We start from the raw sequence: 72,089 nt of genomic DNA, 5'->3' as shown, positions 1-72,089 counted from the left end.
ACGAAGCCCCGTCACTAACTAGGACGAGTTCAGTATCCTCAATTGCAGACGACAGTGGCCTACCCGATTGACAGAAGAACGAAGATCCCCAAACCGGACTGTGAGAGTTAAAATCACCCACGAAAATATATTTACTAAGTCCATTATTGTTATCAAATTGAGTAAAAAATCTTACCCACTCATTTTCAGAAATTTGACCACTCTGGGGGGGTCTATAGCAAGATACAATAATAAGATTAAAGTCGGAAAAAACACCTCAATTGCACATGCTTCCACTTTACCTGCGCAATCCTCCAGCACGGAAATCTCTCTGTATTTAAGGGCATGACTAACCAAAATAGCTACCCCTCCACCTCTACCTATAATCCTATCCCTTCTTATCGTATCGAAGCCTCTCAACATGAAATTAAGTTGTGGTTTAAGCCATGTTTCCGAAATTGCTGCGCAATCGAATAATGTACTCTGCCTTTCCAATTCTTGGAAACGCTGTAACAAGGAATGTGCATTCCAATGTATCAACCTAAATTTATCCATTCCAAAATATGGAATGAGAAAAAACCAGGAAGAAAAAATTATAAAAAAGTAAAAAAAGTAAGAGAAGAAGATTAAAAATATAAAAATGAAGAAGTTATTAAAGTTAAGAAAAAGGAAAAAAAAGTGCAAAGCTCTAACGCAGAGCAAACTATACTAAACTGGTTAAGCTACTAGGCTATTAAAGATTAATAGTAACAGAGATCGTTAACGCGTAAAGATGTACAAAGAAAAAAGGAAAAAAAACCTTTGACAAGATTCTATTCTTTAATGTTCTCCTCGTGGAGCTTCATGGTTCTCTCTAATCTAGTCACCAGTTGGTCCAGTTGTTTCATAGTAGACGCCTTTTCCATTATTTTCAAGAGTTTGGATGAGATCTCCGGAGCCACCTTCTCAAGGCTAGCAGCAAATGTTCTTCCTCTCGAACTGGATTGTAGACTTGTCGCAAAGTTAGACGCAGACGTGCCACCCCTCGACGGAAGAAGAGGGAAGTTTCTTGAAGAAAACGCTGGCGGACGCCGATCCTCATATACCGGGCAATTTTTATTCTCCCTTTTCTGAACTAAGGCCCTTGCCTCCATAAAGGGAAGATTATCAACGGCTATCACTTTTGCAATCTCGAGGTTCTTTATATATTTAAGGCATTTTCTATCACTAGTAGCGTGTTCTTCCTCACAGTTAATACATTTCTTCGGTTCGGAGCAAGGTTTCTCCTTAGAACTAACATGGTTCTCACTGCCACATTGTAGACATCTGGGATTCCTTTCGCAAAATTTAGATAGATGACCAAATAGGCCGCAATTGAAACAGAGTCGTACCGACCTTTGGAACGGTGATGTGTGAGCAATTGTTTTATAAATCTTTACATGGTCCGGTAATTCTTCACCCAATTTCTGGACACAGACCGCCTCCGAGTCCGACCAAATACCAGTGGTGCGATCCCTCCTCTTCAGCCTGAAGAGATCCGAGATTAGGATATCCTGATTCTCTTCCTCGATTACAGTCTTCAGCTCAGTCAAGGATATGTCGAGAGGAATACTTCTTATAACGAACTGACGAGTTAATTTGTATTTCGGAATGTATGTTATAAATCCTTCATCTTTAACGAACTTGTTCCTCAGAGCCATATTAGCTGCGGCCTTTGACGGAAATGTAACCCTCCACGTGTTGAATGAAGAAGGCGCAACGCTATCATATTTTACGTTCGCCGACCTGAGTTTTTTAGCCATTGTAATCATTGAGAAACGTTTCCTGGGTTGATCCTTTGTCGAAGGGATGCGGAACAAAACTATAAAGGGAGCTTTTGTGTAAGCTCCATATAAAGTAGTCGACTCAGTTGACCCGGACTTGCTATCCTGATTCTTAATTGGTGGAATAACCTCTTTTTTCGTATTTGACTTACTCGTAGTCGTCGGAGTTTGTTTACCTGATTTCTTCGCAGCGGAAGGCATAATACTCAAAGCGATTTGTCTCTTCTTACTGCTCTTATTATTCACCATGGATCCTGCAGCCTCCTCCTCCTCAGTAGAAGAAGGAAGGGGACGCTTTCTTGACTCATCTTCAAACTCCATATTATCCGTCATTTCACCCTGATAATTCTTTGGTTGCGATAAAAAAGCTTGAAAATCTTCTCTAGCATCTTCAAAAGTAGGCGAAGCAGGGGACGGGGGGTTGCCCCCAGCCGACATGTCGGCCGAAAGAGTTTAACGCCCCTCTCGTCAAGAAATATTCCTCACACGCAATGGACCGAACAATAGCCCCACACAAAAAGACTTCCGGCAGACAGCGGCCGCGCCTGTGCTCACACAGGTCGCTCAAAAATGTCTCAGCTATCCGCAAATTATAATCACTCACAATTTTAAGCGGGAGATAACTCGCCACCGTGCGCACGCCACGATGGCGAAACCGGAAGTGAATTACGGATTACGGATATGTAGAAGAGCTACATAAGCATAGCCATAGCCATAGCCGCCATAGCCGGTCCGAAAGTCGGCGTATGCGTTCATATATGCGTTAGCGCGTCGGCTGACTTGGCTCGTCTGTTATGTCTCGCGTATCCCTTCTGATGTTGATTTATGAATAAAATATATATTATGACATTGCATATGACAATAAAATATCCCTTCCCACACTAGGCGTGAAACACTATCGTGTGTCTCTTATTTAAAAGTAATGAAACTAAAAACAAAAAATGTTAGTAAAATTGATCAAAATTACGTAAATAATATTTAATAAAACTATATTATCTTTATTTTGAAAATAAACTGTATAAAAGAAATGAAAAACAGAAAAAGCGTAAATAATAGAAATCCACTCTTGGCCAATATATATATGTATGCTTTTTTTAAAAAAAAATCATGTTATTTATGTAGAAAATAAATTATTGTTAACACAAAAAAGTGAAATAAAACATTAAATTATATATTGTTTGTTTTAGAAATATTGTTTTGATAGTATAATTACTTCGCTAATGGCAAATACATGTAATATAAAATTTAAAAAAAGAATAAATTATTTGTGCAACATTATGATAAATTTATTGTAATATTTGTTCTCAAATAAATGCATGAACAACGTACATATTGTTGTTCAACGGAAACCGCGAGAAGGTGGTAGTCTCTTCCGTCAAGAAGAAATGTAAAAATTGTTTTCTTTAATATTAAAGAAAACAATTCTTTACATTTCCTACGAATACAGATAGAACAAAGAAAGAGAGAGATAGAGAGAGACATAGAATTGGTATAAAGAATAGACATAAAAAAATATAAAAGGATAGACAAAAATATACAGGACAGAACATAGAAAAAGAAAAGATATTAAAAGAGTATTAGTTTTAATTTACACGATTTATAATTCACGACAGTTTGTGACAAAAGTGCATATATAAAAAAACATTCAAAAAATTAGAGGTACATGTAAAAAAATATATACAGATACAGACATATGTATACATACATACATTAATTATACATCTTCAAATGTTCTCTAGATTACAAAATACAAAACATAACAAATAGAATTATATAATTCTTCTGACGTGAATTATATTAGATTGTCTAAAGTAACCTTTACACTAGAAATACCAAATAATTTTCTACCGTTTCAATTTTTAAAAGTAATGTTACATTAATTATGTTAAACATCAAATAATTTTTTTATTATAATCTACATTTTCTACTTTTACAATAAAAAACAGGATATTATAAAAAATAGAAGCGGTTGAAAATAGCTTTTGGTATTTCTAGTGTTTAATCGGAAAAAATGCACATGTTTTATTTATTATAATACTGAAAATAATAACATATTTATAGCAAAAATATTTCAGAAATCATCCAAACTATTACGACAACTACAGCCAATTTTTGAAATTAACAAAAGAAATATGTTATAATAAAATCAAAATCGATATAAATAATGTTATTACAAAAAAAAACAGATATAAAACTTAATTTATAACCACGGATTACATACACATATATACATATATGTATTTAATGAAATAATATTATATATATTTCTTTCACATTTTTTACACAATTTAAAATAGAAAAAGTTGTTTGATTTTGCCAAGGGAAACATTCTATAGGAATGTCGTACTTAAAAGTACAATTTTGTGCAAAATTATGTACAGCTGTTTAAAAAAACAACGTTTTAAAGGACTGTCATTCAAAACCCGTTTTTATCTTGAAAAACTAACATGAAATACGTACATTACGTCCGTACATTCAACGTACGTTGAATACCTCGTCAAATAATACTTTATTTTCCTCTTTACCAATGACTATTTTAAACATTTTGTACAATATATTGTAATACAGGCCGTAGAGCTGTGTTCCGAAATTGACTGCCAGTGCTGAAAATCTGTAATACATGTGACGTGACCTATAGATTTTTAGTACTGGCAGTTTCGGAACACGACCAAGAGTGACATAATTTATATTATATTATTTATTATATTTCTTTATTTGTGACACAAATACATAAAATATATAAATGTAATATACAATATATATAAAAGCAATATAAAGACTGAAATGACTAATAAAATAAAAAAATGTTTTGGAATTTATTTAATAAAAAAATATGATGTAAAACATCATTCACAATTTGTATGGAAATAGGCAAGCAACAAAAAAAAAAATTATTAGAGGTGCAAGAGATGCAGTAGCTCAATTTATTTATGCTTTCAAATTATTAGTACTTACAAAATAAACAAATGTATAGTAAGTATTTATAATAAGTAATTTTTTTTCACGTGGGGGAAACCTTCAAAAGGTACCTCCGTTGTCCGGGGTAGTGTGAGATTCTTACTCACTAAAACCCCCACTGTGCACACAAAGTGTTCCGCCTTTTAAATATGGTGGCTCCACCTACAACAATAAGCAACTCTATGTTGCGTGCATAGACTAATTATAATAACAATAAAATATATTATTAATTTATAAATCTGGAAAAAAACAATAAAATTATGTGAATAAACAACACGAATTAATAATTCGAGTGGATCGCAATTTAAACTAACAATAAGTTAAATGATTGCGTCGCAAAGTGACCTCAACCATATTATGAGAAGTATACTTTATAAAATATTTTTTGTTATTTTACATGCAACTTTGGTTTTGTATTTAGTAATTTGTTTCATGTTCCCGTTACTATGTATTTTTAAAAATAGTACATTGCAAAACAAAAAGAACCTATCTCATATTAACACTTTGCGACACAATCACCTCAGTTCAAATTGCGATCTGATTTGCAATGCACTATTTTCAAAACAAAAGTATAACATAAAATAATTGTCATAATAAATATTACATATATGAAATATAGAATGGGCCCCTCCAACGCCCATTCCCGTGAGAACGCATCCAATATTCTTTTATCGTCTCTCCAAAATTTTTATTTGCATGCAAGATACAGTAACAATTACATGTTACTATATGTTCTATACAATGACAATTATTTAGTAATATTTAACAAATGTTAATTTAACAATTATTGAGCAATATTTAGCAATAAAAGCTTACAAAGATGTGTTAAATAATGAAAAATATTAATTCAAGAAAGGCAATAATTTTTTGTTTTCTAGAATTTTAAATAAATGACGTCTCATGCATTTTACGTCAGTAGAATATTTTTCATTATAAGGATTTCCTTTCAAGGCTACAGTTGTAGCAAAAGCCACAGCATAAATTCCGCAAGAAATGGAATCCCGTTGTTTTATTTGTACTTTTTCACAAATTATATCCTATTTCGTTATCGTGGGATAACGAAGGCGAATATATTCTTTCTCTTTAGCAGCCAATTTATCATACGTTAGTACCAGATAGGCTGTCGTACACATGAAGTTTGGTGCCATCAAAATAAATACATCGCCAATGATCTGTGCAAGTTCCGCCAATAATTTGTAAGCTTTTATTGCTACGACTAGCTTCAATTAAGTGCGGGTATTGTAAGTATAACACACTTTGTGTTTCAAAGCAAGAAGTCTCTCTTACAATGCGTAAAAATAGATCTAACGATTCATCATTTAATTTATTAGTTATAGACAAAATATTATCCTTCACTAAGCGGAGAGACCCGCGAAAAACGATTGTATTAAAACCGTATTAAAAGCTTATATGAATTTATTAAGAATCTTATTAGAATCAAATATGCAAATCAATTATAATTTAAATATGTCATATTTAAATCAAATTAAAGTACCCCATCTTATTTAATCTATATATGGATTAAACTGGACCTTGCTTTGTTAAAATATGCAAAATCAGCCGCACAGACCAAAAAAAATGCAGAGTTAATATGGTTTTAATTTGCCAAATGTGGATTAAATATGGTAATAAATTCAAAATTAATTTGTTAAATATAATCATATATAATCATATATATTAAATATAAGTCAAATATAATCATATAAGTCATATAAGTCAAATTTGTCATATATAAATGTTATTTGATCTTATTAGAATTTTATATAATTTTGTTTTAAATTTAAAGTTATACCAATTTAAACTTAAACAAGATTATATAAAATTTTATTTTTTAAGCGTGCTACTTTATTATATAAGAGTAGACTTCACGATATAACTGATACAAAAATTGTGTCGTTCCGAGACAGTGTCGTGTCTTCTTGATACCGTAATCTTATAACACTCTTTGTCAAATTTTAATTACGAGAAACAGATCACATCGAATGCCATCTATCGGATACTTTGAGATGCAATATTCTGATCTGATCATATATAATCTTATATGACTATATTATTATTTTTTTAATTTGAATCAAATATTTTACATGTTAAGTTCGACAAATAAAGAAACAAATTTTACCGCAAATATTATTTAAACATTATTTAAACAAAATTACGTTTTAATAAGAATCAAATTAAAACCAAAGGGCCTAGCGGAATAAGCATGTGAAATTGGCCCTTGATCATACAGAGCTGACATTAATGTCACAAGTTAGTACCAATATGATAAAACTTTCCACCAAACATTATTTTAAAAAATCCACTTTTTTATAAGTTATGCAGGGAGAAAGTAAAATAAAGAAATGTATTTTTCTCGAAAACCACTTGACCGATCTTGATGAAAAAAATATATGTTATGTAGACTAATAAAACTAATTAACAAAAAAATGTCCAAAATGTTTGTCAAAAAAAAGATCAAAAAAAATATTTGAACTTTTTAATATTTTTTTAGGGTGATATTTTTGAGGTACTTCTTTGAAATTTTTACGGAAATTTCTCTTAAAGTGTCCACTATAACATATATTTTTTTTCAATTTTTTTTAAATGGTGGAACATAGTTAAAAATACGAAAATTGTAAGCGTCGCGTCACTCTGGCGCACCAGTGCAGTGCCATTCCGCGTTGCGGGTGTTCGATGTAACTTATTTACTAGCACATATGTACGTCTGCAATTAGCTTATAATATGTATACTTTTTAATTTTTATAGTTTCCAGAGTTTACTACGTGGAGGTTGCAGTACGGTTTTAAACTCCTTATTGGGGGCTTTTTTAACGTGAGTCCCTTTGCCTCTCACTATATATTTCCGCAAAATCGGGGTGCTTTTTTAACGTGAGTCCTCTCGCCTTTCACTACGTTTCCGTAAAATCAGGGTGCTTTTTTAACGTGAGTCCCTTCGCCTCTCACTACGTTTCCGTAAAATCGGGGTGCTTTTTGAATGTAAGACCTCTCGCTTCTCATTACGCTTTACACCTACGATTTTATTTAATCTTCTTCACTATCACTGTCTATTACTGGAATGTTATTTGTTTTTTTAAACAGATCGCTCAGTATTTCTGCTGGTTTCAAAATTTTCGCTAAATATCTTGCATGAAATAGATAATATATAATTGCAGCAATATGACAGCAGCATCCAATTGTTCGTAGCCCATTAGCGATCTGTTTAAGAAAACAAATAACATTCCAGTAATAGACAGTGTGTGATAGTGAAGAAGATTAAATAAATCGTAGGTGTAGGGTGTAATGAGAGACGAGGGGTCTTACATTCAAAAAGCACCCCGATTTTACGGAAACGTAGTGAGAGGCAAAGAGACTCACGTTAAAAAAGCACCCTGATTTTACGGAAACGTAGTGAAAAGCGAGGGGACTCACGTTAAAAAAACACCCCGATTTTACGGAAACGTAGTGAGAGGCGAAAGGACTCACGTTAAAAAAGCACCCTGATTTTACGGAAACGTAGTGAAAGGCGAGGGGACTCCGTTAAAAAAGCACCCCAATAAGGAGTTTAAACCGTGTGCAACCTCCACGTGGTAAACTCTAAAAACTATAAAAATTAAAAAGTATACATATTATAGGCTAATTGCAGACGTACATATGTGCTAGTAAAGTTACATCGAACACCCGCAACGCGGAATGGCACTGCACTGTGCGCCGGAGTGACGCGACGCTTACGATTTTCGTATTTTTAACTATGTTCCACCATTTAAAAAAAATTGAAAAAAATATATGTTATAGTGGACATTTTAAGAAAAATTTTCGTAAAAATAATTTCAAAGGGGTACCTCGAAAATTTCACCCTAAAAAAAAAAAATTAAAAATTCAAATATTTTTTTTTGGTCTTTTTTTTGGCAAACATTTTAGACATTTTTTTTGTTAATTAGTTTTATTAGTCTACATAACATATATTTTTTTCATCAAGATCGGTCAAGTGGTTTTCGAGAAAAATATATTTCTTTATTTTACTTTCTCCTTGCATAACTTCTAAAAAAATGAATTTTTTTAAATAATATTTGGTGGAAAGTTTTATCATATTGGTACTAACTTGTGACATTAATGTCAGCTTTGTATAATCAAGGGCCGATTTCACATGCTTACTCCGCTAGGCCCTTCGGGTTAAAGTCGCAATTGAATCGAGTAAAAGTCGCATACAGAACACATTAACTTTTTATTAAAGTCTTATATATAAATATTCTGCATCATGTATGGTTCTGAATCATATATAATCTACATAAGTTATCTTATTAAATACAAATTAAAACCATATTTGATTCGAAGTGTTATATGATCCACATAAGTGATCTAATTAAATTTTAATTAAAGCCCTATTTTATTGTGGATCATATTTAATCTACATAACTGATTTTAATAAGTGCAAATTAAAACTGTATTTAAACAAATATAATTTTAATATAAAATCTGGAATTAATTTGAATTTTACCCAAATTTAATATGATTTAATATGATTTTAGTTATATTCATATTAGATCGTTTTTCGCGGGGAAGTTATTACATTATCTAACATTTGTTTTTTACTTTTTATCATCCTCATTGCAGTTAGATCTCGTATATAATAATCAGTTATAATGCAATCGTCATCTTGCTCTGGAACAGCAACAGTGGTAGTAGTGTTCGACAATAATTGTTTGCTAGCTTCAATACTACTTTCTACTTTTATATCTTTTTTTCTAGCTACTTCTTGGTGCTTCGATGATATACTGCGGTTCCCGAATAGGCATTTTTCGTGCTGCTCTACTATCTATTATTTCAGGAACCAAGCAGTCCTCGTAGAATCGTTTAAGCAGCAATAACATTTTTGTTTCCCAAAATCTGTCATCACGTTCGACAATCGTGTACTTCAATCCAAAGGGTGTCCACAAAGCAAAAATGCAATACTTTCTTTGCGTTATGTGGAGTTGTCCTTGCACTTGGAAGTAGTACGCGTGTCTTTGATTCATTTGAGTATTATCTATTTTATCAAATATTGTACGAGTGGAAGCAATCTTATTCAGCATTGCATCGGTGGGAGACACTTGCCGCGCCGCGTAAGGACATTTTATCTCAACGATAGTATCGTCTCCGACAATGCCGTCAGGCGTTGCGGCAAGATATGGGATATTATCATCAATAAATATTCCACAATCATTAATTTTTATTCCCAACTCCACCTGCAATTGCTCTTGTGCCACTATTTCTTTTTCTTTACCCCACTTAACAGCCACATTCGTCAATTGAGGAGGGTACAGAATTGCTTTAACAAGATTTTGACACGAAGTTGTTTCTCTTCTACTACAATTTTTTGAATTCTATTATATTCCTTAGTTTTTCTACCCCTGTTTCATATATATATAATACTTTAAGATTTGGTTGATAAGTTTTTAAGAATAACGTCCAAACATACGTACACACCACCCGTAAGAATGTTATATATTAGTACATTATTTCCGAAAAGTTATACAAATTTTGGCACCAGTTTCCAGTAAATCGGTTCATTAATAAATGAGTAGTTCGCAGTAAGTCAGACAGACAGACAGACATTATGAATATTTTAGAACCGATATCCCAAAAAATCGGTAATGATGCGGTTCTCAAAATACGTCTACGGTCTAAGTTAGAGTATCATAAAATAGTATACCAAATTAGGTTGATTTAATTTCAAAACTGTAGATTTGCATAGCGGACAAACACATACATTCATTTATATAGAGATAGAGATAAAAATATGATTTTATTACAATTATATGTATTTCTTGTGCTAATAATATAATAATTTTTAACCAGTATAATCGCTTATCCATTCTTATTAGTAAGCTCAATTTTGTTTAAATGTCTGGATGCAAATTTAGTAGCTTCGGTCACTGCTTTTTCTATATACGTCCCAAAATCTTGTGACACATGTGTAGATTTCATACTGGTAATTAACATGGATTTGAATCCTTTAATAGGTCCTTGATTTGCATTAAAAATTTGTAGAACGACATTCATCCAGATTTGTACATTGAATGCATTATAAACCATCTCCTATATAGTTCCTAATAATTTTTTTCGTTTTTTTGTTGCTTGCTTATTTATTTTCATACAAATAAAATGAATTATGTTTTACATCACTTATTTATATTACAAGGAAAAAAATTATTAGAAGTGCAAGAAATGCGCGCAGTAACTCTTTACATACATTATAATTAGTTATGCAAGAAATGAATGAAAACATAGATAAATTTTGTGTTTTGCTAATATATTTAGAAAATCCACAATAAACTTGAATGATTTATTATCAAAATGATTTTATATACAATTTTATATACAATTTTATATACAATTTTATATACAATTATACATACAGTCGAAGTAATTATAAATTTTCAACACCAAACTTCTTGGCATTATTATCAATGGTAAGATTAAAGTAAATAATGCTATAAATTTATCTGTCATATTCTCTGTGATTAAAATATGATGTAACTTGAAAATAATATCTATTTTATATATTATAGGTAAATGAGTTATAAATAAAAATTCCAAAACTACAAAATTTAATAATAGAAAAGCAGTAAACATCAATAAGATATTAAATAGTACCAATGAAGTCGGTATTATATTGGATAAGACTGTGTGCTCTATGCATTAGAAGGTGGCCAGAGAGGTGCAGTATCTCAACATACATGCAAGACATAAATGAAAACCTAGATGAATTTTGTGTTTTGCTGATGTATTTAGAAAATCCACAATAAACTAGAATGATTTATCAAAATGATTTTATATCAGCGGTGCACATGTACTTTTGTTGTTAAAATTTTGCAGCAAATACTGAGAGCTTGATGTATTTAAAAATTAGATGGATAATAATGTTGATTAAACACTCCGTTTTTTGTTCTTTTTTTTAATGTTATAAAACTTTATTTCATATTATACGAAAATATTTCACAATAAGTTTTATTTCTGTAATATATTATATGTAAGTGTGTTATATCACATATATGTAATAATATATATATATATATATATATATATATATATATATATACTTATTGCAAAGTGTTTTCGTAATAATATGTTTAATTCTCATTTATTTAACATTTCTGATATTGTCGTATTTGAGAGAGTGACTATAGAAACTATAGCAAGTAAAAAAGTCGTTATTTTATTTTTCTTCTAATTTTTTTCAATACAGAACTGCCTAATTGCGTAGTTTTGTAATAAAATTATTTTAAAAATTATAACGAAAAATTGTCACATTACTTGCATGATTGGATCTGTTCCTGCAATCTATGACGAAATCAAGTTCTTTCTTATGCTTCTCTAATTCATTTTTTTATGACTCAATGTAATTTTCATTGAAATAAGTATGTAGTTTAAAATTTTGATCTTATACATTGGGTGCGTTCAGCCGATACTCCGCTAGCCTAGCAATCGTGAGCAGTCGCTCGTTTTCGCTCGTTTCCTCTCCTTTGACCCAATGGATTAAAAGGAGAGGAAACGAGCGACTGCTCACGATTGCTAGAGTATCGGCTGAACGCACCCATTGTCTAATATAGATTAGAGATAGTGCTTGCAATCTCGCAAAATGGGATCCCGCATTTTTGCTATTTTTTAATCCCGCAAATATAAAATTATACTTGCGGGATTCCGCGGGATTTGCGGGACTGCGACATTAGAGAAGCATAAGAAAGGACTTAATTTCATAAGGACATAAATTGCAGGAACAGATTCAATCATGCAAATATTTGCGACAATTTTTCGTCAAATAATTTTTAAAATAATTTTATTACAAAACTACGCAATTTTAGGCAGTTCTGTATTGGAAAAAATTATAAGAAAAATAAAATAACGACTTTTTTACTTGCTATGGTTTCTATAGTCATTCTATAAAATACGACAATATCAAAAATGTTAAATAAATGAGAATTATAAACATATTATTATGAAAACACTTTGCAATAAGTATGTATGTATGTATATATATATATATATATATATATATATATATATATATATATATGGGGCATTCTCCGTGAAATCAGACACCCCCTCTGTCCAAAAATTGGAGTCACCTAAAAAATTCTTTCGGGGCTCATTTTATAGCTACACATATGTAGTTTTAGTAGAGCTGCGGCCTTTTGAAAAATCAACATGGCGGACCCCAATATGGTGGCCGAAGTCTGCGGGTAACGAGGTACGACAGATGAAATCGTTACTTGGAAGTTATAGACTGTCATAGAAAAATGTGTTAATGTGTTTATTTAGTAGTTAGCATTGAATCCATGGAAAAAATAAATTTTTAGTTTGTCCAAAACCAATATGGCGGCCAAATTATCCGTGAAATGCTAAAAAATAACTATTTCGTTCTTTAAAACGTACAAACTGCGTTCAATTTTCATGAAAATTTATATCATAATACATTTTAAGATATTGATCATAAATTAACAATTGGGACGTCGTATTTGAATATAACGAAACCCAATATGGCGGCTGTATATTCCAAAAATGTTAAAAACGAATGACGTCGATATTCAAATCATACAAACTCTTTCCAATTACACATTTTGTTGCTTGCAATTTGTTAAGTGTTCCTAGGTAATTGTGAGGTGCAGAATCCAAGTATACCGTCAGATTTGTGGTCTATCAGATCTAGTTTACGAGATACGGCATATATGCCTTAGTATCTGAATAAGTCCATAAACCGATAAAAAATCATCTCATTTGTTAACTTAAGTACATTTCTGGTTACACTGGTCGACAAAATATGAACTTTTTCTCTATTTTGACATTGAATAAGTAAGTGAAGGCAAGACAGGTAGTTTTTCGAGCCAGTGAAGTCAAGAGAGAGAGACTGTCCAGCCAGTGAAGGCAGGAGAGACAGATTGTCCGGCCAGTGAAGGCAGGAGAGACAGACTGTCCGGCCAGTGAAGGCAGGAGAGACAGATATCTAGCGGCCATATTTGATCAACCACGTTCAAATTTTGTTACCGCAATAACGAAATCATAGTCAAAAATAAAAAAATAATAAAAATTCTTAAAAATTTGAAAAAGTAAGAAAAAAGCAATTAAAAAATACCGTAACACTTAAATTAATAATAATTAGAACGAGTCTGTATGATTTGAATATCGACGTCATTATTTTTTAACATTTTTCGAATATACAGCCGCCATATTGGGTTTCGTTATATTCAAATACGACGTCCCAATTGTTAATTTATGATCAACATCTTAAAATGTATCATGATATAAATTTTCATGAAAATTGAACGCAGTTTGTACGTTTTAAAGAACGAAATAATTATTTTTTAGCATTTCACGGATAATTTGGCCGCCATATTGGTTTTGGACAAACTAAAAATTTATTTTTTCCATGGATTCAATGCTAACTACTAAATAAACACATTAACACATTTTTCTATGACAGTCTATAACTTCCAAGTAACGATTTCATCTGTCGTACCTCGTTACCCGCAGACTTCGGCCACCATATTGGGGTCCGCCATGTTGATTTTTCAAAAGGCCGCAGCTCTACTAAAACTACATATGTGTAGCTATAAAATGAGCCCCGAAAGAATTTTTTAGGTGATTCCAATTTTTGGACAGAGGGGGTGTCTGTTTTCACGGAGAATGCCCCATATATATATACATACATACATACTTATTATATATGTATATATATATATATATATATATATATATATATATATATGTATGTATATATATATATAATTATGACATATGTGATATTATATATATATATATAACTTACATATAATATTACAGAAATAAAACTTATTGTGAAATAATTTCGTATAATGTTATAAAATAAAGTTTTATAACATTAAAAAAAAACAAAAAACGGAGTGTTTATCAACATTATTATCCATCTAATTTTTTAATACATCAGAATCTCAATATTTGCTGCAAAATTTTAACAACAAAAGTACGTGTGCACCGCTGATATAAAATCATTTTGATAAATCATTCTAGTTTATTGTAAATTTTCTAAATACATCAGCAAAACACAAAATTTATCTAAAGCGGGTGCTTGTTGGCCTTGGTACGTTACTGCCTTCTGCTACGGACGGCCAGAAAGCATTTTTCAGGCCGTATTGCCACAGTATATACAGTAGCGCAACTCTCTGTCGGCACCTTTGATGTTAGTGTTGGCCAAAATGGAGTGCGCATGCGCGAAATAAAGCAGTATTCTGTCTCACTTCTCTCTTCGTCATCTCTCTCTTTCCTACTCGTTTAGTCCATTGAGGTTAATTTAACGCAGTTGGCGCGAGATACAACCGTGTCTGTTAGTTTCAATCAAAATTATGCAGAATTATTGTTAACAATGTACAATGTCATGCAATGCGCGCGTAAAAAAAATGAAAGAAATTAAAAAAAATATTAAAAAATATTACATATATAATAGATGAATCCGTTAATGATGCAAAATAATGATATATATAAAATACTAATATATGAAATATTATACTAATATAATATAACAGTATGTTATATAAATAAATAAATATATATATATATATAATATATGATAAATCAGGAATAAATGTAAAATATAAAAAAGTGTATATAACATATATAATATATAGAATAATTTTCTCGCATAAAAGTATACACACACAAAAATTATGTAAACATTTTAACGTAATATAACACTTTTTAGATTAAATGTATACATTTATATATTTTTATAAAATATGTCACATTTTACAATATATTATTTATTAAATATATTATACATTTTGTGTGTGTGTGTGTGTGTGTGTGTGTGTGTGTGTGTAGTAATAAACTTAATTTTTTAATGATACAATAATATGTGGTCAATATATATTGATAAAATTTTTACATTTTATTTTATAACATATATGTAGATAAATTTTTACAAATAATGAATATATATTATTGGAAACTTTACTGATAATGCTAAGCTATTGCACAAAAGAAATTGCATTAATTGCAATAATATTAAAAACTTATTAATATTAAAAACTAAATATATGTATAATTTGCGCATTGTAATACTAATAATACATAAACTTCTTTAGCTTCTTGAGTTATGTGTTAATTTAAATTTAATTTTTCTAATATTTTTATAATAAATGCAAAAATAGCTTACATATTATTGTTTTCATATTCCATTGATACTACATCTGTTGATACTGTAGAAACTGTAGTACTGCAGTAAAATAATATGTTTTTAATTATTTTATATTACTATCAAAAATATTTTCAAGTATCAAAACTAGATTTTTCCAAATAAAGAGTAATTAAAACTAATATAAATGAAAACTTACTTATTACTGGTAAACTCTAAACATCTTGTTGGTACAGCATCTGGATGAAGGCGAGCTCGACTTTTGACGATTTTATACTGATTTCCTTCAAAATGTACATGGCACAATCGACAATTGCGGTGAGCATACTCGGGGCCTTTTGGTATTAAATTCAATCTTCTGCATGCTTGAACCCATGCCAACCACCTGTGTATGTCAGAATAATTAATTAAATTACGCAAATAATGAAATAATGATGTAAACAATTATTAAAATAGTATTGTACCTATTATGTTTTTTTGGAAAAAGGAAGTGTCGTTGTTTATAAATAAAATTTATACAGGTTAACTTTCCTTTCTATACTTCCAATACACAAATCACTTCACAATCACTTCACAAATCTCTTCACAATCACACACTTTACAATAACACAATTTACACAATTTTTTTCCGACTTTTATCAAGTCACTCTATAGCTGTCTATAGCACTTTAACGCCTTAGGCATTTAAATGTGCCTCTAAATCCGTTAGAAAAGGAAAGACAGTAAGAAGAAAAGAGATAGAAATAGTGCTTTATTTCGCGCATGCGCAATCCGTTTTGGCCAACACGAAATCAGAGGAGTTGCGCTACTGTATATACTGTGGTATTGCTAAAGCGGGGAGCACGCGGCAACGCCGCACAGACGCGGCAACGCCGCATTTTTAGCATATGTCTCTCACCTCTATGAAGTTGGCCGGACAACTTCAACGTATCAAACTTTTATTAATTGGAATCGATTGGTGGTCGTTTGGTGGTCTTTGGTAATCTAGTCCGATCGTTTGGTGGTTAGTCGTTTTCTTATAAAATAAAAATGAAATTTCCGGTGTGAACTTAACCGGACAATTTTTATTTTTCAACCAATTTAACTTTTTTATAGCTCATTCGACGCGGAATCGTTTGGTGGTCACGAATATCATCATAAAAACGTTTGGTGATCAACCGTTTTCCTAGAAAATAGAAAAAACCGTATGCGCATAATGCCGGACATATCACCTCTGTGCCACTAGTCGGAACAATTGTATTTATCACCCAAATTGATTTTGATAGGGCTCAATCGACGCGGAATCGTTTGGTGGTCACGAATATCGTAATTAAAACATTTGGTGGTCAATGGTTTTCCTAAAAAAATAGAAAAAACCGTATTCTCACGCCATTGGTCGCATGACTCCGTGACGTTGGCTCGGTAATTTGATGGATAAACATTATTTATTAATCAAATTGACTTTCATACGGCACAATCGACGCGGAATTGTTTGGTGGTCACGAATATAGTCATTAAAACGTAAAAAGTAAAATTGGTTGAAAAATAAAAATTGTCCGGCTAACTTCACACTGGAAATTTTATTTTTATTTTATAGGAAAACGACTAACCACCAAACGATCGGACTAGACTACCAAAGACCACCAAACGACCACCAATCGATTCCAATTAATGAAAGTTCGATACGTTGAAGTTGTCCGGCCAACTTCATAGAGGTATGTCTCTCTACCGTGCGTCCGCGTGAGCAGTTCAATGGTGTGTGCGTATTCACACATAAAACCTAGAAGTTAGTTTCTCGATGTTGGCGACACTGAAACGAAGTTTCGTATTGTCACCGCGCGAGGTCTCCAACATCAATTCGGAGTTCGGCCGTGACTCCTGTCGACCCTTCGAAAGTCCCATACTTAATGGAAATATTTACTTCTGCGTATAGTTTTATTCTTTGCTCTCTAAATTTTCCTATACTTTCTTGAAATCTTTTACATATTATGACTATATCCTAGCCGTGCAAGATTAGTATGGTATTTACTTTGTTCGTGTATACTTGTATTTACGAGAAAAATTTTCTGCGTGTATATGTAATGACAGACCAAAATCTCAGGTCTAAACACCGTGCCAGACGTCGCCGAAAATCTCAGTATCTATGGAATGTATGTACTGTAAATTGCCGGCAGCAACAATTAATTTTATTACTTAAATTTTTCAAGTATTAAATTTAAAATGTTCTCTGCTAATAACAATAATATTTACGAAGATTTTTACGGGGGGAGGGGCACACTAAAATTTCGGTTCTAAAACCTTGACAGATTCCGACAAACAGCTCTTTACCGGGGCGATAAAATACACACATGGAAGCTATTTTTCATGAGTAGGTATGTTATCATTATGACAACATCGATCATGATGATAATGATATGATGAAAATGAACCTAATAATAGCAATGACGGTGGTGACTGCGAAGCACTTGATGATTATTTATATGAAGATTATAGCGAAACAGATGATTGAAAATTGTTTAACCATTTTTTTACTTAAATATAAAATAAATTTAAAATTTTCCATTTTTGTAATAAAACAAAAATAATTTATTATTTTTACGGGGTAGAGAAGGGTATTAATGTTCCAAGATAGCTGTGTTTCAAGTCCGACAAATTTGCGGCGCGCAGTTTATTAAATTGGAATATATATGTATATGTACGGTATGTACATGCATTACAATTCGTTATTTCTTTATATGTAAGTATAAGTATAGAATATATGAACACCAACACCTTGTTACGGCTCCATGCTCCATCTTTCTTTGATTGATTTCTAATCTCTCTTATGAGCCTTTACTATTAAATTTATACGCGGGCTAGACAAGTTAATAACCGGTTATTGCGATAAATATTACCACATGCCTCGATAGTCGAATTGGTACAACACGTTAAACCCAGTTATGTATTTTGGCACAATAAACATTCATAAATAAAAAAAAATTTGGTACAACGCCCTTCACGGAATGAGGGAGGTTCCAGGTTCGAATCCTGGCTGAGGTAATATTTTTCGCAATAAATTCTTTACGTTTTTTAAACAATTAAATTGTGTAGATTTAATTCCGCGGTAGGGAAGGGTATTAATGTTTCAAGATAGCTGTGTTTCAAGTCCGACAAATTTGCGGCGCGCAGTATATTAAATTGGAATATATGTATATGTACGGTATGTACATTACAATTCGTTATTTCTTTATATACGTAAGTATAGAATATATGAACACCAACACCTTGTTACGGCTCCACGCTCTATCTTTCTTTGATTGATTTCTAATCTTATGATCCTTTACTTGGTAACCATCTCCGATAGTAAACGATTAAAAACCGAAAAACGGCGCTATATCTGTATCGTTTTTAATCGTATCTTATCAGTTCTAATATCGTTGCATATTTAGAAGACAGATAAAACATTAATCGAATCGAATCGGTTTCTATCGTTTTAGATCCGAATAAGGAAATAACTATACAAATTTTATAGTCATAAATCGTTTTCTATATGTACAATTATTGCCCGTCTGAATCAATCGTATATACACGATATAGTATATATTGTTAATTATGGTAATAATTTTACCGTATGCATTAGTACGGATATATAAGAATAAAATGATAGACATCTCATCGCTATTTATATGACTTAACCAAACCAACACATCTATCGTTTCTTATTAGGATTTTCTGACATACAACTTATCATCTTCTTTACTGCAGCAAATCGGTTCGTTTTCTATCTCGTATATCAATGATATAAATTAAATCCGCATCAACCAAATCGGCGATTAGGTCGCGACAATGCCGCTAGGCCGCGCATGATGGAAAGCGCTTCTCGTATTTAAAATACATCCAGTCATAATATATAAGCAAACCCCCTGCGAGGCGAAAAGCAGAGAAATCTAGTATCGTAACTGGAGGGATCCTTTAATTCCTATAAGGACCTTCTGGCGGTAGCTGCCCCGGACACCGAACACCGAGCCCAGCAACCTCCGACTCCTGGCGCTAGTTGCCCCGTTCCCGGCATTCTTCAAAACGATAAAAACCGATTAAAAGAAATGAATCGGTATGAATCTGTTTCCTTAATTCACGATTTGTAACGATTGAAATGGATTTTCTAAAACCGATTCAAACAATTCATTAACCATATTAAAAACGATTAGAAACTGATGTATAATTGATAATAAGACATTTACGATAGGATCCCAAATATTTTGTAACGTGAGTTTCTGACGGAGTATCGTAAATAAACGATTCACTAACCATATTAAAAACAATAGAAACTGATGTGCAGAGCTGATAAGACACTTACAATAGGATCCCAAGTATTTGTAACGTGAATTTCTGATAGAGTATCGTAAATGAACGATTCACTAACCATATTAAAAACGATAAGAAATTTTTTATCGTTTTTTATCGTTGGCGGTTATCAGGGCTATTATACTTATATACGCGGGCTAGACATACGTTGTTCAAGTTAATAACCGGTTATTGCGATAAATATTACCACATATACCTCGGTAGTTTAATTGGTACGACGCCCTTCGCGGAATGAGGGAGGTTTCAGGTTCGAATCCTGACTGAGATAATATTTTTCGCAATAAATTTTTTACGTTTATCGTGTAGATTTAATTCCGGGGTAGGGAAGGGTATTAATGTTCCAAGATAGCTGTGTTTCAAGTCCAACAAATTTGCGGCGCGCAGTTTAATAAATTGGAATATATGTATATGTACGGTATGTACATACATTACAATTCGTTATTTCTTTATATGTAAGTATAGAATATATGAACACCAACACCTTATTACGGCTCCACGCTCCATCTTTCTTTGATTGATTTCTAATCTTATGAGCCTTTACTATTTATATTTATTATTTTTATTAACAGAACATTTCAAATTTAAAACATATGTAAAAAAAGTTGAACATTTATATCCTACGATTTGTTTGTCGGAGTCTGTCAAGGTTTTAGAACCGAAATTTTTGTATACCCCCCCCCCCGTAAAAATGTTCGTAAATATTATTGTTATTAGGAGAGAACATTTTAAATTTAATACTTGAAAAATTTAAGTGATAAAATTAATTGTTGCTGCCGGCAATTTACAGTACATTCCATAGATACTGAGATTTTCGGCGAGGTCTGGCACGGTGTTAGACCCGAGATTTTTGTCTGTCATTTCATATACAGATTATTAAATACGTATACAATAAACAAAAATATTTCAACTTTACAGAAATGACGTGAATGTTATTTAGTCTTAAGGCCGGTTTACACACGCAATGATTAGGGGCGCCAACTGACTGGCATTCATTGGCGCCAGATACCGATTAGCAAACTCACAAGTATTTACACAGTAATTGGCGTATAATATGGAAAATATTTAACATTTATTAAACACACAGTAAATGACAGCAAGCATATAACCTCAAATTTTGAGGTTATATGCTTTGGCCAATAACCGCCAATAAACGACACATTACTAGCGCCAGTTTGTATCAAGTGTTTATACGTGCATTGACTTGCATTTTAACTGGCGTTAGTCGACTGGCGTGGATTGGCGTCACTAATGCCCGATCTACAATAGCTGTAGTAAGTCTCAAGCTGTAAGAAATTGACCAATTACAGGCGAATGTGAGGAGAATAATCGATTGTGATTGGTCAATTTCTTACATCTTGAGGCTTACTACAGCTTACTACAGCTATTGTAGATCGGGCATAATCATTGCGTGTGTAAACCGGCTTTTAAGCAGTTATACCCTGATCTGGCAATACTTTAAGCAAAAAGTTTTTAGCCGTACAGCTATGACGTTTTTTACCCTTGATATTTTACAGCTAAGGGCGTACGCCCCCGTTAAACGCACCAGCGGCCAGCAGCCAGATTTGCGCTTTCTTAATTTGCAACATTGCCACAATTGTTTGAGGGTGAAAATTTCCTTAAAAATGACGGTGGTATTTTCGTAGCCAGTTCTCGGTCTATAACCAGATCTGACCAGATATAATTTGCTCTGCCGAGAGTGCAGAGATATAATTATTTACCGAATGTATTCAGATCTGCTCAGACACGTACTACTAGTGCGATATTATTATTTAGTTTTCAGTTTGCGAAATACCTTGATGTTAGATTTTTACATGTAAACATTAAATAATTTTTTTTTTTAATGTACTTAATTCGCGATGTGTAAAAATGTATTTAATTTCAGCGCTGTAACTAAAACGTACAAAGTATGTAAAACTAAAGTGTAACTAATTATTGACCAAGTAATAAGAGAATGTATTAAAAATATTCTTATCTAATTCTTTAAATTATGAATTTTTCGCACTTTATTCGCAAAACATAAAAATTAAAAAAATTTTTATTTCTGTCACAGTAATATTCTACAATGGTTCATGATTTCCGCATTATTCAATAAGTTCCTTTGTGTCATCATGTAGCTCTCAAAATACGAACAGCGTTCGAGGTTGGCGAGCTGATTTCCGAGAGTAAAATAACGTCGTGTCGATTTGCGAGTAGGTCTTGAAAAGTTCGCTCGCCGAGAGCTGCGATTCATTCTCCGTTATAGGTACTCTTTAGGAATATGTCCATTTGCGAGAATCAATCTCGAGAGCTACTCTCGAGAGTTTTACTCGCAGATGGACACGCACCATTAAAGTTATTCTTAACATACACAAAAGTTAAAGTAAAGCTTGTGGTAAACCTCGTAAACTTTGATATGCAAAATAATTAAATTTACTAAAATTAAATGTTTCTATTACACATAATTCAAGCTAAACTAATTAATATTATCTAAGGCGTAAGACGCTACGGCAATGCCTATGCAATACGTGTGCTACCTACTGTTACTACGTTTACGCGAGCGCGTTACTTCTGTAGTAACTTACGATAATTCACTCGTTTACGCGGAGTAAATTATTGTAAGTTACTACAAAATTCCGTTTACGCGAAGGAAAATCCCGTTTACGCGAAGGAATTATCGTAAGTTTAGTATGGGCTGATGGCTCTAATACTTTTTCGCCGCAGTGTATAACATCTGTCGCTCGACGTTCGCCGCGCCGCGCCACGCCGCGCCCCGCCGCCGCTCGTCTCTCGACCCCCATCGCTCGCCGCGCGCCGGGCACCGTGCCAGCCCTGCCAGCCGCCAAGGCCCGCGGCCCGCCTCTATCGCTCCTTGTGCGCTCATTCGCTCAGACGTTTTATTTAATAACTCGTTAACTATTGCGAATTTTGCAAAATGGTACGAGACTTTTCTTTTCAGTTTGACCCAATCTACCCCCCCTATTCGGGTGGTTACTTTTATATCGAATACTGTATTTGCGCAAATAATAACATTATTAGAATTATTATTCGATGAGAAAGAATATTTAATTTTTAAAATAAACCTTTTTTTTTAGAATAAAGCGAGCAACATTTAATTCTATTTTACAAATTTTAAAACCTAAATTACTAACACAGGTTGTATTTTTGACTAAACTGACATTTATTTTTACGTTAACTCGACGTTTCGACACTGGTTTTGTGTCCTTATCAAGAGATTTCTAAAAGTATACAAAACAAAGTCGTTACAAGAATGTTGTTACAGGAACGAATGTCGCACGAGAAACAATCAAGGAAATATCTACCTATCTCATATACTGTTCCCAAATTGCATTAGCCACCCACAAAGTTCTTGCAGTTCTACTAACATTGTCAAATCTGAAAAAAATTACTAAATTACTAAGATCAAAATCAGGACGTAAAACAATATCACCTGAAAAACAATTATTTATCGCTATATGGAAAATGACCACCCCTGATTCATATCAGTATGTTATTAATATTATTATTACACATTGTTGTTTCAATTTTTAAATCAAATAAAAGGAAGTAAAAGAGGCCATCAGAGCCACGCGCGCGATAATTAATGCGCAATCAAAATAAATCAATAATAAAATATATATATTAGTTAATACAAATTCGAACGTTTTGACACTTTTTTTGTGTAATCTTCAGCGTAAAAATGAAAGTAATACATGAAAATTTTAGACGATAAATTACAGTCAATTGCGATAAAATGAGTCAATTAGTAGAAAAGCGCAGTCAATTCAATAAAATAAAATTCATATGAATGTTTGGTAGTCTGTCAGGATATGCACGTCTATTAAGCTGACACAGCCAATTCAGCACAATCGATTAAAATTTATACAGAAATTTAGTGCTCTTTTGTTACTAATTTGTTGCTCAATTCCCAATTTTGTTGCTCCAGCCGTTTCGGAGAAAATAGTGGCTGTGCTAACTTATGTTTAAAGTTACCACAGCCATTCAAAAAATTGTGTTAAATAAAAAAAAACATATTCTTTTAGTGCTTTTTTGTTGCTAATTTGTTGCTCTATTCCCGATTTTGTAATTTTATTTTTTAATCCTGGAAACTACCCCCAAAGCTATTTCTCCTTAAAAACATACTCTAAAATTGCAAATTAGTCAGATATTTAATTAATTATGTTCAAGATTAGTTAATTACGTTTTACTGATTTTATGGCCAAAAGCTAAGGGTGGTTTTTAAGCATTATAAGGGTAAAGCAACAAAATCGGATTTGTTAAAAATAGCGAGCAACAAAATCAGGAATGCATAATCAATTCGGAAATCTGTTTAATTTACTATTTTAAGACGTTGTGCTGGTGTAGGATAAGCTAAGGGTGGTTTTTAAGCATTAAGGGTAGAGCAACAAAATCGAATTTGTTAAAAATAGCGGGCAACAAAATCAGGGATGCATAATCAATTCGGAAATCTGTTTAATTTACAATTTTAAGGCGTTGTGCTGGTATAGGATAAGCTAATAAGGGCGGTTTTTAAGCATTAAGGGTGGAGCAACAAAATCGAATTTGTTAAAAATAGCGAGCAACAAAATCAGGGATGCATAATCAATTCGGAAATCTGTTTAATTTACAATTTTAAGGCGTTGTGCTGGTATAGGATAAGCTAAGGGCGGTTTTTAAGCATTAAGGGTGGAGCAACAAAATCGAATTTGTTAAAAATAGCGAGCAACAAAATCAGGGATGCATAATCAATTCGGAAATCTGTTTAATTTACTATTTTAAGACGTTGTGCTGGTGTAGGATAAGCCTGGTAACCAGTTTGCTAGTTCAGATGCGTCCCGAAGAAGTGCGCAAGAAAACAGTCCAAAATTGCGACAAAAGTGCATAATATCTGTGATTGAACGTACTGCAGTTTTAAAATTAAGTCAACGATCAAGAAAAGGGTAATTATTTATTCACAATTTATGTATACGCTATTTATATTATGTATATCCGTATAATTATCTCAATTTTCAAAAAAATGCAATGTAGGTTAGTGACGCACCTGAAGAGCAAACATTATATAGATGTGAAGTCAAAAGCAGCGTTATCACGTGAGAGTCAACAAAATGTGTCACAGACAATTCGTCAAGCATCTACATCTTCTACTTCGTCGACTACCCCATCTAACAATGATGTCGAAAATGCCATACCAAAAAAAAAGGTCAAAATAAGTGATTACTTTTTAAAAGAAAATTCTCTGGAAGTAATAATATCACGAATGACTGCCAAAGATGGTTTTTCTTTTAATTCCTTTTGCAAATCTTTAGATTTGAGAAGTTTGTTTATGAAAAGTGGCCATAAACTTCAATCATCTCCAAACACAATAAGGTCTATAGTTATTACATTCTCAGATTCTGTAAAAGCCAATATGATAAACGAAATCACAAAACTTTAAGTGCAGAACCAAAAGTTCTCATTAACATTCGATGAGTGGACATCTCGAAAGAACCGGAGATACTTAAACATAAATCTACACTATAACAAAAAGCATTGTAATCTTGGATTGGTCAGAATCCAAGGTTCTTGTTCAGCAGAGCATTGCGTGAGCATGGTTGAAGAGCGCCTTAAGAATTTTAATCTAACCATTAAAGATGATATTGTTGCTATAACCACCGATGGAGCGAGCGTGATGATAAAAGTTGGGAGGCTTATACCATGTTATCAACAACTTTGTTATGCTCATGGCATACAGCTTGCTATTATTGATGTTTTGTACAAAAACTTTACAGCAAGTGAAGATGAGGAGCAAGAAGCAATTCAAGAAATCTGTAACACCGTTCAATCTGAGATATCTGACGATGACGATGACGATGACGAAGAAGGTGGTTTGACAGTAAATTATATTCCTCCATCCATAGAAGTTGCTCCAAATTATAGAGATCTTATTACAAAAGTGCGAAAAGTTGTAAAGCTTTTTAGAAAATCACCTACAAAAAATGATGTTATTTTGCAGAAATATGTTCAAGAACAACACGGTAAAAGATTAGAATTAATTCTAGATTGTAAGACTCGCTGGAATAGCCTGCTAAACATGTTAGAACGCTTTTATAATGTTAGATTATGTATAAGTAAAGCTTTGATCGATTTAGAATCGGAAATCCGATTCACAGAAAAAGAATGGTCCATTATAAATGACTTGAAGATCTCTCTGGAACCCATAAAATTAGGAGTCGAGGTATTGTGCAGAAGAGATGCAACTCTTATTACAGCGGAAACAACATTGCGTTTTATACTAGAAAAACTAGATAAGCAGTCCACTCCTCTGAGCACTAACTTAGCCGTGGCACTTCGTCGTAGGATTGGGCAACGCCGTACTGACGTAACTGGTATATTGTTATATTTGCAAAATCCGAATAAATTTGCAAATGATTTAAAAAATCCGGAAGGTAGTACATTTCTAATGCCTAAAAAAATAACGATACGCAAAGAAATAAAAAACCTATTACAAAGAGTTTTAAATAATCAACACGGAGAAAATATTCTAAGTACGTCCGATACTGATTTATATTTTAATCATTCCGACGAAGACCAAGATGAACCTGCGGAACTTGCCCCTCCTATTCTGTCTTTAGAGGAAGAGTTAGAGATGAAATTGAATGAATGAATACTCCGAAGTAACCGAATCGAAGGGTCTTTCTAAAAAAATATAGAAAACATATTAAAGAAAGAAATGAGCGCTTTCGAAAATGAAGGTACTAAAGGCAAATATCTTCGTATTGCATATGAATATCTATTAACAATTCCACCGACAAGCGTAGAAGCAGAGCGAGCATTTTCGGCTGCAGGATATTTATGTAGTGATCTGAGAACCAGCTTGGGGGATGAAACCATTAATAGTCTTTGCTTTTTAAGATCATATTTCCAAAATTCTATATACATCATAAAAAAATTACAAGTTAATTTAATGTATCGGAAATCTGAACTGTCGGATAAATAATATATTTTGTTTTATTATAGTACAAAGTACAATTGTTTTATTTTAACTATGTTTAGTTTTGTATGAAAAATTAATATTGTTTTTAGTTAATTATCTACAGATTAAATATTTTGTTTGTTTATGCCGATACGTTTTATGCCGATCTCAATAATGTTTACATGTTAAAAATAATTATATTTATCTGAATAAAGTTAATTATTTATGTAAAAAATATTATTTTTTTAAGATATTGCCAAATCTCGCGGGATCCCGCGGGATCCCGCGGGATTGAAAACAATCTTGCATTAATCCCGCGGGACTGAAAACGGCGCGGGATTGCAAGCACTAATGAACGAGTACTTACTGTACTATTGCAGTAGTTTGCTGTAAGAAGCTACTGTAAAATTTTATACTATTTGTTAAAAGTAAACATGTAGCAGAAATGTGAAAACAATATGGAAGTATCTTTTGAGTACAGATCTAACCGGCAGAAAAGTGAAAAGAACGTGCAAGCATTTGCCCGTGAGAAAAAGAGCAGTCGAGTGTGCTAGACTCTTGAAACATATTTGCAGCAAAATTTCACAAGTGTATAATGTCGCTTAAATTGTTGTTTTTGCCGTATAGATCCGAGTGACAGAAATGCGAAAAAAGCGTGCAAGCATCTGCCCGTCAGAAAAAGAACAATCGAGCGCGCTAAACTCCCAGACAGCACAAAATATTTATAAAATATTTATAAAAAAAAGATTTAAATATTTTAAAAATATATACGTTGAATATTTTGTAAATATTATAATGTCCGGAAAATAAAAAAGCATCTAAAAGATTATAATAAATATTTTAAAATAAAGTGTAAATAATTATCATCAATATTATTAAAGTTGTTTTTAATTTATGTTATAAATATTTATAGAAATAATTACTGTAAGTTAAGTAAAGATTGTGAAACTGTTATAGCTTCGTGCTGTGAGATGTAGGCTATACGGTCCATTTTGGCGTTACGAATTTCGAAAAATGTTTGATTGATAAATCAGATGTACGGTATATTCTACCAAAATAACAAAGATAACGCTCTCAATAACGATAAATAAACAAAACAAGGCAAATGAGAACTCGTTCGCGACGATGGACGGGCGACAGTAATAAAATACTGAAGATGACACAAAAAAGTGTCGGAACGTCCAAATTTGTATTAACTAATATATTTTATTATTGACTTATTTTGATTGCGCATTAATTACCGCGCGTGGCTCTGATTGCCTCTCTCACTTCCCTTTATTTATTGATTTATTCAGGAGAGCCTATATTTCGTTTATTCAATTTTTAATTTATTTTTGTGTGTATGCATATAATTTTTCCTTGCTTAATATTTAAATTATGTACAGATCCATTTGTAAGAAGTTCAATGTAGGAAAAGCCACTGCGTGTTAAATGCTTGAAATTGGAATTTCGTTACAATTTTTCCGTCTATAATTCGATTCGACGACATGTTTGTTGATATGCAATCCGCTAACAATGCGTTCCGAAATGAACGTAAGCGCTTACGCTTGATCACGCTCATGCTCACACTGCCCTACCTTGCAGAAATAAAGGTGCAAATTCATGAGACGCTCGTTCCAGCGTATCGCGAGATCACGTGATTTCGATCTGACGCTAGCGTCAAGCAAAGAAAGCTGGATTTTCTCAGCTTCAAGCGTCAAAGCCAAAGCAGCGCGAAGACGCCGAAATTTTGACGCTGTTTTCCTTTTCATGAATTTCAATTGACGCCGGCGTCAATTGTGGTCATGCGACCTTCTTGCCGCTGAAAATGAGCGTCGAGCGTCAGCATGAAAAAGCACCTTATGCGTTTGTCAGCAGAAGTTATAACGTCAACGATGACGTCATTAGTCGATCCGTAAGCGCTTACAACGCCGAAGCGATCATTCGTATGTATTTGACCGGAAATGAATGTCCGGGAAAGAATCTACCATATGAAATCGTTTGTATTTCGTATGAAGACTTTTGAAGTGCAATTGAAAAAATTTGTGAGTCATTCGTTTAATTGTAATTAATTAATTATTTTTACACCATGCATTTAGCCGAAATAGATAAATTAATAAAAGTTTTTATACGGAATCGTTTGTATTTTGTAAGAAGAGTTATGAAGTGTAATTAAAAAGGTTTGTGAGTCACCCAGATAATTTTAATTAAATATTTATAAACTCGGTAATTAGCCGAAATATAAATTTTTAGTTATTCATGGTAAAAGAAGAAGGCGCTAGTGTTCCCGAAGGTCCGTCTGCAATCAGAATTAATATGAACGTTTTAAAAATTATTTTATACTGAAATAAATAAATATACAGGCTAATAAGTCTGTAGCTATAAGCGATAGTTGCTAATTAAGTTTGTAAAGATGTACTAGCTGTGCAGGGTGAAGAGCAGGTTATCTCAAACGCCCTGCCACAACCCAATTAAAAGAGACATTAATGTCATTACCGCTGAGAAGTACTTCTTGCCATTTAAGTTAGCATGTCAGAGCAACCGAATTGTCCATTGCGTTCCACCTTGAATTTTTTTTACAGTCGTTTATTAGGATGATTGCCCTACTTTTAAATTGAGCGCTTTTTAATGCATTATTATTATTAAACTACCGATATCAATATATTATTAGTAATTTAATATTAAAATTTGACAGAGTGACGTAAACTAATTCGCTCATAGTATTATAACAAAGTATTATGCGTTCAAATTCTCGAAAGCTAGTTTCTTTACTATGCTCTCTCTTTATGTCGATCGATTCAGATAAAAATCTCCAAAGTCTTTCTTTTTCTCGCGATATTCCTAGAGTAAAACTGTACAAAAACTCCACGAAAGTGGCGATATTTTTCACGGATCTGGTTTGAGTCTCGGCTCTTGGGGAAGGTACGCATGTAGAAAGAGTACGCCAACACAGTTTATCCTGCTAAAATAGTTATCAATCTATATAAGTTCTTTATTGTTTACACATAAATTATAGAATATCTAAACGTTTCTTTTTTTTCGATGTCCTGTGAAATTGTACAATAGAGTTACAAATAAAGATAAAGCCACACTTTACGTATAATCTGATTCAGTCTTTGCTAATGTTACATAATAACGTGCGAAAGAACTAACAGTTAGACTATTTAAGAGACTATTTAAGAATTTAAATTAAGATACTGAAAGCATAAAACTGTTTAGCTAGCTTTACACAAAGATATTGGTCTTCTTCTTTATGAAATCGTCAAATTATGATTATGATACATTTCTACATTATTACCAGCATCGAATCTAATCTTATTTATCGTGATACTCTTGAGAAACTGTTAATCCATTGTCTTAACTCGATCGCGGCGCAGAACTGCGTCCACCAATGTTGTTCCTCTCCCTCCAATCGATTCCCGTAAAAGCTGTCTACATATTGAACAGTCGATACAACGACGGCCGATTAGTCTGAAATTAAGCACACGTTAACAATCACTCTTCTTGCTAAAATCACAATTCTCTTTTCAATCGCATACCTTGATTATGACATAGACCAGCACGGGAGTCAGATCGTCGGCAGCAGGTATGCCTCTTTCCGACGCCATGGAGAGGAGATTCATGATGGTAGTCGCGCAACGAAATACACACTGCAACTTATCCCTAGGAGTCTTATACGCCGATATCACAGCCAATTCAGCCTGCGCCCATGACCAGTGGCATTCGTAATGATGAACTTTTAAAATGTGTAGGTCCTTGTGATTTGGATGAGTTACGACCTTTGCCAACTTTTTGATGTGACCGTGAAAAAGCTGGTCCCTATATACATCTCCATCTTCATTTAGATAGAGCGCATTGTGGTATACCCGTGCCATGACGGTTCTTTCCACCACGACTCGCCAAATCTAACTGGTTGACGCTCGCCGCTGAAAGTAAGAAATAAGTTCAGACGTCTCTGAGCACTCCGTTAAGATCAATTGCGAGATAAATAATTATATTCATGTACATTGCCAGATCGGATCGTTATCCATTTCCACGTGGACCTTCCCTAGAAAATTATCCACGAGATCCTGTTTCTCGTCTGCTAACGTAAGTTTTTTAAACTCTTCGCAGAAACGCAGGAGAAAAACCTTCTTTTTTCCAAAAATATCCTCACACAAACGGATACAAGATGATTATTGATAGCATCCCGATCGCATTTAACTCGCACGCATAATCTGAAAAATATTATTATTAAACGGTTAACATCTTACATTTAAACATCTTACATTTACTTATACGTTACATACAAAGATGATATTTATATATAAACAGTACCTATCTCAGTGAGCTAATGTCGACAGCAATCCCTGACGACATCTGATTAAATATGCGATATAAGGAGATCGCTTTTGATAATCCTCTCAAAGTGATTTGAAGAGCTTTCTACATCCATCGTCATTAAATAGACGCACGCAACGTAAAGTTTCATGAAGATGAGCTAGTAATGCTCTATTCTGCAGGTTTATAGCTTCTGCCAATTGTAGTTGTAAAAACGCAATCAGTTCGTTTTTTTCTGCGACTAACAATGTCTCTGTAATAAAATGTTATATGCGAATATTTGAACATTAAGTAATTAAGTAATCCATAAAAAAATCACACTTTGTTTTGTACGCCATGATAAATAATACAATAAATACCTCTGAAGTATTCCATGGAATGTGTTGAAGGTCAGCAGTGCTAAGTACCATAAGTAATTTTCTTTTAGCATCCGCAAAAGCATAAGAGTTCTACATTATTCGAATTGATTGAAAGTCTTTCATCTTCCACCTCTTTTGTACGGGACTGATTGCTTTCGACCGAAGCTGTATCGCCTAGCTGCGCTTCGCTTTCTTCTGTATTTTGCTAATATATCATCGGTAGTATCTGAAATTAATCAAAATGACAATTTATTACTGTTTAAAACTTGCAGGAAAACTTGTTTCGAAGAACATTCTCTGTTCCAAATAATACACCTATCCTGTCATCCTTTTTCTTATAACGCACCTGATTTGGCGATGCACCTAGCTCTAGAGCTTGACAACCTTGTGCAATCTTAGAGAGATCATTGACGAGCTTCTCGAAGAGATTCGCTGCTGAGATCGCAATCGTAGTTAACGTAGATGTCGACGACGCTCTGGGCATCCGCACAGATCCTCGTAAGCGCATGTATGAACATCCACTTATGCTCAAAAGAGCTGCTACAGGTCTCGAGGATGTTCATAAAGATCTCCTTAAAGAACACCTCAATCTGCATCTTGAGGTGCATCTTGAAACGGGCGAGCAGCGCCAGGAACAGCGCTAACGACAGCTCGAACACTTCCGGCACCAAAGATACGCCATTCTTCGACAGCACGACACACAAGTACTGTTTAATGGTGATAACAAACATCTCGTTAGAGCGCAATATTGGACCGGCATTCTGCAAGATTCCCAGAAGTAACTAAAGCGACAAGATCTTGGAACGGAGCTCGTGCGATATTGGATCGGGAGTGCCGTCCGGCAGCTGTTTCATAGAGAGCTTGCAGAGAGCGCAAAACACCAGGACTGCATCATTTTGCAGCACATGGGTGAATTTTGCAGTTACCATGTTGTCATTCTCAGCGGCTGCCTCGTCACCGTTGTTCTCCGGACTACCGTTTTCCAAACTGACTTCCTCTTCCAATGGCACCACGGATTTTACTACATCATCAAGAATACTCTTGACAATTGTTTGAGAATCAATGTTATCATTACTAGGAGCATTCTCTGGACTAACCTTGGCTTCAGTTTCGCCGTTTGCTATGACAGAACCCTCCTGCTGATGTTCCTCATCAAGCCTCACGATCTCTTCCTCCGCCTGAGTCTCCATTCGCGCGAAGATCACGTTGATCATCTGCGTGAGAGTCGCACAGGCTGTTGTTTGATTCACCAGGTTGCGCGACGCCAAGTAAACGTTGTAAACAGTACGAATTGTTTAACAGTACCGTACTCTCGTGTACCTCCACACCTCCGCTGGCTTGTCATTGCAGTCAGCAGAGCTTTAATAATCTGCAGCTGCACACCCTCATCGGTCTGTGGACCGGTGAAGCAACCGCAGATTGTCTCGACAATGCGCACAATCAGCAGCTTGTTAGGCTCCGTTGAATCAGGCACATTGCCAGTGAGATGGCTATATGCGATTAACTTCTGCAGGCAGTCCAGTGCTGTGTCACCACAATCCGTAGTGACTAGCTCTGACATGCTGATTCAAATGGCAAGAAGTACTTCTCAGCGGTAATGACATTTGAGTCGCTCAATTGGGCTGTGGCAGGGCGTTTGAGATAACCTCTTTACCCTGCACAGCTGGTACATCTTTGATCTCGTTACGGAGGTCCTCTGCAAGACAGAATATTAGTCACAAACTTAATTAGCAACTATCGCTTATAATTACAGGCTTATTAATTAGTCTGTATATTTATTTATTTCCCTATAAAATAATTTTTAAAACGTTTATATTAATTCTGATTGCAGACGGACCTTCGGGAACACTAGCGCCTTCTTCTTTTAACATAAATAACTAAAAATCTATATTTTGGCTAATTACCGAGTTTATAAATATTTAATTAAAATTATCTGGGTGACTCACAAACCTTTTTAATCACACTTCATAACTCTTCATACAAAATACAAACGATTCCGTATAAAAACTTTTATTAATTTATCTATTTCGGCTAAATGCATGGTGTAAAAATAATTAATTAATTACAATTAAACGAATGACTCACAAACCTTTTCAATTGCACTTCAAAAGTCTTCATACGAAATACAAACGATTTCATATGGTAGATTCTTTCCCGGACATTCATTTCCGGTCAAATACATACGAATGAAGCGATCGACGTGAGTAACGCCAGAGAGAAACCTGAGAGCGGCCATCCGGCTTTCGGGGGACGTCTGTCCTAATCTGCCCTCTGAGAAAGTGGACGTCAACTACGGCGTTACGCTCGGTAACGATCAGAGAGGACTCGGGTAACGGTACATGGGTTTGTATCCATGCTATGGTTCGTGTCCGAACTACTTAGATGGAGGGGATATGCTGGTCGCGCAAGCCCTTCCTCTGTCCGTGTATGCTAGGCACTCGGCAAGTTTCTAGCGGGGAGAGAAGGGCAGACATACGATCTGCTGTCTCTCTTGAGCTTGTGACATTGCAGCTTTGCACGGGCCGGCTATAAGAAAACGGCCCGATTATGGAACAAATTCAGTAGAGGTTTCAGATATTATTCAAATTTAAATTAATAAAGACATTAATGTGAAAAATTTTTATCGAATTCTGTAAACCAACTCTTCCGAAAATCGAAACAATTTTTGAAATCTCAAATCGACCATTTATAAACTAAATATCAATAAAAACTGAAGCAGCTAATATGTAGGTATTTTGGCACAGCATCTGCGTGCTTGACCCAATGTTTGGAACATCTTGTCCCGATTATGGAACAAGCATTTGCGTATCTTGTACTGTTACGAAATTAATAATTTTGATAAATAATTTACACTATAATTTGTATTTTTTTATTTTATTTATTTATTTCTGTTTTGTGAAAAATTTAAGAACATTAACATATATATAACATATCTAATATTACATATGTTTTTAATCGTAATCCTACATATCATAATGAACACAATCGTAACTATAATATAATGAATAGAAATGTTTTAAATAGTCTGTTTTAATTTTTTTTGAATTTTTTTTATTTTTTCCTGTAACTTCTTCTTTTCTTCTGCTATTTTTTTCTCTTCTTGCAACATTTTCTTTTTTGCTGCATTTTCTTCTTTTGTTTTTTTGTTGTTCCTTTTCAAGTTGCGCCTTCCACCAGTCGTCGGAGGTCCCAGGAGATGGTAGCTTAGCTTTACCGGTAGCTTCTAACTTAAGTTTCTTTTTCTTTGGCAAATATTTATGTGGTAAAGTAAAAGCGTTAGTGAAAATTTTACTTTGATTGTCATTATTGCTATTTGTAAATAAAAATTTGTACGTAATCAATATTTATACCAATATCATATTGAAGCCTTCCTTTCAAGTGAAAAAAAAAACAAACCTTTGTTGAAAAACGTCTCATTCTCCTTGTTTTCTTCGACATCTGTTCCTTCATTATTTACAGTGGAAACAACATTATTTATGCTAATCTCTTTTTGCTGTAGATTATCTTGTAAGATATCGTCAGGTACACTCATATTTGCATCAAAAATAGACTTTAAAAGAAATATGATTTGAAAATTAAGTTTTGTATTCACAGAAATTATTACATTTTTAAATTAAATGAATTTCTGTGTGTACAAACCTGCTTGGTTACTGTTCAGTACTTCAATATTGCTTTCGGAACTACTGTGAGTAATAATGTCTATGAATTCAAACGAAGTCGAATCCAGTTCCAGTGTTGAATTTTGTACATCATTGAAGTTGATATTAGAAGTTCCATGGCTAATCTGTAATGGTACGATGTGTTCATTTTCTAAATAATTTTGTTCGAGACCGTTTTCGACTCTAACCACAGTGACGATTGAGTCAATGCCTTGTTGATTACATGGTGACATATTTTCTTCGAAAGGTACATCTTCAACTAACTTAGGTATGATTCTTATTTTATGATTGTCTATATTTTCAATACTCGTAATTGTAGGTTTCATTTTAGTATTTTCTTCTATATTTGTAAAAAAATCATACCACATAATTAGTGTTAGAGATCATCAGTAGTAAGTGGGTAGGTATGGGGCGTCAAAACAAACCCCCTCCACCGACCCCTCCGGCGCCAGGGGCGTGGCCAGACGGTCTGCCCACGTGACCTCCGAGCTCTCTGATTGGCTGCCGTGTGAGGGGTGGGGGTAAAATGGAGCGATTTGATTGGATACCTCATACCTACCCACGCGTTCTAATTGGCCCTCCCTCCCCTGAGGTGTCTAGTGTCTAGTGATTTTTTTGGGGAGACTGCACGTGGTGGAAAACTATGAGACAAAAATGGCAGATTCAAATGGAGCGTTTTGATTGGATACCCCATACCTACCCAGCGTCTGATTGGTTCTCCCGCCTAAGGTGTCCAGCGTGTTTTTGGGTCTGCACGTGGCGGACGACGCTGAAGTCACGCGGTAAAATAGCGGAAGAGCAGGCCAGCGCCATTTTGGTGGGAGCACGTAGTAGACGACGCTAAGCTCGAAGAAGGATATGATGCTAAGATGGCAAAAACGGAAAGTGGAATTTTTAAGAGCGTTTTGCCTCGAGGGGAAGGGGAAACAGAATGGACAGGTTCGCTTTGTGACGTGACGCAATCTAACCCTTTTTTGTATTGAAGGATTTTTATGATTTATGACGGTGTTCTTTTAGAACTTGAGTCTGGACAGAAACGACCAAGCTTGTATCGAGACGAGACGCAATCCAACCCTTTTTTTTGTAACAAAGAGTTTTTATGATTTATGACGGGGTTCTTTTTAGGACTTGGGTCTAGACAAAGAGTTTTCGAAATAAACAAATACGCTCGGTTTCTAAGATTTGCTCATGTATTACTTATTTCCTGCGGAAACGAGGTTGTAAAATAGGAACGGGCAGGTTCGCTTTATGACGTGATGCAACTATTTCGTTTTAAATAAAAGTTTTTATTATTGAGCGCATTCGAAAAATTTACGATTTAGAAATTTTGACTAATCCTAAAAAAATAAAAGAAAAAAGAATTTGTTGCGGAGAACGTGAGGATTCAAGAAAAATAGAAAAATGTAGAAGTTACAAAAAAATGTTTATTACTACAAATTCTTCTTCATAGGAAAAAATACAATTTTGTCGCTTATAAAATAAGGCTGTAGATAAATTGTTAAACAATAATGTTATAAAATTTACCATCTGCGATTCGACAAAAATATACGACAGATTTCGGTAAAGCGCAGCAAACAAAGTTCTATCATTACTATATTAAAATACGTATCGAGGAAAGTTAAATCGGTTATTTGCGTACGCACATTAAGCTCGATGTCGAAGTAATTTTTTCTGAGAGTAAATTTCACAATATCCTCATCTATATAACTTTTAGGAAGATTTAACTCTATTTCCTTAATAAGATAACGCGCGCAATTGTTAACATTATCGGCCACTGATTTTAAATGTAATAAATGTGCATCGATACATTTCGCAATATTTTTCAGTCCGAGAAATGTAGGCTTCTGCATCACAATTGCCACAGCGTATGTTTTTCGTTTCTTTGTCGGTGGACAATTTTCCTCGCTTGTTCGTTGATCCGTCCTGGCAGAAGTATCTTCCTCGTTTTCCTTGTACGCCAGTAATATGGATCTTGCTCCGTAGGCCGAAGTAAAATTGACGGAGATATTGTTAATGGAGATAGAATTCGGCTTCAATTTGCTTTCTCCATTTAATTATTCGCTCACGAGTCCCATGTTCTCTTGAAACTGCTGCCACGATTTCTCGTCGAAATAAACGCCGTCCGCACAGTTGCCGGTTAATTTGACCATCGGCACAAAAACTCCCTCGGATGTTGCTTGCAAACCCACGTGACTTCTCTTCGTATGGGAGCTGTTGAGTCCATATGTTGTCGATAGCAGCATATGTAATTGCTCGTTTCTTTCCTCGAAGTTACGTCCCTTATCGGGAATCCTTTTATCAGGAATATCGCGAGTAAACATCCGCTTCTCAGGATTATTAGCATCTTCTCTGTGACTAGCCATTGTTCTTATTTCTTCGTAATATTGGCTGACACACACACACACACTAATCGAAAAGTCAGATGAGAGAGATATACTTTTTCACTGGCGAACTTGTCGCTTCGAACGTTGGGACTCGAATGATTCTGGCTTCGTAACGTTAGTCAAAACGTTAACTTCGTCTGCAACGTTCTAGAAAAATTAGTCTGCGTGCGCAGATAATAAATTAGAAAACTTTAGATTTTTCCCTGACTTTTCTAGATTTGTTTAGTTTTAACTATAAATTCTGAAATATAGGTAGTTTATAGGAAGTTAAGAGAATTTGTTAATAAAGTGAACGGTTAAAAATTTTATACGAAAAGCGTAATGGTTAAAAACATTTTAAATTTTAAATAAAAATATTTCTAAAAAATAAAGGAACAACAAAAATCTATTTGAGCTCTTTTTATCTTGTAAATCATTTAATAAAGAATTCTTTGTATGTCCTTAGATAAAAGAATATAATTTTGTGAACAATAGACGGAAAAGGGTTTATGGCATAGGATAACCTTTCTCCGAAAACTTTTTTCTTCCGCCGGAAAGGGAGGGTGGAGAGAAAGTGAGCGGGAAAGATTCGAATTTGTTAACCAGGACCTTAGACAATTTTTGTCACGCCATTATTCTAGAAGTTTTTGGCTTTTTACACTGGAAGCAATAAATCAATAAATTTCTCAGTTGCGATAATAAAACCGTCTAGTTACATGTTGGAATAAAGCATTACTAGAAAGTTTTAATAAGGAATTCTTTGTAAGGCCTTAAATAAAAGAATATGGTTTTGTGAACAAGACAGAAAAGGGTTTATGGCAAAAAAAATAACTTTTCTCCGAAAACCTTTCACCTTTCCGCCGGTAATGGAGAGTGGGAAGAAAAAATGGGCGGGAAAGCCTCAAATTTGGTAATCAATGGGATAGCTAGAAAATTTTTGTCACGCTATTATTCTAGAAGTTTTTGAAAATATTTTCAACTATAAATAGTCTGTAATACTATATCTGAGCGTTAGTCCTTACTTGTCCGGTCGTACTGGAGTCGTCTTGCAACGCTCTTATAGTTAGTCAGACAAGTGAAGTGTCGCAAAAATGTTTCTCCGCGCAATTTTAGTCGATTTTTTCAAAGTGAGTTGCAATTTAAGCAATCGCTTAAATGAGCAACGTAAGTTTGTAGAAGCAGTGACAAACGACGAAGAGGTGAATTACCGTCTTTTCTTACGTTTCGCGGATGGGTGCTCCAGTACCCTGTTATCCGTTATGGATGAACTGGGTTACTGTAAGAAAAATCAAAGATTGGTGAACATCATTTCCAACATTTTATCATTGCGTGAGGGTTTTGATCACGAAGAAGAAGACGCAGGAAGAGGGCATATTGTGAGATTTATGCGTCGTAACGGCGGAATAGGTAAGTGTTAGAAATAAAAATTGCACCTTAAAATTTTAATATAACGGAGTTTATTAATAAAATTTAAATTAATTTAATAGTAGAGAACCGTATTGTCGCTGTCCAACCGGTCCGACGAGGACAGAGACGTCGAGCGGAAGAAAACATTGCTGAGGAGGCAGTACCAGCACGTAAGTTAGAAATAATAAAATTAATTAATCATTAAAAAACAAATATTATAAATATTAAATTTTATAGGAAGACCTAGAATCGTGGCACCACCACCCGCAGACAAAATCCCCGTCATCGATTTATCTTCCAGTAAGAGAATATAATAATAACGCGTAAAAGCTAACACTTGCAATATTTGTACAATAAAACAAATATAATTTATACTGTTTTAGATGACGATGAAGAAGAAGAGGAGGTGGAAGAAGAAGAAGCAGATCAAGAAGCGGAGGTGAGAATTGTGGGCTCACCTGATTCGGTCATATTTAATACGCCGCGTGGTAAGTTTAAAAAAAAATAAGTTAAGATAAAAATTTAGCAGCGAATAAAAGAAATAACGAAATGTTACATTTTACCAGAAAGGGAAGTAGAAGAAGAAGAAGAAGAACAAGGATCGGAATCTGATGATGATGTTCCGACGATCGATGGGGTGATGACCGAATATTGATGGAAGACGACGACGACGACGAGGAGGAAGAGGAAGAGGAAGAGGAAGAGAAAGAGGAAGAGGAAGAGGAAGAGGAAGAGGAAGAGGAAGAGGAAGAGGAAGAGGAAGAAGCAGAACATGAACAAGAACAAGAAGTTCGAAACGCAGAAGAGTCGCAGGAGGTGATGAACGAGGAGGAGGAGGAGGAGGAGGAGGAGGAGGAGGAGGTGGAGGAGGAGGAGGGGGAAGAGAGTGATGATAATATCGATAATATTGACCATGATATTATTAGTGAAACCGATGACGACGACGACGACGACGACGACGACGACGACGACGACGACGACGACGACGACGACGACGACGACGACGACGACGACGACGACGACGACGAGAGATACGCACCCAGGAATTATGAAGGTAATAATATTTGTTTATTATAATTTTAATTCCGTAATTTTTTTCGTTTTAATCACACAAGTAATTATTTCTGATTAGATGTTTCTTACACGCCGGTTCGATCCTTGTCTCCGGAAAATTAGTAAGAGACAAACATAGAAAAAAAAAGAACGTTCGACCTACGCTAGTGATAAAAGCAACTAAAGGTGAGTTACCTTAGTATGCTCTATCGCGGTCGAGAAAAAAAATTTTAACTCTTTAAACGTAATATACGACGACGACGACGACGACGACGACGACGACGACGACGACGACGACGACGACGACGACGACGACGACGACGACGACGGCGACGACGACGACGACGACGACGACGACGACGACGACGACGACGACGACGACGACGACGACGACGACGACGACGACGACGACGACGACGACGACGACGACGACGACGACGACGACGACGACGACGACGACGACGACGACGACGACGACGACGACGACGACGACGACGACGACGACGACGACGACGACGACGACGACGACGACGACGACGACGACGACGACGACGACGACGACGACGACGACGACGACGACGACGACGACGACGACGACGACGACGACGACGACGACGACGACGACGACGACGACGACGACGACGACGACGGACGACGACGACGACGACGACGACGACGACGACGACGACGACGACGACGACGACGACGACGACGACGACGACGACGACGACGACGACGACGACGACGACGACGACGACGACGACGACGACGACGACGACGACGACGACGACGACGACGACGACGACGACGACGACGACGACGACGACGACGACGACGACGACGACGACGACGACGACGACGACGACGACGACGACGACGACGACGACGACGACGACGACGACGACGACGACGACGACGACGACGACGACGACGACGACGACGACGACGACGACGACGACGACGACGACGACGACGACGACGACGACGACGACGACGACGACGACGACGACGACGACGACGACGACGACGACGACGACGACGACGACGACGACGACGACGACGACGACGACGACGACGACGACGACGACGACGACGACGACGACGACGACGACGACGACGACGACGACGACGACGACGACGACGACGACGACGACGACGACGACGACGACGACGACGACGACGACGACGACGACGACGACGACGACGACGACGACGACGACGACGACGACGACGACGACGACGACGACGACGACGACGACGACGACGACGACGACGACGACGACGACGACGACGACGACGACGACGACGACGACGACGACGACGACGACGACGACGACGACGACGACGACGACGACGACGACGACGACGACGACGACGACGACGACGACGACGACGACGACGACGACGACGACGACGACGACGACGACGACGACGACGACGACGACGACGACGACGACGACGACGACGACGACGACGACGACGACGACGACGACGACGACGACGACGACGACGACGACGACGACGACGACGACGACGACGACGACGACGACGACGACGACGACGACGACGACGACGACGACGACGACGACGACGACGACGACGACGACGACGACGACGACGACGACGACGACGACGACGACGACGACGACGACGACGACGACGACGACGACGACGACGACGACGACGACGACGACGACGACGACGACGACGACGACGACGACGACGACGACGACGACGACGACGACGACGACGACGACGACGACGACGACGACGACGACGACGACGACGACGACGACGACGACGACGACGACGACGACGACGACGACGACGACGACGACGACGACGACGACGACGACGACGACGACGACGACGACGACGACGACGACGAGAGATACGCACCCAGGAATTATGAAGGTAATAATATTTGTTTATTATAATTTTAATTCCGTAATTTTTTTCGTTTTAATCACACAAGTAATTATTTCTGATTAGATGTTTCTTACACGCCGGTTCGATCCTTGTCTCCGGAAAATTAGTAAGAGACAAACATAGAAAAAAAAAGAACGTTCGACCTACGCTAGTGATAAAAGCAACTAAAGGTGAGTTACCTTAGTATGCTCTATCGCGGTCGAGAAAAAAAATTTTAACTCTTTAAACGTAATATAAATCGATATTATACGACTAAGTTTTTTTATTTTTTAGTACAGTCGGGTGGAGGTGGTGCGGATCGTCCTACTGCTGTTGTTGCTCCGAACACTGACGATGATGATGATACGCAAACGCAGAGTGCTAGCGAGGAGGAGGAGGAGGAGGGGGGGGAATACTGTTGCTGCCGACGCTGACGGATCTCAACGTGTAAAGTAAAAGGTATTACTTTAAATTATAGGAATTCTATAGCTGTAAATTTCAATAGTATTAAAAACTTAATAATACAAAGAGAGAGAAAGAGAGAGAGCAGGGTAGAGAAGAAGAAGAGGGAGGAACGTCGTCGGCGGCGGGGACGGTGATAAATCTCTGTTTTAGTGCAATTCGCCGCACCGCGTTTCATGAAATTGTAACTCGCGAAGAAACGAAAACGTGCGCATCGGTATTGGTAAAACGTAGATTTATCAATAATTGTTATTCACTTCCGTACGGTTACGTGGAGTGAATAACTTTTTCTCCTTCTTCTTTATTTTTAAGTTAGGCTAACACGTTTTCTGCCACTTTAGGGTAACAAAAAAAATGTTCTTGTATTATATTGTAAATAGTTTTTTAATTTTGTAAAAATAGTTGTAAATGCGTAAAAGGATTTTTGTACATATGTAACTAAAAAAATATAATGTAGTAATATGTTTGAGATCGCAATAATCATCGCGAAGCAATTGCGTTCGGCTGAATATCAGCGCATGCACGCTTGCGAGAATTAATATTCGCGTCAAATATCGCTAAAGAATTCGGTAATATTCAGACGGTAATATTCAGTATAGCATGGATCTTTTGTGATTAGCTTTCTAACTTTAACATTGTTTTCAACAATAAGGTCAAGCTTTGTGCGACATTCCAAACGACTCATCTGCGCTCACACAAAGGAAAGATCCATGCTATAAACAACGCATTCAAAAATATGTAACGACCGGTTCGAATCGTCACTTGGCACGGTGACGTATGCACGGTGACGTAGGCCGTCGGTGGCCAATCACCTCCCTGAAATCATCGGCAATTAGCCCGGAGGGAGGCTCGTCTCCGAGACGATAAAGGACCGCCGCTGCGCCGCGAAACCGATTTTGCTTGCCGATTTCAGTAAAACCGCTTTTCGTACGCCGCTTTGCATACCGCCTTTCGTGATTCCGCGTTTCGAACACGCTTTCGCCGCCTTGCTCGTCGTAGCCTCTGTGCGCGCTTCACGGCTTCCTTGGCTAAAAGGAAAAGACTGTAAATAACTGTACATTATACATTTTTGAATATATTTAGTTTATTTTTCAATTCTGTGCTTGTCCCCTTTTTTTGTGGTCGTCTTCTACCTCGCGCTTTCTCGCGCTACCGCATGGTCTCGAACATAATATGTAAATATATTCTGTGTGTGTGTGATTAAATATAAAAGTTCTTGAAATTTGTGATTTCTTTTCTCAGAAAATAAAATATTTTCACATTTAAAACGTAAATAGTTGCTGTATCATATATCTATTTGTCCTCTCCCTTTCCCTCCGCGCTTATTTTTTCTCTCTCACTTCTCCGCTCGGAGCATCGCGTACAAGCTCGTCGATCGCGATGCTCTCGCTGCGGAATCGTAATAAGCTAAGACGGGTGAATAAGCTTATGAATCAGCTGATCAACGGCCGCGGTGATGTTCGCTCGCGCGAGCGTTTGCGGAGGTACGCCGGTGCGCGCGTTCGGGCCGCCGCCGCCGCGCCGCCGCCGTTGATTACCTTATCCCCTCCCCTCCCTCCGCTCCTCTTCTCCTCAAATTATTCTTTTTGAAGTCACGCGCGGAATTCGAGTCAATCATTTCGCAAAATGGACGTGCGCTGGAAACATCCCTGGACGTCGATCGTGTGCGGACCCACCGGTTGCGGGAAGACGATCTTCGTGAAAACCTTTCTCCGACAACTATCTCACATGTCCGACGTGCGTTTCGAGAGCGTTTTGTGTTATTACGCCGAGTGGCAGGAGGCTTATCGTCAATTACAATACGACGCGCGCGAGAAAGAAAAATATAATTGAATTTTGCGAGGGATTGCCACGTCCGGAAGATTATTCCGCCGATCCGCTTTCCCCTAAATTGGTGATAATCGACGATCTTATGAGAGACTCGTCATCGAGTGACGCGATCCGTAGATCTCTTTACCAAAGGCAGTCATCATAAGAATCTCAGCGTAATTCTCATCTCGTAAAATCTTTTTCATCATCAGGGACGCGGGCAACGCGATATATCGCTCAATGCAAATTACATCGTGGTTTTCAAGAATCCTCGCGATCGTGCGCAAATTCGTCATTTAGCGCGTCAGGTCCTTCCCAACGATCCAAAGTTTCTATAGAAGAGGCGTACTACGACGCCACGTCGAGACCGCACGGGTATCTACTGCTCGATTTGAAACAATCAACTCCGGACGAATATCGATTTCGAACGTGTATCTTTCCCGACGATACGGCATATTTCGTCTACGTACCGCGTAGATCATTTTCCAACGGCTACGTATAAAAGACGCGCACTAGCGCACACGTTGGTCAGTCATGTAATTTTCTCGCGATGGAAAAGAAAGAAAATAACGCAAAATCAGACAGAGCGACGAAAAACGCCAGACGCTCGATCGGAAAGAAAATACCTGTCTTCTCGAGGCGTTGCTGTATTTGAACAAAAATCAATGCGCGACCTTCTCACGGACCGCTGACGATAAAGGCTGCGGTCCATTTGATGTTACAAGTGCTTCGAAGCGTTCTTCTTCTTCTTTCTTCATTGAAAGAAAGGAGAAGAAGAACGCTTCGAAGCATTTGTAGTATCAAATGGACCGCAGCCAAATTAATACGGTGTATCAGCAAATGCGTTTTCAACACGCTCAAAGGTAACGTTCCGCTCGAACGACGTGAAAAAAAACGATTAAGCAAACACAAAGCGACGCTGCGTCGCATTGCGTCAAAAGACAGTAATTTGAAGGCTAAAAGAAAGCTATTGGTACAACAAAGTGGATTCTTACCTTATATTATCGGCCCTATATTAGCCGCCTTACTGTCGCGAATTATCGGGAACACCTCTATCGCGACTCGATGCGGAGATGAGTCTCATTCTTAAGGAGGTTCGATGGCTTCATCGGAGGGAGTAGTGGGACGCGGGGGTTCTGGAAACAGCGCACTAGCGTTTGAAGTAGTGGGAATGAAGGGGATTGCTCTGATTGGTCGCCGCGTGCGTATAATGCGTGCTGCTGTTCACGTCGTTTACGACTGTGGCAGTCTAGCAGACAAAAAATCAAGCAATTTATGCTTTAATAATTAATTTTTCCACGAAATATGTGCGGTAACCTTCCCCTTTCTTTCGCTCATTTATTTGTAAATTATTAAGTTACATGTGCATATTTTTTTTTCCTTATCATTTGCATTTTTTCTTGCACTTATTTCATTCTGAAGGTATATGCAATATATAATTTCCCATAAAAACCTATGTTAAAAATGCAGCCAGTTTCATGAAATTTTAATATGTTGTTTTGGAATGCAAAATAGAATTATGTGAATTTTTTGGGAATTTTTTACCGTCCCGTTTTGAAAAAAATCTAATCCAAAAATTGTACTTTTTAAGTTTTTGGAGTAGATTTTTTTCAAAACGGGACAGTGAAAAATTCCTAAAAAAATTCACATAATTCTATTTTGCATTCCAGAACAACATATTAAAATTTCATGAAACTTTCTGCATTTTGTTGTAGCCATCGAACCTCCTTAATTCACCCTTACCACTCGACGTTGGGGATAAATGGAAAAAATATTAAGAGGCACTTTGGCGATATCTTCATTTTGTTCGTGTAGCGCGAAAGCGAAATTGGGACGCGCGCAACGATGAAGGGAACGAAAATGCGGACAACGATATTTGTCGTGACGACATCAACGACGTCGACGACGACTACGAAACGACGACAACGCGTGATCTCGAATCGGCTTCACACTCTAGACTCTAGCGGTATTATGGCGAAAAATGACGTCGCGGCCGCCGCCACTGCTGCTGTTGCTGCTGCTGTTGCTGCTGCTGCTGCTGCTACCGTCACGTCAAACGAGCGTAATATGTCGAAAAGCACTAAAAGAATACTGAATAGCGTACCAAAAACTTATCGCGCGAATGCTCGCTTATTGTTAAAGTATTTGTTCGATAAAACAGTTTCAAGTAGAATTAGCTGGAACGAAGATGGAGTCGTCACAATAGACGGCAGTGTTATAAAAGATTCGAATATCGACGACCTGATGAGGCTATGCGCGAAAGAAAAACCGTGAAAGCAACGGGGAGACTTCAGTTCGCACGATTACTTCGCGTCTTAAACGTCCCCTCGATATTAGTGAGAAATAAGGAATTATTATCCGCTAGTTCTTCTTCGAATATCGCGACATTTCGACCTCTCAGGAGTTCCACACCGTCGGATGAGACACCGAAAAGTACCGTTGATTCGCAGCAGGCGAAGAAAAGACGCTTACTTTGATTGGAGTAAACAGAAATGACGGAACTTGAAAAATTCTACTACGATCCGCAACATTACGCGGGCTATTCGGCAACGGATAATCTGACGCGCGCCGCTAAACCGAATTTCTCCCGTAACGAAGTCACGCGTTGGCTCGAAACGCAAGACGCTTACACGTTGCAACGTCCATTGCGCAAAAAATTTCCACGGTTGCATTACAACGTGTCGAATATCGACGATCTGTGGGAGACCGATTTGATCGAGCTCCAAAATCTCAAAAGTTATAACGACGGATATTCGTATGTTCTGGTGATTATAGACGTGCTTAGTAAATATGTCTGGGTAGAACCGCTACGAGACAAAACAAGTGAGCGCGTGACGACAGCTTTCCAGCGCGTGCTCTCGAAAAGCGACGGGCGCGTACCGGTATACTTACAAACGGATAAAGGTAAAGAATTTATCGGACGTCCGTTGCAAAAGTTTCTGGAAGAAAACGACATTCGTTTTCGCGTGACCCGTAATCCGGATATCAAAGCTGCCGTCGTCGAGCGCTTCAACAGAACGTTGAAGGAGCAAATGTGGCGCTATTTTACACATAAAAATACGCGGCGCTACGTCGATGTTATGCAAGATATCGTAAGCGCTTACAATCACACCCGTCATTCCTCCATCAGAATGCAACCGGCTGTCGTTACGAGAGAAAACGCTCGTGTAGCGCGCGAAAATATAGTTTGACGATGGAGAAAAAGCGAAAAGATGAAACGCGCGCAAAAAGCTAAATACAGCGTCGGAGAACTCGTTCGCGTCAGTAGAGCAAAAGCTACCTTCGAGAAAGGATACGAGGCGAGGTGGAGTGAAGAGATATTTCGAATTCACCGCGTTCTCGAGTGGCGAAAACCACGCGTGTACGAACTGAGCGATTTAGCGGATGAGGTCATAGACGGTATTTTTTATGAACAGGAATTAGCTAGAGTTGAGAAAAACTTGCGGGAAGAAGAGTTTATCGTCGATCGCGTGATAAAGACCAGGGGACGCGGCGCTAATAAACAGGTGTTAGTTAGCTGGCGCGGTTATCTCAGCAAGTTCGACACTTGGATCCCCGCTTCGAATTTAACTTCTCTTCCTCAAGATGAGGGACGATCAATTTCTCATGGTTCTTCCGAGCAATAGCAGTATGCGCTATTTCCCGGAAAATAGAACCTCGTCATTCGTTACGGAATTACCTCAAACTGTTTACTTACACGGCGAATGGGAAGTCGCGCTTAGCGAGATTCAATTTCCAAGTACTCTTTCACACTTGCGCTATCAAGAAAATGAAATCTACTTCTTCGATACTAAACCGGGGGAAAAAGAAGCACAAGTGGCGAGGAAAGGCACAAATATGGTACGGTCTTTACAAAAATACCAGAGAACTTATCTCGGCGATTAATGAAACATGCAAACAAGCTGACTAGCACTTTTATTTGGATCAACATGAACAGACTGGAGGAAAAATCCTCATCAACATTACCTGTAACGCAAGCGAATGCGATCTAATACATTATATGAGCGTTTCCGATACTCTTCTACAAATACTCGGTTTAGGTCATGCTTTTCTCAATAATCCCGTATACTATGGCGAATTATATGCCAAGCGCAACGCAATTTATCCTATTTCCAAAAAACCGTTTACTGCAAATTATATTAAACTTGGATTTTTTAACGAAAGTAAAGGTGTACGCGAAACAGCTTTCTATAGTCGTGAACCTTGTAGTTTGCAGCGCGGTATTCCAGATAAAATGTTCGTTTATTGCGATATTTGCGAGCCTTATGTAACAGGTGACGTACAAACTCCTCTTTTCCGAATAGTGCCGGTCGAGACATACCGCTATAATCACGTGGAGGCTTACGGAACGAATCAGGTGAAACATTTCTCTCCGCTGCATTATATTCCATTACGCAAAACAAATTTCCGCACGATTGAAATAGATATAAAAAATCAACTCGAAAAAAATATACCATTCGAATCCGGGACGCTGACGGTGACATTGCACTTTAGACGTTTCCAGTAAGACCGCGGTGGAGTGTCGTCGTCGAAAAGAATAAAAATTAGTTTCAGTACAATAGACTACGAATATTACGATTCACACTACCAGACGAACACCACGCACGACACTACAAGGAACGCTCTCTCAAACTTGCGGACAATACTGCTGTGTATTTTTATATTTTATGTGTAGCGGTTATAATCTTTGCCAGTTTCTTAATCTGTTTAGCGGCAATTGCGAACGCAATGATCGCTTGATTGTAAAATTATTTCATAAAAAATTTTTTTATAATAAAAGCGCATGCGTAAAACCTCATGTTGAATGCTGCCATATATATTCAGGCGTGCACTTTTAAGAATAATTAAAAAAATACTTATTCTACTGTATCAATGTATTATTTTATGTAATAAACATTGTTTGTATCTTCTCTCTCTCTCAACCCCCTCCGTCTATTTATTCATTTCTTTTTTCTCTAACGTTAAAATAGTTGCACCACGTCATAAAGCGAACCTGTCCGTACCTGTTTCCCCCTCCCCTCGAGACAAAACGCTCTTAAAAAATCCACCTTCCGTTTTTAGCATCTTAGCATCTTATCCTATTTCGAGCTTAGCGTCGTCTACCACGTGCTCCCACCAAAATGGCGCTGGCCGGCTCTTCCGCTATTTTATCGCGTGATTTTAGCGTCGTCCGCCACGTGCAGACCCAAAAAGACGCTGGACACTTTAGGCGGGAGAGCCAATCAGACGCTGGATAGGTATAGGGTATCCAATCAAAACGCACCATTTAATTACTATTTTGAATCTGACATTTTTGTTTCGTAGTCGTCCACCACGTGCAGTCCCAAAAAAAGTCAGTAGACACTAGACACCTTAGGCGGGAGAACTAATCAGACGCTGGGTAGGTATGGGGTATTCAATTAAAACGCTCTATTTAAATCCGCCATTTTTGAGTTTTCCACCACGTGCAGTCCCCCCCAAAAAATTACTAGACACTAAACACCTCAGGGGGGAGGGAGGGCCAATCAGACGCTGGGTAGGTATGGGGTATCCAATCAGAACGCTGGGTAGGTATGGGGTATCCAATCAAATCGCTCCATTTTACCCCCACCCCTCACGCGGCAGCCAATCAGAGCGCTCCGAGGTCACGTGGGCAGACCGTCTGGCCACGCCCCTGGCGCAGGAGGGGTCGGTGGAGGGGGTTTGTTTTGACGCCCCATACCTACCCACTTACTACTGTGGTGGTCTATTTCGTCAAGAGATAATGTAAAAAATTTGTTTTTTTAATATTGCAATAATTTTAATATGTAAAAATTAAAAAATATATAAGTAAATAAAGCTCGTATTTTTAGATAAAACAAAAGCCAATAACCGAACAACAGGATTCTAAATATTATAGTTTAATATTCCGTCAAAATAACTGGGACGTTTCGTGCTTTACAGAGACTTTTTCAATCAATCAAATAAATTTCTCTAATTAACTGTAATACATCATGATAATCCCGTTACATAAAAAATCCGTCGAGAAATGAAATAAATTAAAAGGAAGTTTAGCATCATAAGATTAACATTAATTAATAATTATAGCATTTTTATTATAGAATTTATCCTCTCTATTGATTTAAATCATAGCGGTCGTTTTTACTTTCTTAATATTAATAATTATAGTATACAAATTACATGGAGTTATTAAGAACCCATATCAAGTTGAAAGCCCAAAAAACCGATTAACAAATAGTCGAAATGTATACGTGATCAAACTATAAATTTAATTAGATAGTTGTTAACAATTAAAACTTTAAAAATAATTATTTGTTTATTGACGAGAAAAATCGTGTTAGAAGGCTGTGAAGCGAACGGCCTTAATCATTGCGTGTCAAAAAATTTTCCGAAGTCAACCTATGTAATAGTCAAGTAGTAAAAAATCTATATATTAAGTAAAAATTGAATTCTTTAAAATTGTGACATAAAAAAGTGGTAATTCTCAACAAAAAGTAGACTTACAGTCTTATAAACTCGAATTAGCATCAGCTAAATTCTCAAATTAACGATTGAAGGTCCTATGCTTCAGTTCCAAAAAGCAACTAAACGAGCAAAGACTCAGAAATTTGTCAGTAAAGATTGGAATCGTGGTGATAAATAAAAAGCTAGAGAAAGTAAGTTATTAATTTAATAATTATCCCTGGTGTGTAAAAATTTGACTGAAAATATAATGAAATTCTACTATCAACTGCCCCCTTTTCATTATTATTCCATAGATATCTTTATGAAAATTTCAGTTTTTAGTTAATTTCAGTTAAATTTAATAACTTTCTTGATATCTAATATTTTAACAAATTTGTCATTATTTTTCAACAATATAATTTAATTTTTCTTATATTTTACAGTATTTACATTAGATTTTATAAAGAAAATTATGATTTATTTTAAAATATATTCAGTAAAATATTTCCATCAGGGTAATAATAATAGTAATAGGACTCTCTAAGATTTAAAATCAATTTAATATAAGAATGCCATCAAGTCCGAGCTAAGATCTAGTTGTCAAAATGCAACCTCTAAGCTGGACCCCCCCACCAGCGCAAATCAAGTTTGCACTAAGTAAAAAATTTAGTGCTATTTAGGTGCTAATTAAGTGCCCTAGTTTAAATTTTGATGCTCGAACCGTTTAGCAGGAAATCGCGTAAAAAATGGGGGGTTCAGCTTGCTTCAGAAGCCATTAAGCTGGATCCTCCCCCTTATCAGAAAATGGTCCTACATAAAAAACAAGTACACTATAATTTAGTGCTAATTAAGTGCTAATTAAGTGCTCTAAAATAACGATAAAATATTGACAGATTATAACATTTATTTAAATATACCACTATACATATATTGAACACAGTACCGTCGCGGTCGACACAAACACTAAAAAAATTTGCTGCATAAATATATTCGTTACTAAAATGATCGAAAATATATGTATATTATCAAAATATTCCCAAATCTGAGTTTATTTGTAACAGTGAAACAATTACGATAATTAACTTAGACCAGCCGTTGGCGCTGAGCACTAAGTTCCGTTACCTGATCGTCTACAAATTGCTCGCATGATTATAGTATTAAAATAATTCTCAGACATTGTGTAACAAAAAAAATTTCATAGTTTCTTAATTAATGGTCTATGTAAGTCGCAACTTTGATGCAATAGACTCTATGTTAATCATCAATATCTTTTTAACTACAATTGACATAACAAATTTATTTTAAGGGCTGAAAGTTCTAACAAAATTTTGATTACAATAATATTATATAACTTCTCTAACACACGTCATGCGGAGTTCTCGGCTTAGAGATCAGTGCGCTCTGATTCTACAACTATTAACAACAATTCTTTATCATTATATTGTCGTTGCGCAACTTTTTTATCATATATTATATCTGCACAACGATAATATAACGATGATAAAGAAACTGTATAGTTACAAGAGTTACAGAAAATAACGACGCGACTTATCGACTATTAGCGACTTCGTCCGAACATGACCCGCTTTATCTTAAGAACGTAGTTACTGCATTGGCCGCTACACGGTATGGCGCTGAAGCCAGTGAGAAATGCTGGTCTCGTCTCAACCCGGACCTTTGGCTATCTGTCTATTAATCTGTGCACTCATTTTCAACAAGAAATTGACAAGAGGCGGGTGCCATTTAAACAAAAAAGAAAAAGATCCACTAAGACTATATATACATTGTTTAACTCTCAATCAAAATCTTTCACACTATAACACTTCTGTTCCATCTCAAGCAAACACGACACATTCTGTACAAACTACTATATCTTCATATTGTTAATGAGTATACGCTTTTTGAATGCTATGACTTCTTTATTGAACACAATCCTTGCGCTTGGCTAATTTTCGGTACACGCGTATTCCGCCATCTTCCATTACATCAACTTCTTCCGCCTCGCTCGACTCAACCACACTTCGATTTGCGTGTCGATAGCTCGCGCGCTCCTATCTATTGATAGAAGAATCGAAAGCGCTAACAAATATTGTCCACTTCAAAATGACAATAAATCTCCCGTTCACCAATCGCAAAATAACATAATAAATTATCCTCCGGAATCTCTTTGCTCTGACAATAACAATAATTATAATACACAACATTATAATACCATTAATAATATATCAGACAATAACGGATATTACAAAGATATATGACACAGACACAATTAATTATACGCGACATTATATAATAGTTCTCAAGCTAATGGGGCAGTTGCGAGACATATATACTACGTTTACGCGAGCGTTACTTCTGTATAGTAACTTACGATAATTCCTTCGCGTAAACGGGATTTTGTAGTAACTTACGATAATTAACTCTGCGTAAACGAGTAATGTAAGTTACTACAGAAGTAACGCTCGCGTAAACGTAGTAATAATATGCTAATGACCAATAACGGATCTACGAATTGCTGTTCTGTAAATCTGTAAATATATAATTTTAATTATTTATTAATTAAAAACATATAATAATACTTATTTACAATTTAAACCATATTGGCGTTATATTCAATATTTCAGAAATATTCAACAGAATAGAATCTTCAAGATATGAAAAATTATTTTCAGAGAGAGATACCGTAAGCATCCATCTTAATTGACTCTTATAATTTATATTTATAATGATTGTATATTAAAAGTATACTACTACTACTACTACTACTACTACTACTGTAATAATTAAAAAAATATTTATTGAGAAATTATACAGATATTTTGTTTCAGTTTGTTACACAAGAAATAAGTGGATCTTGCTCAAGTAATATATCCTGTGAGACCTTGTTTGCCTCGCTGTCTACCGCTTTAGACTGTTGAAGAAGTTCATCAATTCGAAACAATAGATGAGGATCAATATCGTGAAGTTGTAAGTTTGCAAAATATGATATTAGTCGCAAATAAACCATTTTCGACGACCTGCAAACACTATGGAGAAGGCTATGCTAAGTTAAAAAACAGTTTAAAAAGTAAATTTTTATCAACATTTCTATATAAGTCCTGTAAATTTCTATAATGAGTAATATATATTTCGACACTTTTGATTTTCGCGAATCAAAATTTAACAGTAAAAAAGTTCTTAAAAAAGTCATAAAAGTATTTGCCACATTTTTAATTCTTATTTGCAGACTCGATATATGCAATATTTAGGTGGTTTATTGACTGCACGGGATGCGATCTCCAATGCATTTAAGGGGATGCTAAAGCCGTCCAAATTACCGACAATTCATTTCAAAGCTCTCATTTTGAAACGGCTTTACAGATCGCAAAATCCTTTTACAGGAGTAAAGTAGAGGTACTAATGAAGGGTGGGATTGTCAAATAATTAGTAATAATTGAAAAAAATTTTAAAATGCAGTCACCTCAAAACCTTATTTTCTGATATAAACAGTTGTATACGTAATATGTACGAAATTAAACTTTCCCACCCTTCAGAAAACGTGCACAAACAATAACGTACCTTTGAAATTGAGATTGAAAGCCTGAAATAAAAATGAGAGCTTTGAAACGATCGTGTATATTTTTCACAAAAATATTCACGCAGAGCAGCAATTATGTCACAGCAGTAGTTCACGGATCTTGCGAGAGATGGCGAGATGGCGCATGCAGCTGTGGGCAGTTTCGGGGTTGGCTACATTGTTTGGTTTCTACACAGCAATCGAAAGGACAGATATATGATACAGATATCTCGTTAGGCATTTTTACATTTTTTTTAATTATTACTAATTATTTTACAATCCCACCCTTCATTAGTACCTAAACTTTACTCCTGTAAAAGGATTTTGCGATCTATGAAGCCGTTTCAAAGAACGAGCTTTGAAAGATATGTGGTACAGATATCGCGTCAGACATTTTTACATTTTTTTCAATTATTACTAATTATTTTACAATCCCACCCTTCATTAGTACTTAAACTTCACTCCTGTAAAAGGATTTTGCGATCTACGAAGCCGTTTCAGAGAACGAGCTTCGAAAGATATGTGGTACCAGATATCGCGTTAGGCATTTTTACATTTTTTTCAATTATTACTAATTATTTTACAATCCCACCCTTCATTAGTACCTAAACTTTACTCCTGTAAAAGGATTTTGCGATCTATGAAGCCGTTTCAAAGAACGAGCTTTGAAAGATATGGGGCCCGATTTTCTATCTACAAACGTATGCGTAAACTCTGCTCTAATAGAAAAGCTGCAAGCTTATTGGCTAAAAACTGTGCGACAGAGAGCAAATCAATTTGCAGCCTTTCTGTTAGAGCAGTGTTTGCGCATATGTTTCTCGTTAGAGAATCGGGCCCATGTGGTACAGATATCTCGTTAGGCAATTTTACATTTTTTTTAATTATTACTAATTATTTTACAATCCCACCTTTCATTAGTACCTAAACTTTACTCCTGTAAAAGGATTTTGCGATCTATGAAGCCGTTTCAAAGAACGAGCTTTGACAGATATGTCGTACAGATGCCTCGTTAGACAAGGACAGATATCTCTCGTATTATTATTTCTTTCTCTATGTATGTAATTTGCATGCACCCATTTATTCCTCTCTCTCTCTCTCTCTCTCTCTCTCTCTCTCTCTCCCTCCCTCCCTCTCCCTCTTTCCCTCTCTCATTGCTGTCCCTCTCTCTCTTAGTACACTGGGTAGCGTATACACTTAGTATGGTAAAATCAGGATTTTTTGGAATTCTAGGGTATATTTGAAGAAAGAAAAACGGTAATGTTATTTAGGACAAAAAACTCTGTTTATTATTTCGTTGATAAAATGTTGAGAAATGTAAACAAAAATACATATATAAATGAAATATATGTTATTTTTTTATTGTTACTGTCTCGAAAGTAAATAATATTACATATAAAACCGTAATGCAATTGAACATACATATTCATACACACGCACACGCAATCGCACGAGCACGATACGCATACGCACATAAATATATTATATATATTATGATAACGCTAATCCCGACGGTTCATACTGTTATTACTGTTATTCATCAATACATTAGGTTATTAGGTTTTATGGGTTATGCAATACACACACAAACACACACAATCATTATTCTGAAAGCTGAATGGGTGAAATCATCTGTGATCGCGTGATAAAATATCCATCTTTGAGGTCTCTTGGAGCAAAAATTCTGCTTTAAAGAAAGTTGTTGCCTTGAGAACTTTTGATCAAGATGACATGAACAACATTTTCCCAAAGTTTCAGACAAATTCGCCGAGAACCTATTTTCATAGGTTTTTGTGCGGGGTCCTTTGAAAATCTTATAGAAACACAGTTTGAAAATATTTTTTGATATTTTTTATTAAGTGTGTTTAAAAAAAAATTTTGAAAAAAAACGTCCCATTTTTTTGGCCCATTTTTCGTAAAGTTATGGGCGATATTTTGAAAAATCGATATTTTGAAAACGGTTCGACAAAAAATTTGAAAAAAATCATGGAGGTCTTTTTCAACTAATACTATAACATAAAAAATTTTCAAAAAATGGGAGATGCAAAACCCAAATGGTGTCCGATTTGGCGCGGTACGCCTTATATATATCTTCCATCGCGTAAATTCTACAAATGAACTTTGCTTGAAAAATACATGTGATATAAAAGGCACAAAAGAAATTTATGCAAAATTATTCTTAGTACAAAGTAATCGGAGCACGATCCTGGAGACATCCCGTGTCCGCGATATCGTCATCGTGGACGAGGCTCCGGGCCCAGAGAAAAAATAATCGTATTATACAAACGATAGACCCCCGATATTGTCGTACAAAATGTATGTGTATCTATCCCTATAGCTTCTTCTCCTCTCTATATTATAATGAAAGAAACGTATCCTACTGAAAAAGGCCCGTTTAGCGAAATAGGAAGCCGATGCCAGCTAGTCTCACGCGAAAAGCGAACGTCGAATTTATAACACAATGGCTGTGTTCGGGAAGCGCGCTATTAGCGCTATTGCATCATTCTATCTTTATCGCTTCATCAGGTGTAAAACAAGAATAAAATAAGCAAATAGCACTAATAGCGTCTTCCCGAACGCACCTAATAAATTAATATTTAGCATCTCTATCGAATTTCTATCAAAAAACGAGACAGGTCATTTTTTTGTTTTCTAAGAGAATTCAATCACTCTCTCTAACCGAATTTCACTAATATTTAAACGTCAGAAACGCACGTGGTCCGAGTTAGCACAGGTCCGACAGATTTCTTTCTATAGACGGCATAGTTGCCAAAATATATTTCATGAAAAGAAAATTAATCTACAAAAATCAAATAATATTATGAGCATTGCACAAAAAAATATACACGAAGAATGTATTTTGAGAATCAGAAAGATTTAAAAAATGCGACAAAGTTTTTTCCCTCCGGATGAAATTCCAACGTGCACTTCTAAGGTCAACGCGCATCCTTTGCTAAATGAATGAATTCATACACGTTTTGCAGCCAGATTTTTATTGACGTGATACAGACGGGTGTACATCTGAGCCTCAATAAAGCGCAAGTTTAATCGTAAATCAGTTATGCGAAAGATCTTAGATCTTATACTTGTCAATAAAATTATAAAATCCGCAAATAATGCGAAAATTTGCGCAGTCCCTCGTGATCGAATATAAATGGATCGCGTCGCTTCGCTAATGATCGGATGAACATTTTCTAAAAAACGCAACAAAATATTTGCTCCACGAAATAAGCTCGCACAAATCGCATCTGACAAAACTGAAATTTAACAATTATATGTAAAATCATAAAGCTATAAATTAGTTTTTGTTTTTAACAAGAGAAGTTGAGACACGTAGCGATAAAATTGAATGAATTTTCAACACGATAAAGATAAGTTTAATAATTTTCTTCTACGGTTTTCGTTTCTTTTTTAAAAAAATAAAGATGTTTAAAAAAAATCAAAAATAAAATAATATGTAACAAAAGTTTTTTTTGGGTTAAATTTTTTAAAAGAAAATTTTACGTACTTTCCCCAAGGTAAAATTTTAATTTTTTATTCTTGGATTTTTAGCTCGGGGGGCACCTTAATCCCCGGATGGGGTAAAAACAAATACCTTTGAGCATCCGAGGGGTTTATTTAAACGGGCCAAAAGTGAACCCCCGTTACACGTTTGCCGTCTCTTGGTGGAAAAAAAACGCCACGATCCACCTTTTTTTTTCTTCTTTTCTTTAAATTTAGTATTTCTTGGAAAATAAATTTAAAAAAGTTAAAGGGACTCGCCCCCGATGGAAAAAAAGAACACCCCAAACAATTTCTTTTTGATTTCGAAATCAATCTGTTTGGGGTTTTAACACAAGGAAAAAAAAAAAAAATCTCCTTTTTTCTTATGTATTATTTGAAAAAAAGCAATGTACTCTTATGGAGTTGGGAGTAACGGCGGGCCATAATAAAAATGGAAACGAAGACGAGGGGGGGAAAAAAAATAAAAAATTTACAAGCGCACTCGGAAGGGGAAAGGGAAAACACCGCGAGTTTTTCCCCCTTCCCCAAAGGTCCTTCGTTTTTTCGGGGGGGGGCAACGAACCCTTTTCCAAATACCAGTATTTTGTAAAACAACATAATTTTTAAACTAAACATCCCTTTGAACGAAACTATCGCTCGCGGTTTTTTTAAAAAGCCGTTCCTTTTTTGGCGTAAACTGCACACGTTATGCTTCAGTTAAAAGATTTTTAACAAACGAAAAAAAATCTTAATTTTTAAAATCAATTTTTTGTTATAATAATTTAAAATTTTATTTTAGTTTTTATCTATAATGGGCTAAACGGGGTTTTACCCCCCTTTCTCTTAAAGCTAAGAAGGGCTGAATTTTAATAAATCAAAATTTTTATAAATTTTTTATTTATTTATTTTTGTTTTTAGAAGTTATTGTTTTTTCCCCCTCCAAGAAAGGATCGATGATCCTTTTGGAAAAATTTTTTTATCATTTATTTAACCCTTACAAGAAAAAAAAAAAATTTGAAAGGGGCAAGAATGCATTAAATTTTCCCAAATCTTTAATAAAATAAACCCCCCCGGGCAATATATACTATGTTTTCTAATTCACATTCTCAATTTGTTTCTTTTTAAATTTTTTTCATCAACAATTTTTTAAACAACCCTAATACTTAGATAGAAAAATTTTAAATAAAGCAGGGGCATAAGAAATATGTAATTTTTTAAAAAACGGGTGGTTTTGCCTTAAGACCCTTATCCCCTTACTGCCTTTTGCTACCGGCGGCCCGAAACATTTTTAGGTTTTAGGGGTATTGGGTAAAGCCAAGACGCGGCAACGCCCCCGGGGGGCGGTTTTCCGCGGGTTTTAGCCCTATGTTCCCCTTTTCCACCTTTAAAGAAAATTTGGGAACCCGGGCCAAATTAAATATCGAAAACTTTTCCCTTAATTGGAATCGAAATTTGGTTTCGGTTTGGGGGTTTTTTAGTCAGCCGAAACGGTTTTGGGGGTTTTTCTTTTTTCCCGTTTAAAAAAAAAAAAAATTTTGGTGTGAAGGGGAGCCGGGGCAATTTTTATTTTTCAACCCAATTTTTTTTTATAGTCATTCGACGCGGAATGTTTGGGGGTCACGAATTTTAAACCCGGGAAAAAAGTTGGTGGTTCAAAAGTTTTCCCAGAAAAAAAAAAAAAACCGTATGCGCATAAACCCCCCATTTGGAACCCAATTTTATTTTTTCACCCAAAATTTACTTGAAGGGCTAATCGACGGGGGAAAACGTTTTTGGGGGTCTGATCTCGGAATCGTTAGCTCAACGTCTGCGATTGCCGCGCACTCCGACGTCTGTCGCGATCTACGGTGTGGGTGGCCTCCGGACGGGCTGCGCGCGAGGACGAGTTGCCGTCACCTTCGCGTCGCGTGACGGACAATACACTCTCACCGTCTCGTCCTTAGTGCTACCGAAGCTGTCCGTGTACAGCGGGGCGGCCGAGAGCGGCAGCGGGTCGTGGCCGCATGTGGACGGACTCACTCTCGCCGATCCCGAGTTCCGTGCTCGGGACCCCGTCGAGCTTCTCCTTGGTGCGGAAGCATACGCCAGCATCATACTAGCGGACCTCCGTCGCGGGGGGCCCTTGGAGCCTATCGCACAACGCACACAGCTCGGGTGGATTCTCATGGGCGCGGTCGGAGGCTGTCACGCGGCGTTAGCCGTTTCGTCGCTCCAATGCTCTGCCACTGATGAGCTGACGGAGGTGGTTCGGCGGTTCTGGGAATGTGAGGAGCCGCCTCGCGCTCCCTTGCCGCTCACCCCCGACGAGCAGGAGTGCGAAGACTTCTTCGCGCGAACGTGCGAGCGCCTTCCTTGCGGCCGTTATCAGGTGCGTCTGCCGGTCCGGTCGGAGCTGCCTGACTTGTCGTCCACGCGCCGCGCTGCGTCTCGAATGCTCGAGGTCATGGAGCGCCGATTCGAGCGCGATCCTGCCTTCCGTGTAATGTACCACGACTTCATGAACAAATATCTCGCTCTCGGGCATATGACGCCGTCGGCAGTCGAGCGGGGCGTCAACGCCTGCTTCCTGCCACATCACGGCGTCCTGAAGGGCTCGGGATCCGACGTAAAGATCCGCGTGGTATTCAATGGATCCGCGCGCACCGCGGCAGGGCACTCACTGAACGACTTCCTCCACGCGGGACCCAATCTGCTGCCGGCTCTCTCGGATGTTCTGACACGTTGGCGGCGGCACCGATACGTCTTCACTGCCGACATCGTTAAGATGTACCGGCAAATTCAGGTGCACCCGGCGGACAGGCACCTGCAGATGATCCTGTGGAAACAATTGGAGCACGCATTAAACACCGTCACGTACGGGCAAAAGGATGCACCCTACCTTGCATTGAGGACGATGGACAGACTGGCGGAGGATGAGCGGAGCCGGTTTCCTCTGGGCGCCGAGGGGGTGCAGAGTGATCGATACGTGGACGATGTGCTGTCCGGGGCTTCCACTCTCGACAAGTGCCGTCGTCTCCGGGAGCAGGTAGCTTCGTTGTGCTTGGCAGGCGGCTTCCCGCTCAAGAAATGGGCTGCAAACGACGAGGCCCTCCTGGAAGACGTTCCCCTCGAGCATCGTCTGCAGCCAACGGCCTGCGCCTCGCTCCCCTCGGACGACTGCTCCGTGCTGGGCCTACGCTGGAGCCCTGGGAGTGATGACTTCGCGCTCACAACCTGAAGTCTGACGTGGTTTCCCCCACGAAGCGATCGGTGCTTTCGCGGACCGCTCGGTTGTTCGACCCGCTGGGTTGGTTGGCACCTGTGATAATCAAAGCAAAACTATTAATTCAGGCAGCTTGGTTACAGCGACTTGACTGGGACGCCCCGCTGGCACCCCCTGACGCGGCGGCTTGGACAAACCTCGAGGAGGAGCTTCCCGTGCTGGAGCAAATCCGCGTCCCTCGATGGTTCGGGCTCGACGGCTCGGAGGACACCATCGAACTTCACGGCTTCTCGGACGCCTCCGAGCGGGCCTATGCTGCCGTGGTATATCTCCGGGTGACGATTGCAGGAAAACCTTACCTGTCAATTGTGGCGGCGAAGACCAAGGTTGCGCCGCTGAAACAGGTCACGCTCGCTCGGCTGGAGCTGAGTGCAGCGTGCCTGCTCACCAAGGTGGCCGAGCACGTGCGCATGGTGCTGCGCCTGGAGTCCGCACCTTTCTTTCTCTGGACGGACTCCATGGTCACCCTCGGATGGATCCGCGGCCATCCCACCAGGTAGACGACCTTTGTGGCAAACCGAGTCGCTGAAATTCAAAGGGCGAGCCCGACCATTCAATGGCGCCACGTTCCGGGGGGCCAGAATCCTGCGGACTGCGCCTCTCGCGGCCTGTCCCCGAGGGAGCTCTTGGATCACCCCCTATGGTGGAGCGGGCCCGACTTCCTCGCTAGAGGCTCAGCGGACTGGCCGGTGGAGCCGGGCCTCCCGGAGCATGTGGAGCTCCCGGAGCAGAGGGCTCTCCGGTGTTTCGCGATCTCTGACGCGCAGGAACCCGATTAACTTCTTCGGTTTTCCTCACTCAGACGGTTGCTGCGTGTCTCAGCCTGGATGCTTCGATGGAGGATGCACCGCTCCCTACCAGACACGAAGGCGGACATCTCGGCGCTGACCTCAGCGGAGCTGGACGCGGCCCTCGCGCGGTGGATCCGGGTGGCTCAGTCGGTGGCCTACCCTCAGGAGCTCTCCGATGTTCGGGCTGGACGGGCGGTATCTGGCCGGAGCCACCTTCGCCGACTCACCCCGGTCATTGGACGCTGAGGGAATCCTGCGGGTTGGAAGACGAATCAGGCACGCGCCATTAGACGATGACCAGCGACACCCAGCCATTCTACCGCCGGGCTCGCGTCTGGCTTACCTGGTGATTGACGCAAGTCACCGTCGCTCTCTCCATGGGGGAACTCAGGCCACTCTAGCGATCGTCCGCCAGCGGTTTTGGATTCCTCGAGGCCGTCAGCTTGTGCGAGGCGTAATACACCGATGCCTTCCATGCATCCGATGGCGGGCGGCCTCCCCGCAACCTATTATGGGAAGTCTGCCACGGGCCAGAGTCACTCCCAATCGGCCCTTTCTCCACACTGGAGTGGACTTCGCCGGTCCGATATTCCTTCGGACGGCCAAGGGACGAGGCCACAAGGCATACAAAGCCTTCCTGGCAGTTTTTGTATGTTTCAGCACTAAAGCAGTCCACCTTAAGGCAGTGAGTGATTACTCGGCCGACTCGTTCTTGGCCGCCTTCAGGCGCTTTGTCTCCCGACGAGGACTGTGCCAGGCGGTCTATAGCGACTGCGGGACCAACTTTGTGGGAGCCGACAATCAGCTCAAGGCGCTATTTCAGGCAGCAAATCGAGACGTCCATCAGATCATCGGGCATTTAGCGGACGAAGGTGTCCAATGGCACTTCAACCCTCCCGCCGCCCCGCACTTCGGCGGGCTATGGGAAGCAGCGGTGAAGTCCATGAAACGGCACCTGCGGCGAGTCATCGGCGAAACGACGCTCACCTTCGAGGAGATGACCACCTTCCTCGCAGAGGTAGAGGCCTGTCTCAACTCTCGCCCGCTCCAGGCCCTGACTGACGATCCAGAGGACCTCGATGCCCTGACCCCCGGTCACTTCCTCATCGGGGCACCCCTCAACGCAATCCCCGAGTCGTCAACTGTCGACATTCAAACCAATCGGCTGAGCCGCTGGCGTCTCCTTCAGAACATGAGGGACCACCTGTGGCTACGGTGGTCCCGAGAGTATCTGCAGGAACTCACTCCGAGACCGAAGTGGTGGACGGCCGACAGGAATTTACGAGAGGGGCAGCTATACCTAATTAAGAGCGAGACTACACCACCTTCGCGCTGGCCACTCGCTCGAGTCGCTCGCCTGCACCCAGGAGAAGACGGCCAAGTACGGGTGGTGGACCTGCGGACCGCCAATGGAGAGCTCACTCGCCCTGTCGTGAAGCTCGTGCCTCTGCCCCCGGCTGACACCCTGGCTCAGGAGCCTGTCACTTGCATGTAACCTGTACACATTTTTCACAACAGATAGCCGACAGTGATTTCCTTTGTAAATAACTCTCATGTAATCAATTTTAATGTAATTCTCTTCTTTTCAATGCAGCCGTAGTACTCACGCCGTGTGATGTGCATCGTTTGACATAACTTATATAACTCACTGTACTTACTTTCGCAATCAGCTGACTTTAGCACGTGTCGCACGGATACCCGAGAGGGATCGACACTTCGATCGACTAAGTTCGCGCTGTTTCGTCGACCGTCACCGACGAGGCGGGCGGGATGTTCGGAAAAGGCGGCGTGGCCGCGAGGGATCACACCGAGAATCGCTCGCGCCAATTGCGAGCGCGCTCTCGCCTGCGTGACGCGTCGCGCTGACGGGCTCCGCTCCGCAGATCGCGCGGCTTAAAGGTCGGCTAGCAACCGCGCGAAGCAAACGGATGGAGCGGTCGAATACAAACAAACAACTTGTCTTCCGACTTTCTAGAAGATTCGCCACCGCCTTTGTCTTAGACAGAATTGTTGTCGATCACGGGCGGAATCTTCTGGAAAGTCGGAGACTATAAATAACGCACGCACGGCCGGGCCCGCACGCATATCGCACGTAGCCTTCGCTGTGTAATTGTATCACGCTTTAACTCCGATTTTCGCGGAACGTCGAACTCGCGCACTTCTGCTTTGTACACTGCACTTGTGAAAAATACACGTCCTTCCTTGCAATTGCTTTCTAACTCGCTTTCGTGCTTCTTCCTGCCTTTCCCAAACGACAAAATTCGGCAAGTGCTAATTTCGCACATATGTAAAATCATAAAGCTATAAATTAGTTTTTGTTTTTAACAAGAAAAGTTGAGACACGTAGCGATAAAATTGAATGAATTTCCAACACGATATAGATAAGTTTAATAATTTTCTTCTACGGTTTTCGTTTCTTTTTTAAAAAATAAAGATGTTTAAAAAAATCAAAATAAAGTAATATGTAACAAAAGTTTCTCTTGGTGTAAATTTTTAAAAGGAGAAAGCAAGTTTGAAAGAATAATATGATGAATCAACATTCTCTGAATACATATAGAAACCATTCAATTTTTTCCCGACGCGTTGTGGAAAATATGACGGCTCCGTATAATCGTTAATTACCGCTAACGAACCGTCGTAAGCAAATTCCTCGAAACGTTCGCTACAAAAGAAAACGAAAACAATTTTGGGACAAGAACGGAAGCGTTCGTTTGATCGTCATCGTCTTCGTTTCTAAGCCGAAAAGATGTACGTACTCCACTAAGATAAATTATAATTATTTTTGATATCAGCATTCGCGGCACCCTAAAGTCCCGATGGATAAAAACTAAATACTTAGTAGCATCCGAGTTTGATTTAGTCGGGCAACGTGAACACAGTTACACGTTTGCCCGTCTCTGTGAAAAAAAAAACGCGACGATCACCTTTTTTCTTTCTTTTCAAGTACTCTGTATACTTGTAAACTATAAATGTATAAAAACGATTAGGTACTCGCCGCGATGGAAAGAAAGTAACACAATACAATTTCTTTATGATTCTCGAAATCAAATCTGTTTGGATTTCTAAGCACAAGGAAAAACATCTCTTTTGCTTATGTATTATTCGACAAAGCAATGATACTCTTCATGGAGTGCAGTAACGGCTGTCGCATACTAACAATGGAAACGAAGACGAGGGCGAAAACGGATAAAAGATTGAAAAGCGCACTCGGAAGAGAAATGAAAGCACCGCGAGTTTCCTCTTCTCGACGGTCCTTCGACTTTATTCGCGAGGCAACGATACTTTACGCAAATATCCAGTATTCTGTATACAATCATAATTAGCTAATCATCCGTCGACGAAACATATCGCTCGCGTTAAAACAGCCGCTTCGGCGTAAACTGCACACGTTATGCAGTTATAGATAATTAACAAACTGAATAAAAATCTTAATTCTTAATATCATTATGTTATAATAATTAAGATTTTTATTCAGTTTGTTATCTATACTGTTCATCAGCTGCGTTACCCTCTACTCTGATGCTAAGAGACTGAGTGTAATAAATCAATACTATATAAATTTAATATTTATTGCATTTGTTATAGAAGTTGTTGTTTTACCCCATCAAGAATGGATCGATAGATCCTTTGAAATAGTTTTACATCATTCATTTACATTACAAGAAAAAAATTATTTGAGGTGCAAGAGATGCAGTAAATTGCCAAGTCTAATAAGTACCCGCGTCAATATATACTATGTATACTAATTCACATTCTCAATTGTGCAACTGTTATTATTTGTCATCAGACAATTATAAACATACACATAATAATTAGATAGATATTATATATATATACGCATGTGTGCATAAGAATATATGTAATTTATAAAAAGCGGGTGCTTATCAGCCTTGATACGTTACTGCCTTCTGCTACGCGGACGGCCAGAAAGCATTTTCAGGTTCAGGCCGTATTGCTAAAGAATCCAAGACGCGGCAACGCCGCGCGGCGTTGCCGCGTCTATAGCATATGTCTCTCCACCGTGCGTCCGTGTGAGCAATTCAGTGGTGTGTGTACGTGTACGGACATACACCACTTCATAGAACCTGAAATTAGTTGGTAACACTGAAACCGGAGTTTCGCGTTGTCATCATGCGAGGTCTCCAATATCAGTTCGGCCTTTGCTTTTAGTTGACAGAGTTGACATTACCGACGTCGAGGAAGTTCGGCCTTAGCTTTAGCATCCCCTTAAGCAACGCCTGAATACAGGCTTGCCTTCAGTGTGCAGTTGACGCTGATTCGTCAAAGCTATATATGTCGCACGGTATCTCCTCTGTGTCTAAGAAGACATCCTCGGTCTCCTCCGCATCTAGAAAGACGTCATCGACCTCCAGCGATGCACCATCCACTTGTTGGTCTTCCTCGCTGAGAGGATCATGATTTGAAGGTGTACTCTCGAGGCGCTGCACTCTCCAGCGTTTATAGCACGCCTCATTCCTCTTGTCCCTTATTTGTTTCAGGGTTTTCTCCGGCATAAACGGAATCATAGCCTTTGCTATGTTCATCTCATCCTTGAGCTCTACCTCGAGCTCGAGCATTCTATTCACATCCTCGGCAGAGAAAACTCTACCTCTCCTTGGCTCCATTAACTTTGGGGCCGCCTGCTCCGATCTCACTCGGTTTCTTGCTACCGGGTGTGTCAACCTCTGATGCTGTGACAGGCCTCGTTGTGTAGTGAAATTCCTGTCACAGTCCGGGCAGCCGAACCGGACCTGCTCTACGGTTCGCTGCCCATCACCTGCCCTGGCTGCTGGGCATTTTGGAAGGTGGCATGCGGCCGCACGATACGACGCATATGACTTGCCACACCATTCACATTTGTACCTGATGCTCAGGTGAGGGTGCATTTCTTCTATATGCCGGGCTTCATCTTTGACAGTGAGAGCCATATATTCGCCCGCTCCAGCTACGGCGCAATTTTCGCATCCCCTTCGACTGAAGGGGAGCGATAATTCACAGACCTGTGTATCTTGCCTTGGTTGTCTTTGAATAGGCTCCTGGCCGTGCTCCAGGGAAATGGGGCCGTGTTTCCCGTCGTCCGAGGCTTCATTTTGATTCTTGCCAGCGTTTACCAATAGGCCGACAGGAGTTGCTAGCCCACAGCCAGCTGTGTTGCCCTGACGGGAATGAAACCCGCTGGCACCGGTATCCCGGCCGAGAGCCCAAGGTATGCTCCCGTTATTGCCCTGACGGGAATGAAACCTGCTGGCACCAGTCGAGACTGGCCGAGAGCCCAGGGCATGCTCCCAAGTCGTTTGAGCCCCGTTAGCTCCCCGACAAGCCGGGTACCCAGCGGACACCATCGCGGAGGTGGGGCAGACTTGGGGCGCAGACGACGACGGGCTGCGCCCCCTTGTGAACGAGCAACCATGACTCTCACCATCAAAATCGCTTAAAGCGAAAAGCCCCCCGAACGGCTCAGTGTCCACGGGGGCGGCGTGCGTGTTGCTTTTGTCTTCAAAGCAAAAAGCCCCCGGGACCTAGGGTCACCAGGGGCTTAAACCTCTCCAAATCTCAAAATCCCTTTAAAGCAAAAAACCCCCGGGATCGGTTATTAGGACCGATCAACCAGGGGCCAATGCATACCATGCACCACGGATCTTACCCTCCAAAAACTCTTAAAGCAAAAAGCCCCCGGGATTGGCCACTAGGGTGGATCGATCAACCAGGGGCTAATGCCTATACCATGCACCACCAGATCTTAATCACTCCAGCTCCAAATCACAGCGGATAAGGAGAGTCAACAAAAAAGAGAGCAAGAAAAAGAAGAAGAAGAGAACGCCTTAAGAGAGTCATAGTTACTCCCGCCGTTTACCCGCGCTTGCTTGAAATTCTTCACGTTGACATTCAGAGCACTGAGCAGAAATCACATTGAATGTCATCAGCAAACATCATATGTAATGCATGCGACAAGACGCCACCAATATCATTAATAAAGAGAGAGAATAAAAGTGGGCCGAGCACGGAACCCTGAGGGACGCCCGACGACGTAGATAGCCAATCAGAAAGCCTGCCACAATCATCAACCACTGCTTGAGAACGACTAGTCAAGTATGAAAAAATCCATGTAAGAACGGCGTCGGAGAAACCGATCACCTTAAGCTTAGTGAGCAGACGAAGATGTGGAACAGTATCAAATGCCTTGCTAAAATCAAAGAAAATCATGATTGTGACAAATCTATTGTCAATTTCCTTTTTGATATCATCACAAATGCGAAGTAGTGCAGACTGAGTGTTATGGCATGGTCGATATGCAGACTGTCTTGGATTTAAGAAATCATGCTCGATTAAGTAGTCAGTGATCTGTGAGGCAACAATCCTTTCAAGAACTTTAGAAAGTTCGGGCAGATTGGCTATCGGTCTCGTATCAGACGGAGATGACGGAATGCGAATTTTCAAAAGAGGGCGGATAAGCGCTTGTTTCCACGGAGACGGAAATAAGGAAGTTTCTAATGAGCGGTTAAATAAAGTAGTTAGATACGATGAAATCATTGGCCAAGCGATACGTAAAATATACAGTGGAATTCCATCGGAACCCGACGCATACGAATGAAGTGGTCCCACAGAAATGAGCTTAAGAATCATGCAAGGTGTAACAACAGAGAAAACAAATTCTGGACACTGAGATGGACGAGTGACCAGTGCAATGGCAGAAGTGAAGTCAGCATATGAGCAAGGCAACTGAGCGTTGGAAACAGAAACATAAAATGAATTTAATAGATCGGGTGGAAAAAAACGTAGAGGAGAAATTAAGGATGATTTTACAAGACCCAAACGTGCTAGTTCTCTCCATAGTTTAGCAGAGTCCGTGGTATTATTAAGAGTATTGAATTGAAACTCGCTTTTGGCACGCTTTATATCAATATTAAGCTGGTTATAAAAAAATCTGTAGGTGGCATAACCAAGTAAACTGTTAAAACGTTTTGCCTGATTATATAGCCGATTACGAGTACGAAGTCGGGTTTTAAGTTCAACTGTAAGCCATTGCGCAGGAGGCTTCCTAATAACGAATACACGTTTACGAGCCAACACATCAAGCGTTCTAAGTAAGGCATCGGACAGCACCGCACAAAGCTCATCAACCCCAGCAACACTAGTCCAGTCATCAAGTCCAACCCGACCACCATTAGTGACTCCCCGAATGCACGCAAGGAAATCGGTGCCCTCAATGATGGACTAAAGGTGTTCACGAAACGCGTCTCCATCGATAGCTCTATAACTACGTCTTAAAATATTACGGTCAATCGCTAAGTTCATACCGAGTGACAGCAACAATTCAATGAGATCATGACCAGCTATAAACGGGCACTCGGATTTAGCAAACATCAGGACTTTTTCACCATCATCCACCGCGACAACATCAAGCCATGAGTCAGAAGTAGCCGTGTGATGCGTAGCGTCTGAATGTATAATGTGCAGTGTATGCCTGACATAAGTTGACGAAGATAATTAGCCTCAAAATTGTTCGAAAGAAGGTCACAGTTAAAGTCAACCGCCAATAATTATATTTTTATACAGATGCGAAACACTAGTGAGTGCTTCAACGAATTTATGTAAGAGAAGACCTTTAGGTCTTCTGTACACTGACGCAAATAATACAGACTCATTATTAGGTAAGCGGATTTCAATAATGAGATATTTCGGAGAGTTGATGTCAACTCCCGAAGAAGCAGCAATAACTTTAACCTTCAATGAATCATGAACAAAGTAGGCAACTCCTCCACCTCGTCTACTCACTCATCATTACGAATAAGAAAGTATCCGTCTAAAGCTACTAGAGCATCAGAAACTTCAGAATGCAGCCATGTCTCAGACACTGAAATGACATGAAATGAGTTAGCAGCGCAGCAAAACGCATTCTGATTAAATCGATATGTCCCCGAAGAGAATTAGCATTAAACTGATTGTGAGCTAAACAAAATTGAGTAGACGAGACAGATTTACAATGTGCAACGGAAGACAATGATTGGTCAGACAATAACCGGTCGGAACGTGCACGTCAAACGAGCTTATCAAGATCTGCACTCGAATCAACCTGAATAACAGACTTACCGTCCGAGTGTCTAACACAAATACAGCCATCCCTTACCCAGATATACTTATAAGACTTCTCCCTGACAACACGCTTAGCCTGTTGCAACAAATCATACTTATTCTTAGGGAGAAACTCGTTCACGTACACACCCCGATCTGAACCGCCATCGCAAACCTCACTCTGCTTAAGTGTACGCCGCGCTCGCTTTTTAGCAATAACCGTATCTCGAACGGCACTAAAAGCTAGGGTGACAATATATGAGTTCGTAGTGACCGGTAAGGGCCGGTCGCGAGTCGCCACCGGCTGAGGCTTACGTACAACGGGTCTGACGTCTAAGATGTAACACGACAGATCCATGACATCGAGAGTTTTGAACACGTTGCGAACACACGCTAAGGGGGAAATGGACATTACCGCAGGTACACCCAATATAATGAGCTTGTTCAAATCTGCCTGAGTCTGCGGTACCGAATGAGAAAACTTCTGATCGCTTTTCAGCTCACAGATTTCATTTATGAGAGCAGCGCACTGTTGCTCTAAAGCATTAATACGCTGACAATTCCTATCAACATTGATCGCAACGCTGTTAAGCTGATTAAGTTTTTCATTGAGTTCACAATTTGTTCGCCGCTGCTCCTCAACAAATGCAAAGAATCGCGCATCGGACGACTCAACAAATGCGGAGAATCGCGCATTGGACGACTCAACAAATGCAGAGAATGCGCTTTGGACGACTTCAACTGCTCGACCAGTTGACGCAAAAGCGCATTCGTTGTTTCGTCAGTCCCTGAATGTGGCAGAGTGCCGGTACTAGCAGGAGTAAACATAGTAGTAAAGTCAACCAGCTCAGTACACTCAACCTCCGGTGTAAGAGGGGCATCAGATGAGACAGCCAATGACATACTCGGTTCGACACGATCATCTCCCGGTGCAGGAACTAGTGAAGCCGCTAAGGGGCAATTTCACCAACCACGGTTAGCTGAACCGGCGGTTAAAGTTAGCAGGATTGACCAATTGAAATGAATCCACCCTGCTTTCTATTAGTCAATCCTGCTAACTTTAACCGTCGGTTAAGCTAACCGTGGTTGGTGAAATTGGCCCTAAGTCTTTACAACATTGTTCTGTATATTTGTAATTGGCAAACGCCTTAACACAACCCGGATGAAAGAGCCTTTTGCACTCACACTCAACACTGTCCGTCGCAATCGGCTTCTTGCACCAAGTGCACGCACGCTGCATAATCAATCCTTAACCACAGCAGAGAGTAGAACCAAAGAATGCAATACAGCAGTTCGGCAGGTAGCAGAAGGTAGTACGTCTCGGAGTCCACAGATGTCGCCACAAGCATGAATCAGATAGTACACTTGCAGAATTTCAAGCACAAGAGATAGCACCGTGCAGAGAGGAGAAGAGCAGGAGCATGCGCAGCAAAATTCACGTCAATTCCAAGATTAGGCAAGAATGAGGTTAGAATCAAAAGCAATATTTCAGTTCAAGACATCCGGTGCAGTCGTTGCAAGGAAAGAAAGTTAAAATATCAGTCCTGACAAGCAACAAAAAAACCTGCTTAAGCCTGCAACAAAACAGCCCAAAGGTAGCTTACAGCAGAGATGGAGTTCGCAGAATATAGGAGCAGAGAAATACAGCAACATGCGATACTCACCAGAGAGAGAGAGAGAGAGAGAGAGAGAGATTTTTTTTTTTTTTTTTTGATTGAGCTTTATTAGCCATCTCGGCTATTTACATTGGAACCGGTGGCTAAAGCCGCCGTTCCAGAGTCGAGCCCTTCACACAGCGGCAGTGCTTCTACCCACATGGAGGAGTCAACGGCGTCAGCCGGAGATCTCAGTGCTGCAGAGCTGACCGAAGGTGCCGACCAATTGACGAGCCTGACCGCGGCAGAGGTGCAACTATTTATGAGCGAAGACGCGGGGCAGCAGGAGCTGTTCCAGGAGGTTCCCGAGGCCGTGGTGGAGTAGATCGTGCAAGAGTGCGGGGAACAGTTCGCTGGAATCGCCACCGAGAACGACAGCCAATTGCGAGACGAGGAGAGAGTCGACGAGCAGGCGACC

The 72,089-nt window shown here is 38.4% G+C and overlaps 3 protein-coding genes, 1 long non-coding RNA gene and 1 pseudogene across 7 annotated transcripts; 3 read left to right on the top strand and 2 right to left on the bottom strand.

The window, feature by feature from the left end:
* The first annotated feature begins 18,509 nt into the window (after positions 1–18,509).
* On the top strand, positions 18,510–53,889 carry LOC143895289 (uncharacterized). Its single transcript, XR_013256270.1, has 3 exons — positions 18,510–20,599; positions 53,479–53,537; positions 53,683–53,889. It is a non-coding gene; the product is annotated as an uncharacterized LOC143895289 (long non-coding RNA).
* LOC143895288 (GTPase-activating protein and VPS9 domain-containing protein 1-like) lies at positions 29,290–34,017 on the bottom strand. Of its 4 annotated transcripts, XM_077402324.1 has the most exons (8): positions 33,860–34,013; positions 32,868–33,466; positions 32,117–32,791; positions 31,771–31,996; positions 31,409–31,664; positions 31,098–31,308; positions 30,631–31,017; positions 29,290–30,562 (listed from the first exon to the last, which is right to left on the bottom strand). In XM_077402324.1, the coding sequence occupies exons 7-8, from the start codon at positions 30,964–30,966 to the stop codon at positions 30,524–30,526; spliced, it is 375 nt and encodes a 124-aa protein (XP_077258450.1). In that variant the 5' UTR covers positions 30,967–31,017; positions 31,098–31,308; positions 31,409–31,664; positions 31,771–31,996; positions 32,117–32,791; positions 32,868–33,466; positions 33,860–34,013; the 3' UTR covers positions 29,290–30,523. The 4 variants fall into 4 exon arrangements, with proteins under 4 accessions (XP_077258450.1, XP_077258446.1, XP_077258449.1 ...); XM_077402320.1 differs by lacking the exon at positions 29,290–30,562 and having other exon boundaries at positions 30,698–31,017; positions 32,117–33,466; positions 33,860–34,017; XM_077402323.1 differs by lacking the exons at positions 29,290–30,562; positions 33,860–34,013 and adding an exon at positions 33,721–33,852 and having other exon boundaries at positions 30,698–31,017; positions 32,117–33,466.
* LOC143895290 (uncharacterized) lies at positions 44,249–44,933 on the top strand (annotated as a pseudogene).
* Positions 53,890–59,676: 5,787 nt separating the features above from the next.
* LOC143895307 (uncharacterized) lies at positions 59,677–61,426 on the bottom strand. Its single transcript, XM_077402348.1, has 3 exons — positions 61,290–61,426; positions 60,769–61,188; positions 59,677–60,705 (listed from the first exon to the last, which is right to left on the bottom strand). The coding sequence occupies exons 1-3, from the start codon at positions 61,364–61,366 to the stop codon at positions 60,669–60,671; spliced, it is 534 nt and encodes a 177-aa protein (XP_077258474.1). The 5' UTR covers positions 61,367–61,426; the 3' UTR covers positions 59,677–60,668.
* A 1,028-nt stretch (positions 61,427–62,454) lies between these two features.
* LOC143895306 (uncharacterized) lies at positions 62,455–63,438 on the top strand. Its single transcript, XM_077402347.1, has one exon. It carries the CDS (start codon positions 62,455–62,457, stop codon positions 63,436–63,438), a length of 984 nt encoding a protein of 327 aa, XP_077258473.1.
* Positions 63,439–72,089: the final 8,651 nt, after the last annotated feature.

This window comes from Temnothorax americanus, unplaced genomic scaffold (genome assembly GCF_048541705.1).
Source record: "Temnothorax americanus isolate GAGA-0224 unplaced genomic scaffold, ASM4854170v1 Scaffold150, whole genome shotgun sequence".
In the NCBI taxonomy this organism is placed as follows: domain Eukaryota; kingdom Metazoa; phylum Arthropoda; class Insecta; order Hymenoptera; family Formicidae; genus Temnothorax; species Temnothorax americanus.
Note: the sequence above shows the minus strand (reverse complement) of the source record. Positions and strands in the feature narration are given on the sequence as shown.

Coding starts and splice junctions, on each gene's coding strand:
- LOC143895306 (XM_077402347.1), top strand. CDS start 62,455: ATGGGAAGTCTGCCACGGGCCAGAGTCACTCCCAATCGGCCCTTTCTC.
- LOC143895288 (XM_077402320.1), bottom strand. CDS start 32,984: ATGATCAACGTGATCTTCGCGCGAATGGAGACTCAGGCGGAGGAAGAG.
- LOC143895307 (XM_077402348.1), bottom strand. CDS start 61,366: ATGGTGTCCTCCGAGCCGTCGAGCCCGAACCATCGAGGGACGCGGATT. Junction 61,189..61,289: donor ACGGGAAGCTCCTCCTCGAG/GTTTGTCCAAGC, acceptor TGATTATCACAG/GTGCCAACCAACCCAGCGGG. Junction 60,706..60,768: donor TCCATCGTCCTCAATGCAAG/GTAGGGTGCATC, acceptor TTGTTTCCACAG/GATCATCTGCAGGTGCCTGT.